General features: G+C 27.5%; 3 protein-coding genes and 1 non-coding gene across 9 annotated transcripts; 1 reads left to right on the forward strand and 3 right to left on the reverse strand.

Moving 5' to 3' along the window:
- Nucleotides 1–8,152: 8,152 nt before the first annotated feature.
- On the reverse strand, nt 8,153–8,225 carry Trnav-aac (transfer RNA valine (anticodon AAC)). The gene has a single exon. It is a non-coding gene; the product is annotated as a tRNA-Val (tRNA).
- A 3,493-nt stretch (nt 8,226–11,718) lies between these two features.
- Nucleotides 11,719–18,066, reverse strand: LOC129965957 (G patch domain-containing protein 4-like). 5 transcript variants are annotated; one of them, XM_056080287.1, is made up of 8 exons: nt 17,911–17,976; nt 17,123–17,196; nt 16,610–16,758; nt 14,584–14,676; nt 14,396–14,476; nt 12,562–12,650; nt 12,430–12,477; nt 11,719–11,903 (listed from the first exon to the last, which is right to left on the reverse strand). In XM_056080287.1, exons 3-8 carry the CDS (start codon nt 16,622–16,624, stop codon nt 11,807–11,809), a joined length of 423 nt encoding a protein of 140 aa, XP_055936262.1. In that variant the 5' UTR covers nt 16,625–16,758; nt 17,123–17,196; nt 17,911–17,976; the 3' UTR covers nt 11,719–11,806. The 5 variants fall into 5 exon arrangements, with proteins under 5 accessions (XP_055936262.1, XP_055936253.1, XP_055936245.1 ...); XM_056080278.1 differs by lacking the exon at nt 16,610–16,758 and having other exon boundaries at nt 11,719–11,890; nt 17,911–18,066; XM_056080270.1 differs by lacking the exon at nt 16,610–16,758 and having other exon boundaries at nt 17,911–18,066.
- A 12,721-nt stretch (nt 18,067–30,787) lies between these two features.
- LOC129981404 (ras-related protein Rab-31-like) lies at nt 30,788–44,144 on the reverse strand. 2 transcript variants are annotated; one of them, XM_056092240.1, is made up of 7 exons: nt 43,882–44,144; nt 41,562–41,651; nt 39,235–39,331; nt 38,187–38,256; nt 37,910–38,003; nt 36,040–36,195; nt 30,788–31,522 (listed from the first exon to the last, which is right to left on the reverse strand). In XM_056092240.1, the coding sequence occupies exons 2-7, from the start codon at nt 41,602–41,604 to the stop codon at nt 31,347–31,349; spliced, it is 636 nt and encodes a 211-aa protein (XP_055948215.1). In that variant the 5' UTR covers nt 41,605–41,651; nt 43,882–44,144; the 3' UTR covers nt 30,788–31,346. The 2 variants fall into 2 exon arrangements, with proteins under 2 accessions (XP_055948215.1, XP_055948222.1); XM_056092247.1 differs by lacking the exon at nt 41,562–41,651.
- Nucleotides 44,145–44,381: 237 nt separating this feature from the next.
- On the forward strand, nt 44,382–53,241 carry LOC129980993 (RNA transcription, translation and transport factor protein-like). Its single transcript, XM_056091570.1, has 2 exons — nt 44,382–44,806; nt 52,770–53,241. The coding sequence occupies exons 1-2, from the start codon at nt 44,462–44,464 to the stop codon at nt 53,163–53,165; spliced, it is 741 nt and encodes a 246-aa protein (XP_055947545.1). The 5' UTR covers nt 44,382–44,461; the 3' UTR covers nt 53,166–53,241.
- The last annotated feature ends 18,848 nt before the right edge of the window (nt 53,242–72,089 follow it).

The following is a 72,089-nucleotide window of genomic DNA, read 5'->3' on the forward strand; positions in this document are numbered from 1 at the left end:
CAAATCATTTACACTCAAACTATAATAATACATTCAAATATCACCTATTCATCACTTTGTCAGATTATCGCCCTTGGGTCTGAAAAGTAATAGACGTATCTGGCAACAGTCATCTTTCTTCCAAATTCTGCTTTCACCAATCACTGTTAATGAGTCACCGAAATCACGACAAATAAATCAGTTCCGTTCGATACAAATAAATCAATCCGTTTATTTGCAGTAACTTATTGGCAAATGTGCATTGATTTGTTTGATCATATATCTTGGTGACACTGTTCATTTCTTGTATTTATTCAGGTAGGTTGTATTTGTCCTGAATTTTGAATATGGTGTAATGCTTTTGTTCTGATAGAAAATTAAAAGCAAGATTTATGCGATTCAATCATTTACTTAAATTATGTAATTTGAAATGTTTATTTAAAAAAAAACGTAAACTACAATCAATTTTATTGTACAAACAACTAATAAATTGTCATTTCTATTGTGAAATAAAATGATATACACGCTGTACATCAAGTTCCGAAACGCCATAGTTATTTATTTATTTTTTTAAAAAAAACATGAAGACTAAACCTGTTTACTAAGCAAAATTAACTTCGAAAAATGTAAATGCAAGCTCTAATACAAATGTTGTAGCATTATTATGCTTTAGGCTTCATTAATTTGTCTTCATTTTTTTAAAAAATTTCTATTAATTAAATAGCAACGATTATGCGCATACAAAAATATGTTTTTAATATCGTTGCAACGCACGAAAGTATTTAATCCAATTAATAAAAAAAAATGGAAAACATTGTTAGAAGATAAAAGTATATTTAAAAATTTATTAACCTTTTGCACTCGGATGGTGCCTTTCGCTCACCATTCAAGACGGTGCATCATTTTGACGTTTTATTATTATTTTTTTAATTTTGATTGTTAAAAATCCTACAGAATGGTAAAAAGACGTAGATTATATTTTCGGGGAAATTCAACTTAAAACTATTATATGCATATTTATTTTTTGAAGCAATAAACAATCCCTTGTATTAAATAAATAATTATGCATCGAATTACTTTTCCGAGTGCTGAGGGTTAAATTAAAGGAAAATTTATGGAAATAAAATTGGTATACCTAAAAGCTTATTTCTTTCATTTTAAAGCTGTTCAAAAATGTATGTATGCGTGCACATGCATATATGAGTGATAATAGATTTTAACATTTTTATGAAAATTTTAAATTTTGATGATCTTCAGTTAAAAGATTAATAAAAATCTTAGAAAATTTACTCTTAGTGAGCATTTACAAATCAAGAAGTAAGTACATGCCGAATTCGGAAATTACAGGTTCGACGGTCTGAACAACAACTTCAAAATTTATATGAAATGTCTTAACATTAAAAAAAATACGTTCATTTCTTAAAATTCACATTGCATTTTAACTTAATTTGCCTTATATCTGATTAAAACAATGTCCAATATGTAAATAGCTAAAAATTGATAGTTTAATCTAGATTAAAATACGACTAAAATGTTAATAATTTCTCCGGTAATTAAATTAAGATATAGAAAAATAATTCATTTTATTATTTAAGGTCTTTTTAATATCACGGGGTTTTTTTTCAGATTTTTTTCTGATTAATAAGCTTATTATCTGAAATATTTTAATGCATTGTAACTTTTAGATAGATTATTAGCACACATCTTTTTTATATGTAACGACTGTTATTTAAAGACTCACTTTGAGATGTAGTTCTTAATACAGAATAATAGACTGATGTTAAGATAGCATTTAAACCGACAAATTTCAGACATTCTGACCACACCAGTCGAAAGAGAGTGTGAATCAAATATTTTGATACAAAGGCCTGAATTGGTTAAGATATGCTGCTAATCAATGTATGTAATATTAAGAATTTCTAATATCGTTTGCCTCAATGTGAGTCTCATCGCTGAAAAGAGATATTTATAGAGATCCTTAATGGCAGCTGAATGAAATGCCATTCAGCTGCCATCAATAACCCCCGATCTTGGCGAACACTTCGTTATTTATTGGCAACTTCAGAAACAAAAATAAATGCTTGAGAAAATGCAAACATTATGATGCTTTCTGAGTTAGGAACCAAGGTCTAAAGATTCTTCTGGAATATTTCTTGTGACGTCTAAGAGACTATTTTAATAGATCAAAAAATACAATATTCTGAATACATTTTATTTAATTTAACTTCTGTCTTTTTCTTTACTGTTTTTGCCATTCGCTTGCCGAGTTTGGTAATTCATTAATGTCATTAGCTTGAAAATTTCACTTTCTTTATTTACTGCCCGTTTACTCCTTAATATTAATAGAGGTTCATCTAAATCCGATTGGCATACGATGAAATGCCATGAGTGCTTCATGGCATTGAAATTTTGCTTCATTATAAAAATGCCCAATGCAGTATCACCATTTACAAGAGGCAATTACTCAATTCAGAAATGAACAATGTTGCAAATTCATTTCAAGAAAATACAATTATTAAGCAACCGAAGTGCCCCCCCCCCTCCGAAATTTATTCGCATAAGGTGTTATCCCCTCCCATAAAAATGGAGGCATTGGAAAAGACCGTGAATACCACAAGTGTACGGATTTTTATTTTCAGACACACGCACATGAACGCTTTGTACAGTGGAGGGGGGAGGGGGAATGGAGTGGAATACAGTGGAGGGGGGGATGCATGCGAACGTTTAGACTGATAGACAATCAACCCTCGGATAGATTTGGTTCAAAATTTGATATACTTTTAAATGCTATTAGCAATTTATCTAAATCTTTTTGGCATATGATGAAATTCCAAGAATTGTGTACCAATTTTCATTTACCCAATTAACGAATTTCTCCCACTCACACAGGTAGACAGATTCCCTGTGATTACATTTCATTTGTCCAGCTTAAAACTTTTTACCAAACAGAGTAAGCGACAGATAATTCCAAGAATGTGCTTTCAGCTTCCAGGAGGTTTGAAAAGTGATTATTCATCAAAATATCGAGTTCACATTTTTGATGGTAACAATACTTTGTCTTTGATACTCTCGAAATTGTCTTTGATATACTCGAAAGAAGAAATTCAACTACATTTTGAACAATCCTGTAAAAGAAATCCGATTTCTACATACTGTGCGTTCATATTCACAATATCTTTAGATTAACACAGTTATGCAGGTAGCATAAGAACTCATCAATTCAGGACAGCTCAAAAACGACGGCAAATGTATTTTGTTGACATTGCAATAATTTTTAAGTTTAATAAAAGTATTTCTTCCAAAAATAGACCTCATAATATTCGTAAATTTCTGTATTAATCCAAGATAGTTCTCACCAATAACAACAAGTCGAAATAAACAAAAACATGCTGATCACCTTGAAATAACTGAACTTTATTTCCCCTTCAATGAGTTTCGAAATACAATTGGTTTATATTCTCGTCCAATTTGTTTTGTTACGGAGCTTCGATTATAATTAATAGCAAAACTGATATTCATGTTTAGTTCATTGAAGAAAAAAAACTCGTATCTAATCGAATTCATATAGAATTTCCTTTACTTACACTCAGAAAATGAATTCTCGTAGTACATCAATTAGCATTAATGTTACTAAAAAAGCGCGTTTTCAGAAAACCTCATATGGGAAATTTTGATATGAATATTCGTTTCTGAAACGCCATAAACAGAAATCAAGGACTCCATAATTCTCACTCTTACCTTACGCAAACGAAAGTACTTGTTAATTTGACAGCCGCACGACTAAATAGCAATCCGGAGCCCGCCTTAGCGATGTATGATCATAAGACCATGTATGATCGCAAGACAGGCGATTCACCATAATTAATTGCGCTAGGCTTTTTTTTTTTTTTTTTTTTTTTTTTTTCCTTGTCTTAAACTTGTTGTGTCACTGTGGCTTAATTGATAGGGCGCCTGACTTCGAATTAAACGATTGTAGGTTCGAGTCATGCCATAGACGATGAGTGATTATTTATTATCACATTGATACGTTTTAGGCCTTTTTGTTTATTAGACCGACGTAATTTTTTAAAAAATAAAAAACGCTTTTTTAAATGTAAACCGAGCAAGAATTCGTTACAAATTTACATTCAATTATTCTTTATATATTATTATTATTATTACATATTCAAGTATCCATTCTTCTCAGTGAATATCATTGAAGGTGAATATTTGCTCAAAAAAATGGATAATGGCAACAAAAATAATGTATATATTTAATAGGATCATAAGTAAGTATAAGAGTTAATTTAATATAACTAAAATAAATGTGAATCATTAAATTTTATAATTAATTACATATTCTTGGTAAAAGAGAGGCAGACTTGGAGTTCTTCAACTAATAGCTTTTTATTTTCTCATGATTTTTAAAATAAATTTTGAAATTTCTTAATTCGAACCACCATATAATACTGCTATAGTCCAAATAGCAAAGCCTGAAGCAGGAAAATATACCACGAAAAAGCTTTCAGAATTTATATAGCTTTCAAAAGGAAATATACAGACAAAGTATTTTGGTTTCAGAGCGTATTAAACTCAACGTCCGAGAATGCGAGAAGTTAAGTTTAAAATAAAGCCTCGATTCGAGTGATTAGAAAATAAATATTTTTAGAATGGAGAGAAACTGAAATTGTTACGTTGATATATGTTACTAATAATATGATTAATCATTTATCACTTTTTATAATAAAGATGCATGTGTGTGTTTCCACTCTACAGCATAATAAGAAAAGTGAACTTTTATTCATTACGCTGACATCACGTTGATAGAAGTTCTCAACTGCAAATTAAACCTAAAAAAATTGTAATTTTAGCAAATGTTTGCATGAAATGAAATAAATATGGAACATGATATTTAAAAAAAAAATAAGTACAAGAAAAAGTTTTCTGTTCCCTTTTAAAATATCTAATTATTAATTTAAAATTCTATATTATTTTAGACAAATACGGTTTGTATATGCAGGATGTTCCCTCTAAAAGGGGAATTCTAAGCCATTAATAATAGGCATATACATCTATCTAATCGGTAAAATTGTCGAAATGAAGTAAATAATTATGTTTTATGTAGTTTGAATCAATAAACGTTTTGATGAATTATGAAATTTAAAGTTTTGTACAGAGAATCAGTCCTATGGGCTATGTTAAATTAAATATTTTGGAGACACTTGCATTCTATTTTTTTTTTTAAGTAAGTTCCCCTTTTTTGCGAATAAAACTGATTTATATGAAAATTTGAGTCTTACTATTTTATAAAAATGCGCTATTTTAGGCAACTCTTTTGTCCGCTTCGAAAAAGATACGTCAATCGGCACCAGGAATTTCCCCAAGGCCTAAAATAATGAAATTGTTGATTTTTCTAAAATATTGATATTCAAAGCTTCATAACGTGATCAGATTTCATCGCAGAAGCTTGGAACAATTTATTTTTTTTTAATTTAAAAGTTGGTTAATGAAAAATAGTTTCCTAAATATAATCCATACGACGAAAGGACTGTACAAAATTTAGACTACATAAGTTTATTGACATGTATTGATTAAAACAAATTATTTAAATATTATTATTCACGCCCTTTGAATTAAATTTTATGATGAATCAGAAAATTTGTTTTCTTAAATAATCTTTTAACATAATATATAAATTATAGAAAAATATTCTGTAATACACATAACATTTTAATGCTGAATAATTATATTTTCTGTACTCATTTTTTTAAGTTTGATTTCAGCAATAAAGAAAAGTTTTTGCATGAGATGAAGTTTAATCACTTTCGTTTCAGATTAAATTTTTATGCAAGATGACAAAAAATTTAGGAAATACATAACACAATGAACACAAATGGCATAAAACTTCAAAATTTGAATCTTAAAATTACTTTGTTGGAGAAACCATTAAGACTGAATTACATAAAATATTTCTTTAAAAAAATTAATGGTCATTAATCCCGGTTAATCAGCTGACTGGCAAAGGTAGCTCATTATTAATAATAATCGGTAACATCACACTGACAAATTATTAGTAATATTAAAAGCCGTTATCATTAATAAAATCCAATAAATCGCATTGACCGCTATATAATACACTGACCAGTTATAAGTAATATTAAACACTGTTTATTATTAATAAAACACATCCTATAAATCGCATTGATCGCTACACACACACACACACACACACACACACACACACACACACATATATATAATGATATTTTAAACTCTAATTTAAATACAAATTAATTTCGAAAGTTTTATCTTAATTTAGCCCATAGAAACTTCATTCTAAAATATTCTCTTATTTCCTGATCGCATTCCACTTTTTTTTAATTAATTCAACAGAAGCTTTGAAAAGTGCTTCGTCACATGTTCCCACGTTGCGCGTGAAAGGATAGAAAAATGTCCAGTAAGCACATTCTTTTTAAAAGATCCCTGTGTTTTCCTTATTTGTGATTGACATGCTTCAGAAATCCTTATCGGTATATTAATAATATATTAGCACTATGAAAAAATATTTTAACTATCAATATCTCATGTTTCATAAGGCGAGAGATAATTTATTTCTTCTTCTTCCCCACTTCTGCTTTTGTGACGCGCAGAGAGCGGACATGTCTTGTCCGCGCCTTCTTGTAAATAATGCTTGCATGCCTCCCTGGGGAGAGAATAAAACGAATGTAAAAATACAGTCTCTTCACTGCATATATATATATATATATATATATATATATATATATATAATATATATATATATATACACTTCGAGCATTTTTCTTTGTCGGTTCAATAAATAATGCCATTGAAAATAATAATTGTTACAATCTACAGACATAGCATTTTAATTTATTTTCGCGATCAAAACGAAATAGAATCGACGATTACAATCGGTTTAGAATTGAAGGGCATTAGCTATTAAAGCTTAAAACTTGGCCTTATTATTTTTCAACCAAAGTGTTAATAGACGCTGGTAGCTCTAAAGAGAAATTTAGCACTATTGTAATAAATTGTCAAACTTTCTGCCAATTCGTAAATTGCGGAATATGAAATATGCCCATAATGTAAAATTCTGTTATTAAATAACTATCCAATAAGTAACCGAATGCTCAATAGAAAGGGAGGCTTAAATATTAAATTAGATTTTTAATTAATTAAAATTAATTAGAAATGGAATAGGACGGTCCTCAAATTTAATGTGACGGCTTTCAAAATATTAAATAAAATATTTTGCTACTTCTCTTGAATCTAAAGAAATGTTTTATAGCAAAGGAATATTATACATCTAATAGGAATATTATATAGCAAAAAAAAAAAAAAATCAGTCTGATAAAACAATCGTGGAAAAGTAAAAAAAAAAAAAAAAAAAAAAATACAAAATGTTGCCTAAAAATAGCATTTAGTGAATGTCCACATTAAAAGTACTAGCAAATAATCACTAATAAAACATTTTAATTTTAAAGATTTTAATTATTTAAATTATAATAAGCAGATGAATACATTATTACATTACGCATTTCACATAAAAAAGGTAACCTAAAACGATGTTTTGAAATCTATATTACGGCATGAAAAAAAAGGAATGTGACATAAATTCAACTTATAGTTTGTATCTAAGAAGTTAATATTTAAATATATTCTGATAACATAAAAATAATCTTTAAACTATGCACATTTATATGTTAAAAGTGGCATAAAGGTCATTTTTAAAATCCGATATTTCATCGTTGGCCGTATTCAGCAATAACAGACCGCCAACAATAGGACACGTGGCGCCATCTAGCAGATTAAATCATCAACGAAATAAATCGAAAATAAAATAACAATTTTATGAGAGAGAGAGCAGTCTCTTTCTCTATGAATTTTACTTAAAATTCATCTTTCTGAACAGCAAACAATGTCGGCAAGAAAATTTCAAATATATATATACACTTACAACATATTTTTTTGTTTTAATTTTATTCTAAGATAAGAGTTATTTTTTTTAGAATCTCTAATGTATTTATTTTACTTACATAAGCAAAAAATAATCTTCAGATTAAATTACAATATTTGAATTCATACTTATAATTTATGTAATAGTAAATTAAAATTTTACGTAAGTTTTCATTAAATAACACAAAAGAGAGAGAGAGAGGAAAAAAAAAAACACTGTACCTGCCAGGGCTCGAACCTGGGACCTTCCGCGTGTTAGGCGGATGTGATAACCACTACACCACAGGTACACAAATGACATACAATGCATTTTATATAAATTCCATTATTTTTCAGGTATATTGCAGAATAGAAATTGATTATAGTTAATACATTTTCTAAAGAAATTTTAAAAACAAAAGCATTTCTAAATTTCGGTTAAATTTTCAAGCTGAATTCTTAAAGAGAACTCAATAAATTATTTTTCTTAAGATTAAAAGAATTAATTTTAAGCTTAACTGGGAACAATTTTTTAAATTCTTCCTCAAATACTCATTTGTTCTCTGACATACAATTATAAGAACTTTGCAAAGATATTTTCCTATAAAATTTTCAAGAAATACCTAAAAACATCTAAAAATTGTTAGCAATCTCCATCACTAATAAACAGATCAAACAGTAATATATATGAAATTTATTTTTAAAATATTAATTATCACGTCAAATTTTTATACCTACATCAAGCTGTTTCAGGCAATCATTTAAATATTAATTATCAATAGGATTTTCTTCCAAAAAAAAAAAACAATTCAATATAACCTGCTAAATAATTAAAAATAAATTGTATAGTGATCCTATAAAAAATACTATTTATGAGCAATAAAAATTTCTATTTAACAGAATTTATCCCACTAACAAAATTATCTGTTATAGTTTTTCTTCCACTCCTTTGTAAATATTTATTTATTTTTGTCACAGAAAGCAACAGATAAAATGTTTGAAATTAATATCAGTGACTTTCTTTTTTCCCCATCATTCATAAGATAACAAAGTTGAGTAATTAGAACATAATTTGTGAATTGCTTCAATAATTTGCAAGTACATGCATAAATGTATGCTTATGTACCGTGCAATATGTATTATAAATTAAATGAATAATTTTCAAAGTATTTTGTAGACAAGAAATTAGTATTCACAGAATCTTGGTAAAATGTGAAAATTGCTTCTGAATAATGAATGAGAAGCATATAATTCATTCATTAAATGATTGATCAATTCACAAGATTCTAACTAAATTTTACAGCAGAATATTTTTACAAATTTTATAGTTAATTCATACATTTTTTAGCATGTCATCTTATATTTTCAAGTAAAACAACATGGTATTACATGAATGCAGATAATCAAAAAGATGAGTTACTATTCCTGATGCTTGCAGCAATAAAAATCTTGATTACAGCAATAAAAATCTCTTTTTTAACTCTTAATGCTTATTTGAAATGTGATCAAAACTTTAACTTATAAAATTTGAGCTTAAATAATAATTAGTTGAATAGCTTATTAATTTCATAACATTTGATTACAACATTTGTAATATATAAACTTTCATTATTCTTAATATAGTGTATAAGCTCATTGATAATTAATGGTTTGTACACAACAACTGCAGAATAGGCAGCAATTATTCCATAAATTTATTTATCCTTGTTAACATAATAATTTTGAATAGGTCAAAACTGAGATTTCACACATTTATAAGAATTATTTGTTGATTTTTATAATCTCCTTTAGATTGCAAAAGCTTGCAATCTCACAAAATCTCAATTTAAAAGATTGCTTAGAACTGCAGCTCTGAATTGCAAAAAAATTCGTTGAAGGAAATTTCTAAATGATTTATCAATAGGAAAAGAAAAAAAAAATGACATAATTGCTTTGCACACTTAAAGAATACAATAAAAGTAATTAGAATATTTTTAAAAGCATTCTTCTTTTCTGTTTCCCCCTGATTCTCTCTAAAAATTTTCTTTATTAATCATTTCAACATTCACATGCCTTTCTGATTATGTAGTTTTACTTTTTTTTTTTATTTGTTCGATTAAAAATCAAATATTTGGATACAAATTGCATAATTTGATTTTAAAAATTTGTAGGAAAGATTATATTTTATACTGATTGTAAATATTTTGCTTAAAAAAAATTAACAGGAGGTTTTTGTTTTTTATAACAGTAATTACTTTTTTAGTTGGGGCCTGTGTTTAAAATTTAAGTAATCAATGTCCTTCAATGCAAAAATGCATACTAAGTCATTTAATTGTAAAAAAATGAAGAGAATGTATATGCAATTTTCTTCAAAATACACAGTAATAATAATTCAAATGAAAAACAGAATTACTTCAATATATTGTACGTACTAAATGGGGCTAATTAAAGAAAATTGTTTGCAGTAAAACAAAGGAAAAGACAAATTCTTAAGAATAATGAAAATAGGACTTGGAAGGGGTGTAAAGAGATGTAAATTAACTACACTTAATAAATGCACATTAAGGAAGAACAAAAAAAAAAAAATGTTATAACATGGAGAAGATTGTAAATACAATATGGAAGTTTGGAAAAATTATTTTTAACATAAAGCTAAACGTGGTTCTTGATAAAAATTGCATAATAGTGGAAAAAAGAATTATAAAATCAGGGTAAGATCCAGAATGAATTTGACAAGTTTTATAACTAAAACAGTTGATATTTGCTCTAAAAAAGAGAAATTATAGAATAAATTTTATCTCATATGATTACTACATATATGTCACAAAAGTATTTAAAAAAAATTTTTTGTTGTTGTTGTTGATAATATTTTTAAATGATAGGCAAAGTAATTCATTTAATTTTAATGGTGATTTCAACAGTTTTTGAAAGAGAATTTACACATAAACTCACAATAATAAAATCAATCATTCTAAAAGCATTAGTTCATTGTTTCACTTGATTTTAACTCAAATCTTTAATACCTCTTTAAGACTACAGTAAAAAAAGGAAGCAAGAACTATCATCAGTCATTTTAAACTCAGCAAAACACTTACTATTTTTTTTTTAGTCTCTTTTTGTTTCATTAATAAAATAATAAAAGATTTTCTGATTCATATAAATAATTTTCAAATTTAATTACTTGAGGACTTATTATTAAGAATAAATTGAAACTTTACCTATAAATAAGTATACCTATTCTATTCTCAGTTAAATCCTATTATTAAGAATTATTACATGAACACTTTTTTAATAGAGACAAGAAATGAAATTACAGTTCAGATGCAAAATTCCACAGCATAATGAGCATACATAATAATATTAGGTGTCATTTTTTTTCAGTTCACCAATCTGTTATTAAAGAATGAGACATGAAACTTAATTGCACTCAAAGAATTTAATTTTTCAATTAATTGTATATGTTTATTTTAATAAACATTTAACATATTTCAGAAAAAGTTTTTAAAATATGTATCATCTATGGGTTGTTGTTGTTGCTGTTTTTCCTCCCCATATCTACACAGATTAACTCTAATTTTCCAAAGACAACAAAAAACTCCCAAGTAAAAGTAAAAAGCATTTGTTCACAATAAATCCCATATATTCCCTAAGTTTGTATTATTTCTTTCCAATTATCTGTATACATGATTTAACTTTTTTCAAACAAATTTGTAAACAAATTACAAATATCAATACCCAAAAATTCAATTTCAAATATAAATAATTAATAAAAAACAAAATTTAAAGAAATAATTAAGATATCACACATAATAATAAGTCCATAAGTGATGATCTAAGAATAATTTATTAACAAACAGTAATATTTATTGAGTTGTTCCAAGCTGCTTTTATTTACAAGAGAGAAAGTACTTCTCTACCTTTCTTTTGCATTTTTATGTTTGAATTGCTTTCGCTTCATATATTCATCTTGTCTTTGAATTCTTTTCAGCTTTGCTTTCTGAAATTTCCCACTATTAAAAATTAAGTATTCAGTAAATCATAATTTTAAATGACAGAGAAAAATTTATACACATTATATTACAAAATAATTAAAAATTAACATGTTTATGAATTATCTATTATAAACAAAAAAATATAAATATATTCAAGAAAGAAATATTAGCTTTAAAATTTTTAGCCTTGCAATTTCAGTTAAAGCAACCTTTAATAACATGTTTTGATCTTTAAAATATCCTAATACAAATGAAGACAACACTTATTCGAATATCAAAAAATTGCAGTACTAATAAGATAGAACATAATCATAAAATCTTTTCATCAATTTCAGTCAATAACCATATATTTCTAAATATGAGTTCAATATTTTATTAACAAAAAATATTGTAATTGGATTATATGAAAAATTTATAACTAACATGTATAATACAAGCTACCCATTTCTTATACTATTACAACTCTACCAGTATTTTTTTTTCTTTTTTATAATATCTAGAAGATAATTATATTTTAAATGAATAGATTTTATATCTGACTTACTGTTTACTTTCTTTGGCAGCCTTGCATTTTCTGTATAGATCATCACCACTAAAAAAACATTTAAAATATAAATTAAATACTTCATTGCTGAACATTTAAATGATAAAAATAAAAGAAAGAGAACATATTTACTTTGATTTAAAAGATTCAGAAATGCTTGCAGAATCAGGAAGTTTGCTGCAATTGCTAATTATTTCTTCTTCACTTATAGAAGTTTCAGCCTATTGAAATGAAATGTATGACAAATAATAAAATCAAGCTTAATATAAGAAAAATCTTAAATACTTTAGTTAAAATCTGTTAAATAAAATGTATATTCACAATCTTAAACTGTTGTATCTAATGCTGTCTGCATGGTTGTTGAACAATCAAAGAAGATGTTGTTTAGCTTAAAATGTATCCCTTTCAATGTTTAAGAGAGAATGATTAAATGAATTATCCAACTGGCCCTTTTTTTAAAGAATTTAAGAACTTCTATAAAGAAAAAGGATAATAACTAATTAAAGAAAACGGACTTATATCACAGAATCCACACTCATATATTAACCTATATTTAAGATCATTTCCTTTTATAACCAGCTAATAGGAATTATTGGTTGTGCATAACTTCAAATAAACAATGTATGCATAACTTAACATTCCTGGTTTTTTCAATGAAATAGTTTTAAACATTGTTAGACATTTATGCCAGATAATTTTAATAGCTTTGTTTATTATGTTATAGCTTTGTTAATTTTGTTTATTATGCAAACAAACTTCCTTAGAGGAGTCAAATTGTGCCACTTTTGCATGCAAATATAGTTACCCATGTCATTCATCAACAAATTACATGTTGTCTAGCGCAGTGCTTTCACTTTTTTTATTATTAAAAATTACAATTACAACACAGCTTCTTATGTGTCAAGAAGTACTATATTTAGAGATTCCACAAAAAATATTAATCAAATAAAAAAGAAAGAGTAAAATTCATTACAATTTATCACAGAAGAGAAAAAAGGTGAATCATTTCTTAAATTCAAACAATGAAAGTAAATTTAAGGCATTAATTTAGAGAGAAAAATCTATGCCCTAATTCATTTTTAAGCATGAATAATTCAATGAATACAAATGCAGACTAATATATAATATGTATGAAGCAATGCAAAGAACAAAATAAATACAAATTCTATCTTTTCAATAAATGTTGATTGTACTAGCTACCCTAATACATTGAAACCAGACATATTTTACAAGTAAATTTGTATGAACACAAATGAACAGTAGTTGCCCAAACAAACAAAGACTTTGTTGGAGAATTTCAGATAAGCACTATTCTTCTTCTCCTACTTTCATATATAAAACAGGCCACTTTTCTTCAGCAGTTAATAGTTTAAGTGATAACTTATTTAGAAATATAATTTACATTGCGACTTCTTTATCTCAACGCAAATTTGTTATAAAAAATATGAAATTCTTATTTGAATGTCATAAACAGCATAATTGGTAAATTGTTCCTATTCACCATCTACAATTCTATATTCCCATGTTTAAAAATTATTAAAGAATGTAATAAATTCTTTATTGCACCAATATGATTAAAATTGATGAATAAAAAAAAAATATGCAAAACTTTTCAAAACTGTTAACATTAAGAAAATTTTATATAGTAGGATTCTCAAAAAATTCAAAAAAGAATCTTCTACCCAAAAGATTTTTTTTAAAAAAATGCAGCAAACAAATTTTTTAAATTGGCCACACGAAGACTGATAAACAATTTAGATTCAGAATGCAATGTCAATAATAATTCACTGGCCATTTACAAACCTTACATTCAGTCGAATTAACAATGGAATGCAAATAATCATACAATACAAGTAAAGTTTAAATTACTAATTTATTCCAGTTCATAAAAGATATCAGATGTTAATCAAAATGCCTACATATTAATACAAAAGGAAATGTTTCTTTTAATCAAAGAGTAAATTACCTTTACAAATTTTTTTGGAATTCTGTCAGGAGTTATTAAAGCAGGCTCTTCAGTCTTTGTACTTGATAAACTAACACCAGTCTAGGAGAAAAAAAAGCTACTTTCAGAATTTAAAATATTTTACAATGAAAAACTATCACAGTAGAAAAGCTAAAATAAAAATAGCACAACAAGATAATTTTTCTTACCTTAGTATTTACAACATGAATTTGCTGGGCAGCTTTATTGAAAACATCACACCACCATCTTGAAGTTAAAATATTTGAATTATCATGACCTATCTATAAAGAGTAAATTGAAATATCTCAGATTATATCTCATTTAATCCTTAATTCAAAAATATGTACGTATACTTATATTTTTTTACAAGAATAATAATAATTTGAAGATAGTAAAAAATTCCTTATTGTATTTTCATGTAAAGGTTGTGGTAACAACTTTTTTAAGGTTACAAAAACAAATTGAGCAATATATTACACTTTTTAACAGCATTTTAAAATACCTCAAATAAATATCACATTTTAATTCATTAAATTTTCTGCTCTAATTAAAAAAAAAACTTAAATCAATATAAAATTCAGCATAAATATATTTACTCTTGGAACATAATAAAGTTGGAACATATTTACATACAGTTAATTAAAGTACCAAAATGTTTCCTGGTCTGGCCTCAGAAACCACAGCTTTATAAATTTGTATAATATAACCAACATTAAAAAACATTTGTTAATATAACTTTTTTCCGAAATATTCTCTTCAAATGCCTTTCAAAAACATTCTCTTATTTTTTTACATCGAATCAGTGAGAATGAAATAAAAATTCCTAGTGAAACTCCAAAGCATTGAAATTCATCATTACAAGATGGATGCTGTTCAATTCAATATAACACATAAACATATGTAAAGATTAAATAGGCAAATTTATAATTAAAATATTTCAATCAAAAGACTTCATTCAAGCATATATATAAAATTCCATATTAAATTTGAAATTGTTCATTTGGTTAATTGTTATTGTTAAAATTTTATTATATTTTAAACATACATATTCTTTATCTAATAAACCTCTTATAAGCTTTAAAATACTTTAAGTAAAAAATTACAATTAAAAAATATAAAGCACTGGCAGTAATTCTATTTGGGATTAATAGTATATTCATGATAGATTATCATTATATATTGATTAGATAGATCACTATACATTGGTGATAAACAGCATGGTGATACTGTTTTTTCGATAAAAATTGTCAAAATATACAGGAATTTAACAGATTAAATACATAAAATCATATATTCATGGAAAAATAATCTATCAAATAGATAAACATGAATATAAATATGAAACCATACATCATGTATTGTTAAGATTTAGACTTTCAAATTTCCATTGGTAAAAGTTCCTGGTGCTAATATATAAATATAAAGAGGGACAAATAAGAATTCAAAACATTGTTTTTATTTATGTGGTTGCTTTTGTTGTTCTCGACTAATAATATCATAATTTAAAACTGTGCCTCTTTTTTTTTACTTTGTATTTTACAAACACTACTAAGCACAATATATCTTAAACAGATATCTTAATCTCTGATATGTAAGTCTTAAATCAGGAAGTTTAGCAACTTTTTGAAAAATATGGTTTATTTGACTCGCCTAAAAAGTAAGTTTCTCAAATGTGAGAAATGAAATATAATTATCTGAAAATATTTCTTGAAGGTACAGCATTTTTTCAGCTATCCTGTAATATAAGAATTACAGCAAACGTCATACTAGGAAACCAATTTTAATATACTAGTGTCAAAAGAATCCACTGCCTGAGAGTAGAACCAGTATATGCCAGCCATCTGTGTGTCATCAACACTAAAGTAATGTTTCACAGTCAGTAACTCTTTTAAGGGCTAGAACATATAGCAGTTACTTGGAGTAAGAATGAGATTACAGATAGTATGATATGTGCTTTAATAAGAATTGAAAGAATGCTGTATCTGTTTCAATAAATATTTCCACATAATTTTTTCAGCGCTTCTTTATGGCTTTTGGGAAACATACTTTTCAAATAAACCATATACACATTTAATTTTTTTTTTAAATCCTAATGGAACACAATACAGCAGTTGCAATACACATTGTACTGCATGAATGCAAGTATTATTGTACCATAATGTATGGAACAACAACAACAATAAATAGAGCAATATGAATGTGAAGCATTCCTACCAACTGTTTTGACATCTGAGAAAATTCCACTCATGCATCAAGTCTCCAGTGATGACAGTTCTAACATATTGGCACATTCTCAGGCCATGGATTCCTTTGACACTGTATACAGAAATTGATCTCACAGTTTGGAACATGCTTCAATGAAGCTGAAAGAATGCTGTATCTGTTTAAATAAAACTTTTCATGCAATTTTATTTTGTGTTTCTTTACAACCTCCAAGAAATTTACTTTCTAAACAAACAAATATGATTTAGTTTTTTTAAAATAAAATGGTACAATCAAAGGATTAATTTTTAAAAATAATTTTATAAAATAATTGCAACAGTAGTAATGTAAATAATTTCATCTAATAAAAAAATTTAATTCAAAGAAAATAATGAAAGTTTCAAATAAATTTACTTTTATAAACTAGACAAAACTCATTGAAACAATTTAAAATTATAATATTCACAAAAAAAAAATTAGAAAACAAACTATAAAGAAAAATGATGTTAAAAGCTTATCACATACTCCATATGTATTATTCTTTACAACAGTTTTAATTGGTTTTGTAATTCCATTTTCTTCTTTTCCAAGGCCTTTACCTGTAATTTATGAAATTATAGATAATACATTAAAATATTTCTATATTTTTTATTATGATTACAAATTTTAAATTATGATTTCCTTTTATAATTACATTAATAAAAGATTTAATAAACAATACAACACATTAACTTGTCTATGTATTTTGAAAAGATGAAAATTTTCTTAGACAAATTAATTGAGCAAGAAATAAAAAGTTGTGCTTAATCTTACATTTAATTTTGTAAAGACAAATTAGAAAATTACTCAATTATAGAAAATATAGATTTTAAATCTTTAAAAAAAAAAAAAAACATGTCACTTTTTTTACTCAATTGATTGTCAGTAGCTGATAAAGGTGACTGATCACAATTATAGCATCAAATCAGAAGGGGGAAAAAAATCTTAGAGTCAACTTATTAACCCACATTATTAAACTGGCAACTGCAGAAATACAGCAGTATCCAAATTAGAAAATTTTTATATTAATCTTTTTAAGTATTAGAGGAAATTTCATGGAACTTAAGCAAAAAAAGTAGCACGTATCAATCAAATATCACTATAAAGAAATTCTCAAATTATTGAAAAAGATCTTCTAATTGAAATTAATATTTTCAAATGAAAATGGTTATCTCCAAAAATCTCATCGATCACTGAAGAAAAACTATTGAAATTAAAAGACACTGATAAAACTGGAAAAAAAAAAAAAAAAAAAACAGAAGACAAAATATTACCATCTTTCCAGCCATATTTTTCTAATTGCTTACGTGCAAAATCGTTCATAATTCTGCATTCGTTAGTATAGGCTATTATTAATTAAAATTAAACGAAAAGCAATGTTGGAATATATATAAATAATTAACACGTGAAGCTCAAGACATTTCGTAAACAAAGAGGTTGAAATGGTTGAAGTTAAGCGATCACCAAATTTGTTATTAATAAATGAGCTTATTGAATTTTCTCTCTAAAATTAGTGTGTTATAAAAATTTTATAAAAAAAGTATTACTGTATAAATATACTGAAAAATTGAAACTGAAATATTAATATATTAATATGTGATAGCTGAAATATTAATATATTAATTTTTTATCCAAGGCGAATTTATAACTTCAATAATCAACAATATTTTTAAAAAAATAAAGATTCGTCAGTACCGCACATATCTGTGAATTACACATATGGTTTAGCAGCAATATTTTGTTTAATTAAAATTTTGTATTTTATTATACGTGACCAAAATAATGTTTCACTGTAACCAAACGAAAGCGATATTGTTAAACTTTCTTTTTCATTCTCACATGATACTGCGTTTGTAGCTGTCATCGGAGAATTTTGATTTTGAAGTTAATTTTCTTTTAATTGTTATTAAAAATGGAGAAGAATCTTCACAAAGTTTTAGATGATGTTATGAGCAAACCAGGCGTTACAGGTGTCCTCTGTGCGGATGAAAATGGTTTGTGTCTTGCTTCGAAAGGTTCAGCAGACAGTTCTACCTCTGGAAGTCTGGTGAATTTAATGCAACTTGCTATGAAATTGGAATCACCTAAAGTGCCTATTGTAAGACTGGAATCAGAGTCTAAAGATATATTGGTCAGAAGTGATGGAGGATTTACATTAGCAATAATAAGGAACAATAAAAAATGAGAAGTACCTCATCTGAATTTAATAGATCTTAAAAATATTTCCTGAAGTTCGTCTCTATTACTTCGGTGTTCAATATCATACAAATAATTTAACTGCCGGTTTTTTTTATATATTTTATTATTTGGAAAAACACCAACTAAACTGTTTCTGTTCGCAAAACTGAACATTTATATTCTTTCTCAAGAGTAATTAAATACCATTAAGTGCAATATGAAAAAGAATTACAGAATTTTGTTTTAATACTTCTTGTTTACTAAATATTTTATGTGTGGTGTTAAGTGCTGATCAAATTACAAGGCAAATGATATGTTCAATATGTTTTGATTTCTTGTGTTAATACTTAGTGCATATTAGCTTCATATGTTCTTCTCAAATATTGAAAATGTGTTGTTTATAATAGTATTATTATCTGTTCATTCATAGAGTTAATTGTACTTAAAATATGAGTCTATATATTTCTCTGTATATATATATATATGGAATTTTTATTGCATATTTTTGAATCCATAGTTATAGTGTTAGTATTGCATGTAATTTTAACTGGTTGTGTAAATTAAAATATTTATATGCATTGATTATTAATTTCCATTTTATGACAAATGTTGTTAATCAACCTGAACAAAATAAATTCAGCAAATAATTTTTGAAAGTTTGATGTTCTCAAAAAAAAAAAATTGCAATTAAGAACATTTTTTATTTTAATATATTTTGTAACATTTTATAATTTTTTTAAGGATTATTAATTTGGAAAAACAATTTACATATTCTAATTGTATGGCTGAAGGTAAAAATGGGTCTTTATATGATGAATAACATGGTGCAGATTTATTTAGATTCTATATTTGCTAAACAGTAGATATAACAAACAAATATCTAACAGCTAAAGAATTTAGTTAAATTTTCATTTTTAGCCGATTTTATTTGTCTTGAAGCAACTACATTCTAGCAATTGTAGCTTCCAATATATCAAAAGGAGTTTATTTTTGTTATTAAAAAGGTTCTGTAGTATTTTTCTGTCATAAAAACATTTAACTGCAGGAGGGGGGGGGGGAGAAAAGGAAAATTTGTAAAGAATTATAATTCCTAAAAACTGTAATGTAATTTTTAAAAAATGTCATCAGTGTCAAAGTATAAAATTCAACATGTTTTTATTTTTTTCCTTTCTACATCATTACAGTTAAGATACTTACATTTATATTTTTAATTAGATAGCTTTAATTTACAAAAAAACTTGTACGTCTTTTTTGTTGAAAACACTTATGAATTACATACCTAGCAGTTTCAAGATAGTTGAAAAGAAATATATAAAAATAAATTGAGTAATATTTTAGAATATACTCAATATTTAGAATAGAATATTCAGTTTTATTATATTACAAAGTGGATTAACAATTTTTTAACTGTACATGCTGGTTTCTATACTCCAAATAAATTATAAATAGCATTTATTTTTGAAATATCAATTATCAGAATAAAATGTTATTAATTGTTGAATATATTTTAAGAAAGAGAGGAATTATAATAATAATCGGTGTTTTTTTTTCTATTATACATAAATCTAATACATTTTGCGAATTTGTAATATTTTCGAATTGACTATTTTTTAAACAAACAGGGATGTTTGTTTTTTTTGAACATCAATTTTTAATACTTAAACAAAAAGTTTATATATATATATATATTGCCCCTCTACTATAGTATATTCATATCTTAAATATTTTATGAAAATAATTATTTTTATATCTTTATTTTCTTTTACTCAAATTTAAAGAAAGAAACAAAGCATGATTTCAATATACCTTGTAAGAAAATGTGATTTTTTATTCTCTTTTATAATAACAGATTGATTTTTATATAATTAAATGAGAAAAAATTGAACTTCTGTAATTATTTAAAACTCCTAAAATTATGTATTTAAATTAAGTTGAATATGGAGATAATTTTTTTAATTGTCTGTATTTTTAATATATTTGTTGGAACATAAATTACAAGAAATTATATTTCTAAGATCTAGTAATTATTTTCAGCATAAGAGAAATTCATTGATTAAGATGATATAGGAATTAAAAGTAATAAATGGGCCAGAAATATCTAAGACAAATAATGGCATTTTATTCATTTTGATTGTAGGGGCATAATAATTTTTAATATTGCATCATTTATATATTTTGCATTTTTTTATTAATATTATATAATTTAATACCTAATTAAATGAATTACTTAAGACTTTGACCTCAAAATTTCTTCTTAACTAACGTTTCCAAAATTACCTTTCCATCTATTTTTCTTACATTTCTTGCCATTATCTATGAAGATTTACATATCAGTATAAAAATGTAGTATCATTTTAAAATAAATACAAGTTCATAAATAATTTACATATTGATAAAGCAGAAAAATATGGCATAGTAAAAAGGAGAAAAAAGTATAATTATTTGAAAATAGAATTTCACTTATTTGTTTTCTTGTTCTTTGTTTGTTTTTAAAATGGTTAACATCTTTTTCCATATAATTAAAAAAATTTATTCCCTTTGAATCATTGCCAGTTTGTGCATCCTGTCCTCATTTGTAGTAGAATCCAGAAAACATTCTTTTTTTTTTTTCCTTCATTATAATTTTGGAGTTTTGATAATGCAATCATGTGGATTACTTTCATGAAAATGTGATTGATATTTCATATTATTAGTTTTTCTATTGCAGCTTAACCTACTGCATGCAACTTAGTGAAAAAAAATAGGATATGTTTTTCAATATATTATATTCCTAGATCGAAAAAAACAAACAAAATACTATTAAAGACAAGCAAAATTAACTGCTTCTATCAAACAACGTTTATAGTTTCCCCTTTAGCCAGAACAAGAGTCAAGTTGTAGAAAAGGAAATATACTGAACATGAGATAAGCATTCCTACTTAAAATTGCATTTAAATTTTAATCTTTATATATATTTATTGCCAAAACAAATCTTTATTGACCAAGTGCAGTTTCTTGAATTGAAAGTGGTAATATGTTGCAAACAGATAGTACGACTATATAGATAGTATGTTTCAGTATGAGAACATCACTTTGAATAATGTCCACGATTATCTTATTATAATTCAGATGTGTAAAAATCTTAACAATCCTTATTATATTAAAATAGTGTTCTGCCTGGAAAATAATTTCTGTTTATCACTGCAATAAAGTGGATAAGCAATTTAATATATAGGCTTTTCAGATGATTTTCAGTATTAGAGAAATCAACATGTCCAGCATTTCTGCTGTTTGATTTTCTTTGTTATTTCAGATTTTATAAAAAAATTACCCTGATTTATTTCAAAAGTATCTAAAATCTTCGGAATGATTTTGTTTTATTTTCTCTTATTCCACGGTACATTCTTGAATGCAAAAAATAGTATTCTACTCTTTCACATGAAATCAATAAAAAATTAAATGTTTAGAAAATAATATATATATATATATATATATATATATATATATATATTTTAATCATTTGTAAACATTTACCCATTGTGTTTTCAAAACATTACATTAGTATTTGGAAACATACTTATCAACATATACAATATACTAGAAGATGTGTGTTCTTCCAGGCAGTCTTTTCTCGAAACTGACTATCCAAATTTAATTAAGAAAGATGTAATAAAAAATACCGTGCATATTACCAGTTTACTTAAAAATGAAGTAATCTATGTAATAAAAAATAACGTGCATATTATCAGAGTACTTAAGAAGGAAGTAATCTATTTCCTTTTAATGTAATATTCCCCATTTATATTGTTTACTAACTCCCAAATCAAGACTGTATAATAATGTACTGTAGCTTATAATGATAGCAGTCAAGTTATAATTTACTTACACAAAATAAAAAAAATGAGATACAAGAAAATATTGGCAATACTAGTATGAAGTTATTAATTAAAAGGAGATGGTATTGGATTAAAATAAAAGAAATTATTCAGTAACAGCAATTAACTTGTAGCTCGCCAAGCATAATAAAATTCACCTGCTCATGGGCAGAATGATTAATCCATTTATATTATACTAGCTGCCTCCGCGAACTTCGTACCGCCTAAGAATTAATGAACAGTTCAGTTACACCATTTATAACTCACGAACGGCTGTTCCGATTTTAATCATATTTGGCTTGTTATAATAATATAAGGAAAAAAAATTCAATAAAACTGCAAAAATAAGTATTACAATGGCTTGTCAGAACATTTCCTTTATTCAATTTATCTAAACATTCGGGTTTATTCTCTTGAGTCAAGCACCTTCTGATATACAACATTTTTTTTTTGTTTTGTTATCAGGCGCAAGAATAAATAAAGCAGATGGTTTACCAACACGTGAACATGCCACGTATAATTGACCATGAGAAAAACATGGGTTTTCTAGATTCAGATCACAAACACTCAACGACTTACCTTGTGATTTGTTAATCGTCATCACGAATGCAACACGAATTGGAAATTGAATTCGTTTAAACTGAAAGGGCACATCTCTTAGAATCATGGAAATCCCTTAATGAGAACTACCTCATCTTTGAATTTTCCTTTGATCACATTGATCCTTTCCTTTGATCACATAGATCATCAGGTTTTTTTTTTTTTTTTTTTTTTTAAATCAGCAAACACGTTCCATTGCATAGTTTTGGTTGGTTTAGGTTTCGAAGCATCAGGACCACCGAGCCAACCTTCAGCTGTAAATTGTGCGGTGGTAAGCCAGGCACATCCAAGAGTTTAAAAATTCTAATGGATAGTTGGCGATTTCGTCTTCGTTTGTTACACAGTCAATAGGTTTGAATGAATGCAGAGTACCAACGATTTGATTCTGAATTACGAAGTTTAAGTCATCCACATCTTTGTTCTTAGCCGCCAAAATTACTCGCTCACTCAACCATTTGTGATTTTTGTAGCTATCAATGATATTCGGGAACACTTTGTTGATAAGCTCATCTTTCGATGAAACGAAATTGCAAAAATTCAGAGGAAATGAAATCAATCCGCTCGATTCGTCGACAGGAACGCGGTCATTACCAATAGTCAACAATTGCCTGGAGAAATCTTCCAACAGATGGATCGTTCAGCAATGCAACTCTCATGTTTGTTGATAGTTGAAGTTCCTTCATATACCGCCACAGATTTGATGATTTGAGGCAAGCATTTATTTCATCTTCAGCAGTCAATGTTGGAATGACTGGTAGTGTTTGACGGAAATCACCAGACAGTAAAATCATTGCGTCTCCAAAGCATCTCGAGTCATTGCGCAGATCTTTCAATGTTCGGTCAGGTGGTTCCAATGCGCGTTTGTGCGCCATCGTGCATCCGCCCCATATGAGGATTTTAGATGGTACTAAAATGTTGGCCATTGCGGACTGTTTCAAAATGTTACATGTCACTTGTTCAGAATTTTGTAGGTTTAATGGCAACTTTAACGTTAAATGAGCCGTACGGGAACCTTCCAACAATGTGACCGCTATACCAGAAGAAGCAACTGCTACTGCTCCGATCTCGCAATGATATATGAGGAATGTCTTCTCCAGGGGCATCGAGGAAAAATAAGCCACCATTTTCATCATCAATTGCCTTCATTAATGTATCATACACTTCTTTCTGTTGGGGGTTCAGCATGGGTACATTTGAACTGATTGGTCTAACTCATGTCGATCATATTCTCGATTAAACTCGTCGTTCATTCCACGATTTGGCGCTGTCATTCCTAACTTCACTAATAAATTGCCGCATGAGGTAACACATGTCTTCAATCAACAGCAAAGCCTGGTTATGCATCTCCTCATTTACCGCAATATCGAGATTTCTTGAACTTACACGAATTCGATGTAAAATGTCTTCTGACATGTTATCCTTGTATTTGTTGCACAGGTCACGTGGATTGGATGGGAAGCATGTAGAAAGGAAGTTAGCAAATAATGTCAGTATCTGACTTGGAAATGCAGAAATAATTCTTCAGCCACTGTCGTGTCCCAATGATTATTGTTTTCACGTAAATTGAGCTCTTGACATGCAGCACGAAATGTTGTGCTCACTTTACCATTAACAGTTCGTAGTGATTCGAATGATGTTGGCCCTAGAACTTTCACCAGTAACAACCACAAATAGAAGCATTCGTCATTCTTCGGATGAACTGTATAAATACGGCCAAGAGCATCAGTAGAATCAGATGACCAAGAACCGCGTCGCTTGCTTCTGACGTTGACATTTCTTCGGTAAAACGTTCCAAGTGTAACAACGTGGCATCTCTGAGTAAAATAACGTTAGGACAAACGGATCGCTTTGGTAAGTCGCAAAGAAAATCGTCAATGTTATCGCTGGAGGTGTTTCAGCTCGTTGAGCAACATTCGATGTGGTGAAATAAACTCGTTGCTCATTCTTCAGATGCACCGCCAAATGTACAACAGTGGGATGAGAATATACATCAAATCGCCTCATTGTAGTTCACATATCGACCAACTTGGTAGCAGGTAATTTCATCATTGATATCGGTGGTTTGGATGCCAAAAACCGCCGCCATATCGCTGCCTTTCGTGCATATTTACGTGACATATTTACAGATGTATTTGATCACGGAATTGCAGTACTCAACGTTCCAATGTGTCTTGAATGTTTTTGAAAGCAGTGTAGAATATGGAACAATCCAACTGTTGTCGACTACGAAATTGTTTCCTGTCACTTTCGTTGTGATAGTACGACCGTTATCATTAGGTGATCAACGCCGATATATTGGATAACTATCGTTGCCAGTGATAGTTTCCGCCGTGAATTTTCGTGAACAACGTTTGAAACACTTGTCGTCGACCACGCATGGTGATTGGGTGTTGATGGCGCCACACGGTTCATGAATCATATTCGTAATCCCAACATCATGTAGGTCTGTATCGGTTTCGGGATCAGGAATCTCGGCACATATGATATCCTCTATTTGGTCTGGTTGAGTTCATTCGACTAAACAAAGAAGAATGCTTGCATGTAACCTCGTTTTTGCCATTCGATTGAATACATCCAGCATCGAATATTCCCAAAGACGCGTTCCTTAACAATGTAGTTCATTAGCGACCGGATTTTTTGCTTAAAGACACGTGCAGTGATGTCGTGCCGATCACTTGATGTTTGTCCCGGAAGTAGCATTTGAACAATTTCTATCCATTTCGGATTACACGTAAAGGTAATAAATAGATATGGCCGACAGTAATGACGAACATATGTCATTGCGTCTTGCGCATATTCATGCATGACTCGTGCTACGCGTGTACGTCGCCGGTAGAATTTTTTTTTCATTCAATTATATTTCTTCAATTTATATTTTATTCAATTATATTAGAACTTTACTTTCAACTATATATTTTTTATTTTTTTTGTGAAGGATATCTTAAAAAAAGGTAAGGTAATTGGTAAAAACAAAACAAATAATTTAGTTAGTAGTTTTGAACTACATGACAGTTGTTGCAGTGTTACCCTAAGAATAAGATTAATGTTTTTTCCCGTGAACTTTTATGATATTTTAATGGTTATTCTGTCATTCAGGGCTGAGACGAATCCAAAAAAATAAATATCATTAAAATCGTTCTTGGTGTAACTAACACGATTTACGAATTTCTTTTATATATATAGAAAAAAAAAAAAAAAGTGGAAATTTGGTTCTTAGCACTAAATGTTTTCTTATTGATCAAAAAATTTATTTCCTTTAAAATGTTAAAAAAGATGGAATGAATGAATTCTGCAAATTTTTATCAGTTTCATAAATTCTATTTTCAGATACGGATAACCTCCTCGCTAATGTCCATTGTCTGAAGGCGTTCATTTTACCTCTATAGGGATGAAATGAAAGATCTGACAGAAGATAGTTACATTCTATTTAGCATTATAGTAAATTTTGATTATCAATGGAGTTGGAAGGAATCGCAACTGCGGATAAATGACAGAAATGAACTAGCTAAATTAAGAATAAATAAACGTTTCAAACTGAAAACAATGCGGATCAAAATAATAAGGGAGAGAAAAAAAAAATGCAACAAAAGAAATGCCTAACTAAAGAAATATGAATACACTCTAATGTTATTTATTCATCAAATGAATCAATTGAGGTGATAATTTCGGGTTTCTGAAATGATCAACATATCAATTTGTATAAGAAAAATGTTAATATTTCTTTTATATCATTTTGAGAAATTTGAAGAAAAAATACGTATATGTATAATATATCAAATGACAAATTTTAATATAATGTATTTAGTATTATTTTTATTTTAGAAGTGTTTGACTTAATGTAGGAGGCTTTTTAAAGATATGCAGAATTAAAAATGTGTGGTGGTGGTGGGAGAGAAAATAGTAGCGATAGTGTTCGTACAATATTTTGAAGCGCCGTTAATTTAAAACATAATCTTCCAATACTAAAAAACATACACAAACAAAAAAAAAAAAAAAAAAAAAAAAACATGCTACAAAAATATAAGTAATACGCCCAATACTTCCTAATTCAATAAAAAGTTCGTTGAGAAATAAATTTCTAGTATATTTATTCACAATTCATTAGTCCTAGTTTAAAATGCTGGCTATTTTACATATAGTTTAAAATAACTGGATATTATCAACAAGAAATACATACTTTTGCAACTCGAAGTACTGATAACTTGATGTATGAAGAAGAAACTAGCCGAATTCGTCTCTAGAACTTACATAAGCCTTAAAAAAACATTTAAGCCACCGTTTCCCCATGATAGTTACAGGTGTTCCGCATCCCGCACATAAGCGTTCTGTGCTTCGTAGTATAAAGAAGAAAATGAGTATGTGTTTTGTTCACGTTTTTCCGACCAATGAAACTAAAATATGACACATAACTACAATTTTATTAAAAAGACCATAAGCCAAATTTCATTTATCTAAACCGTTGCTTTTGTGAGTATAGCATTTATATGCATGAAAATGTGCAGACTGACAGACGTTCGATTGCTAGACGAATTTGGCTCCAGATTTTATATTTATTTACCCTTTCAACACTAAATCAGCAGGCCAGATGTTATCCATCTAGCTCTTTATATTTTGTAGTTATCGTGTTCTCAATCAGACAAACTTCCTGTAAATGAATTCTGTACAAAATTTGATAGAAATCTACAAAAAGACTATATGCAAAATTTCATCCATCTAGCTTGAAGTCTGTTTGAGGTAACATCTCATAGGCCAGACTGACATAATTTCAAAAATACGTTTTTCAGACTCGGAGAAATCATGAAGATGTTTTTCGGACAAAGGAATAAAGATTCATCAAAATCCTGAAATAAGAACTTTTTAACAACTTTTTCTTTGTATATACTCCGTACATAAAAGTGTTATTTTTTAAAACTATAATAGGACAATTAAAGCTGACAATCACAGCATTATTGTGAGTTGAACCTTGGTTATGTTATATTTTTCACAGAATGCAAAGCAGAAAACTATTTTTATTAATTATGCCATAATTTTATGTTTCGCAACCTGACGTTCTGAAAAAAAATTTAGAGGAAATAATTATAAAAGCAATAAACTGATTATGGTGATTAATTCTATTTCCTTTCTTCTTCACTGCAAATTCAAATGTTAATATAACCAACTTTATTGATTCTAAATTATTTTGATTAAGAGCTTGAATGATAACCCATGCTTCAAGTTGCAATTTGAGCTAAAAACAATGAATCAACAAATTATAATATTATGGTATTATCATTGTAATATGATAAATTAAGTAAGAAATTGCAGTGAAAGAGTTAATTTATTAAAAAAGATTAAGTAACCCAAGTAAGTATTATTAACCATTAAGTAACCATTATAATAACCCAAGTAATCAACAAAGTGATATCAAAATCAGTCGGCAAAAGCAAGATACATCATAAAATAAGTGTGCATATTTCAGAATTGAAGGCACTTATGATCCTGCACAAAACAAAATAGTCCAGTCCCTCAAAAATTTAAATGTACATACCTCATCGCAAAGCGTGCACAGAAAGCACTGATGGCCACTGTTTCTGACTCCGGTAAATGAGATTGTCACTGGTTCCCAATGATGTTCCAATACATTTATGAAAAAAGATCAGCTATTTATCAACTCAGGGGTGTTTGTGGGACCCCAAAAAATCCCCGGAAACTTTTACGGACTTACTACCGACATTTTGGAGTTTCGAGAAGGGGGGGGGGAGAAATGAAAAATTACGATTATGAAGTATTGAATGACCTAATTATAAAAGTTCAATGAATTACTTTTTTTGCAAAATTAATAACCATTAATTTTGCAAAATTAAGACCTTTGAACCCAGGTCACGTGATCGCACATCTGGTCAAACGAAGTCTCTCCCTTTTTTTTCTGCCGCGCCTACTTGCCGAAAAGAATCCAGAAGAGAATGTCCGAGAACCGGGGGAATGAGTCATAACTCGCAATAAGGAAAGAACAAAAAAGAAGTTTTTTCCCCCTTTTCACGCATTATCACTGCCTTTGGAGAAAGAAAGGAAAAGTTTTCACCACACACACTGACCTTGCGTTTTCTGCTTTCAAAGCAAACAAAATTACCCAGATCAAAATAAATAATTCATTATTATTCCTACTTCCTTTTGAACGACGATCCCCGGAATTTCCGGGTATCGAAGTTCAAAATCCCCGGAATTCCGGGGTTTCCCCGGAGCACAAACACCCCTGTTAACTAGAATAATAATTATTAAAAAAAATGAAAATTATTAGAATAAATTTCCCTGATTTTTCCCAATCTCTTGAAATTATCTGACTATTCCCAGTTTTTCCTGTTCCCCAATCAGCAGGGCACTTTGAGAATATGCTTCTAAAAATATTTTCTTAATAAGATTTGCAAGATTTCAAATTCTTGATAATCCTAATTAGGTAGTTTCTGGTTGAATCAGCCTGTCAGTTACATTTGATATTTATGTATGTGACATCAGGTAGGGAAAATAACATTCTACTTTGCCATATGGTTTGTAGAATAAAAGTCAATCTCAAGAGCTTGATTTTTATTTGTATTTAAATGATATGGTAAGAACATACCTTAATCAGTGTTTTGAGAACAGCAGTAGAGAAAAGCATTTGAAACTTCAGCTTTTCTAATAGTATCTAATTTGCACTATTTTTAGAAGTCTTGTGCCAATTATTTCTCATTTTCATGCACCTGCCTGCTTGCAGGTCTACGATTTCACACATAATGTGAATTTTAATCTATAAACAAACACTTACTAATTAGTAAAAAAAAAAAAAAGTGTGCTGTCTTATTTTTAAAAAAGCATCACTTTGAAGAAAATATGATGAAATATTTCAGCAATGCAATGAAAGTCAATATGGCTTATTGAAGTATTATATGATATATATATATAAGCAAAAAAGGAAGTATTCTGTGAAATTGTCCATAAAAAAGCAATACTTTCATCTTATTGTTAACAGTGAGAAATATCATGAAGTGAAATATTAGGTTTTAAATTATACTGGCTTTAATTTCTATACAACAAGAATACTAAATTGTATTTGAAATAAATTTTGGAAAATTTATTAAATTTAAAGAAAACAATGCATGAAAATAAAAATGGTGCCATTGATCAGCTAATCTTTCTAATTTTAAAATTAATTAGGAGTTTAAAAAAATCTAATAATAAAAAAAATCTGTTTACATTTGTATAAAAAAAACTTGTTACTGCCAAAACTGTATGGCAATTCTTGGGTTTTTAGAAACTGAAAAAAAAAGGGGGAGGAGGAGCTTAATTCATCAAAGATGTATTTCACATCTTCCTTTCCTTGAAAAGTAAATGCAACCATCCAAGCAAAATGGCATAGACAAAGTTTAAATCCTAAGGACGAACTATAAGTAATAATGTTGGGCCTAACATTAAATACAACAGCTTTTTAGATGATGCATTAAAATTTTAAGAAGAACATTTTCTATGAAAGTGCATGATTTATTTCAGATAACATAATAAAATATGCAAGATATTAAAATCCATTTTATTAAACAATGATAAAATGAATACAGAGTATATGAAATGTTATGCTTTGAATTCCATAAATACATAAGTATTTATAGGTAATAAAACAGAAAATGCATAATGTGCAAAAATACTGGTACAAGTTAATTACAAATAACAATTGTAAATGTCACCTTAAAAGCACACATAAAGCTCATTTTTTCATCAAAAAATTTGAATTATAAAAATATATTATTAAAGCAAGATGAAAAAATAGTGATTTTACAAACCCAAAGGGTAACAATTAGTTGAAATAACAAACATGGAATCACAATGTTTTAGCACCGAGAATAAAAGAGATACAAAATATTCCTGCCAATTTTTCTACTGATTGACTAGTTTCCCCCACCAACTATTCTATGAAACAATGATCTTACTTATAGTATCATTACTTTTTGCCCCACTATATTTGCATTCTTTTATTATTGTAAAATAACGTTTTCCCAAGTTACAAAGAAATTATTTGTTTTTCATATCTCTTTTCCATAAGTAAGAGTATTTTTTATGATGGAGAGAGGTTAGCAGCAAAGAAATGACTTTTCCTCAGTTGATTCTGCAAAATTACTTTTGTTTGAAGCTGATACACGAATAACCTCTCCTTCACGAAAAGCTGCTTCTCGATCATGTCGTTCCTGTAGTCTAGCATTTCGTTTAAGTATTTCTTGTGCAATATCCAGGAAAACTTCCTCGACACCTAAAAAAAAAATCCAGGTTTTGTTACACTGTTAAGACAATTCCATTAAACATAAAACCCATCTCTTAATGATAAGCAAAATTATCAAAGGGTAAATATGTATACACATCAATTTCTTTGTATACACTCAAACTTATTTCATTACATATTGAAATTGATGAATAGTTTACCAACAGACAAATTATATTCTGTTTTTAATTCCTAACTAGCCATATTTTGCTCACAATAGTGATTACCTTTAATTTAAATTATATCTTTTACATAATTTAATATTTGAAGTTCCCAAAATAAAATAATTTTAGATATTAAATTGTGATAGATATCTAAGATATCCTATTTCAAAAGCTTTACACCTTTTCTTATTTGATACAAGTACATTCTCAAATGGAGACAAGTAAAATGACATTAAATTGTGATGTCACATGCATGAGATTAAAGTGCATGTTGTTATGTAACTTTAATTTCTAATTCCTCATGCCAAACACACACACTTATTCTAAAATTTCATCGCATTTTAGTTGCATTGTATAAGAATGTTTAACAGCAGACCAGCTGGGTTCAAACATATTGTGAAACATATTTTAAAAATAGTAAGTATAGTGTTTCAGTATATCAGATATATAATTTTAATAACTTACAAAAAAAATTTGATGTTAAAAAAATAAGAAAATATAATTTTTCAATGAATTGTGAAAGAATATGAAAAAATAAAAAGGACCTTTATTTTTTAACTTTTAATGATGGAAGAAAATGCAAAATTAAACATTAGTAAATGAAAATGATTTAAAAGTCTTTGCAATAAGGAAGAGTATTATAACTAATTACTATAATAGTTTTTAAAAAATGCCAAAATTAAGCAGAAAATTATTCAACAAATAAAATAACTGAAGAGATAAATTTTTGAATTTGAACATGATGTAAAAATAATTTTTTAGCTCTAACACTTTTGAAGTTATTGTGGAAGAGTATTGTGTAATTTTTTAATTGATTACAAATCTGATTGAATTAAAAAAAAACATTCTGAAATGCCCATTTCCACACTGAAAAATATACAAAATTTGATTATTCTAAATTCAACTGTAGTATGCTCTATAGAGAGCCAATAAAGAGACACATATATGTTTTTATTATAAATAGAGATTTTGGAATTTCGTGTCTTTATATTAAGATGCAATCAAATCACTTCAACTACTTTATCAGTACCTTTCTACACCTTAAGTGCAGGAACATATAATTATACAATTTCAACACTTAGGACAATTAAAACAAACCCTAGGGCAATTAAAAAACAATATGATACTTGGTATTTCATCATTTATTTTAATTTCAAAGATTGTATTGGACTATGCATAGGGAAATAATTCATTAAACCCTTTCCTTGACATAAAAAAAAAGGAAGGTGTGAAGATTATAAGTAATTTATTAGCAAATAATTCAAATATGAAGAACAAGATTTTATAAAATCTTTTTTTATAATATGGATTTTATCCTGTATGCAGAAGTTACTGAATGCAGATATGACTTTATGAAATAAGACAAGAAACATATCACATCAAATATCTCCCCCCCCCCTTCTTTCTGACAACAGAAAACTGACTCTTTGAATGAGGCTAATATTTCTATCAATAAAAATTGCCAATAAGTAAAACACTTTTCCCCTGAAAGCAGAAAAAGTATTCAAAGAGGAAATATTCTGAGTGAAAGTATTATTTGATATTTAAAGCCACTTTTTTAAAAATCAAGAGCTTTAATTTAATATCTTGATGAAACAATTTAATTTTACATTTTATTATTAAACCTTGTTTATTTCAATCATAAGAAAAGAATATAATGAATACTTTTAAAAAATTTCTCAACAGAAATTACTGATCAAGTAATTAGTGCAGCAGCTACAGCCTCCAATATTTATTTTATAATTCATCAATACTTAAAGTTCTAAAGCCAATTCTGTTAAGAACTGAAAAGTAATTATCATTTTCAGAAACAGATATGATTTAGTCCCTCTTCATATTGTTATTTTACAAATTTCAGGGCAAAAATATTATACCATACAATAAAAATATTACGCTATAAGTTAATACCTAAATTTATTTTACAATTATAGCACACATGTGCAGTATAATCAAAAACAGCATATAACTTATATTGTACTATATCATTACTACATATGCTCATTAGATAACTATGCCAAAAATCTTTCATAGCACATAATCAAAAAAATTTTCTAGCGGATATTTTTCTGGTGAACATAAAGTAAATTACAAAAAAAAAAAAAAAAAAAAAGAATTCACTGTACATTTCTAATGGCAAACAATGTTTTATATGAAATACCAGAAAGTAGATGTTATTTATCTAGATCAATGACAGCTTTTACTATTTTATACACTGTCAATTTCAAGATCATGGTTAAAATAATGGATCTACATCAATTCTAATATAGTTGCACATGGAAGATAATATGTAATTTTATCAAATAGTACAATAGATTGCCAGCTAATGCTGTTTTCTGTAATTATTTTTTTATCCTATTCTCATGCTATAAATGCTGTTTTTTTTTTAAATGTATATTCAGTACAGAAGATCACAGTGTAATATATATATATGTACATTTTTATTTTTATCATGTATCTTTTGCTTGTTTATCATTTTGCCTATATATATGTATATAAAGATAAAAATGTAAAAAAGCATAACAAATAAAGTAAAAGTATTTAAAAACATATGAAAAAAAAGGCGAAGGAGAATAAAGAACAGATGTGAAGTGCATGCGCAAAATGCTGCAATTTGAAGAATGGTGTAGAATTAAACTGAGAATCATTAATAAAGTTGGAAACAGTGCAAATTTCACAAACAATGCATTGATTTGCTCATGAAGGTATGAAATCAACGTGGATCACAAAAAGAATTATAGTATTTTCTGCAGACAGAATTGGTTAATTAAGTGAAATATTACTATCTTCAAACCAAATGCTATAACAGACCAAAGCTATGGAGATGGAAAAGTAACATAAATCAGAGACAAAAATGCAATATAAAATAAATAATAATATTAATACAAAAGTAAATGCACATTAAAATAAAGCTCAACGAAAATGGAGATAAAGGTAAATAATAAAGAAAAAGATTATGAATTTTTCGTGTGGATGAAAATTGGCCAATATATCTGAACTATATCAAGTTTACTTTTAAGATATTAGTTCTTCCAAACAAAAGAAATAGATTGGCCAAATAGAGGAAAAATTAGTTCCTTATAGGATACATTTTAATAGCTTAATTAACATTTTCTCCTATGTAGAAAAAAATTATTGTGAACATAATAAAGAGATCAGATTTTTCCAGTAAGTTATTAAGATGTTGAACAGGTTTTTAAGATCACAGAAATGGTTCATTAAGAGTTCTGGTAATCTGTCTAAGGGAAAACTAATAAAAAAATCTTGAAAATAATAAGTTTCTATTGAAGGGTGTGTGTGTGTGTGAGTGTTTTAAATGAACTCAATGACTTGTTTTTCATAATCTACATGTTGTTTCCCTTAAAAAAAAAAAAAAAAAAAATCAAGAATGGCATTTAGATATCTGGTGAAACTACTTCCCTGTTTGTTCATTTAAGATTGGTGCTGCAAGTTATAAATCTAAATTTTATTATTTTTTAATGCAATTTAGGATAAGAAACAATATGTTATTATTAACATTGTGACAACTGATCTTTTATTTGTATATTTAAAGGATCCCCCCCCCTTTATGATAGTGATGTGGGAATTGTGTAGCTTATAGGTTTCAAATGTCTTTAATTCTTTATCTGAAATCTCAAAACTTTTTTTTTTTTTTTTTTCAAATGATAGCGATTATTTACTTTTCTTAAATTCCACTTATGTTTAACCTTTTTTTAAATGTACACTTTTTCACTGTTGTATTTATATTATTATTTTATTGTTATTTATTTTGCATTACATTTTTGTATCTGATATTGATTTCACTCTTCCATCTCTATAGCTCTTGCCAGAGTATTTGGAGTAAAAACTTCAAGCATTGATCACTGGAAACACTGATCAACCACCCTGATCAGAAAATAAAAGCATTTGCAAATTTCACTCTCTTTTCTTGAATATGCAAATTTTAGCAATTTTGAAATCGTTGTATAGAACTTTAAAATGACCAACATATATTATGATTACTCAATCGAGGCATTTCAGCACTTAGAACATTATTTAAATTCACTAATAAATCTGAAAAATTACACCACATGAGAATGGCTAAGTTATATTGTTTGTTTATTCATATATAGTTTTAATTAAAATATTATTTAACCTTTTTGAAATGCTTAAAAAGAATAAGGTAAATCTATCATAAGTACCTTGCACAATATGAAAAACCAATAAACATTGGGAATGCATTATATATTAGGGTTATAACATAAATTATAAAAAATCATTCATTATTTCAATGAAATATTAGTTCAAATCATTAAGTAACAAAATTATATAAATAAATAAATCCTAAAATTCTCTTTTATAAAATACCTTCACTATTTAGGGCAGAACATTCATGATAAAGAGAACCAATAGAAATAGCAAATTCAGTCGCTTCCTTGTAGCCAACTTGACGCATCTTATTTTTGTCTAGCTTGTTTCCAACAACACACATTATTATTGATTCTTCTAAACGAATTTTAAGCTCTGAAACAAATAATATACTGATTCAAACATAAATATAATATGAATGACAATTAAAATACTGATGAATTAAAATCAAAACTGAAGGAGGATAGGAATATTTGAATAAGAATTATTGTTACAAAGAATGAGAATAGTAGCTAATTAGATATTTATGTTAATCTCATAATTCTAAGCAATAATAGTTAAAAAAAAGGTACACATTGTTTTTTTAATAAACAAATCACAATTTGAAGTTTTTACACAAATAAGTTTAATAAAATTTATGAAAACAAACATGAGAAAGACCTTCAAGAAAACAAATATAAGGTCCAGAAATATCCAAACTGCTTACTAAAAAAATAATAATTTAAAAGTGAAAAAATAAATTTTTTAACAAAAAAGCAATTTATACAAGTACAGAAATTTAAAATTTAGAGACCAAAATTTACAATATTATGGTTTCCAATATTTTGCAGTTATTCTATACTATGTAATTTACTATTATCAATAACTAATGCAAAATTAGAAATATAAGAAAAAAAAAATTCATTCAAAAATTATCACTCATAATTTAGCACTTTTCATTAGCCTGATTACTATAAATGAATGTCAATCCTAATAGGTCTTTTGTGGATTGACTGTCAAATAGTTGTAATTATTTTCCCCTAATGAATTTTATAAACAACTAAATGCATAAACCAACAAACAAGTAACACTAAAGGAAGTATATAAAGAGGAATAAAGATTGGGGCATGTATTACAGATTAGAGCAAATATGATCATAATGGACGGAAAATGATATTTTAAAAATGTCAGCACACATATTGTGAATATTAGCATTAATTTCTAACTAATATTTATTTATTAAAGAAGATTTATAAACTATTTAATTCTTACCTTAATGTGAAATCAGTTAGCTAGCATTAACAAAAAAACCCCATTAAACATTAGATTAGACATTATCTTTTTTTAAATATATAAAATTTTATTTACTTTGTAAAAGATTCCATTAACAATTTAATAATGACATTAATGACCACTGTTCACAATACAATAGTATCAGAACTAAAACTTCCCAAGATAATTGTGAAATATCAGATAATTAAGAAATTCAGGTTTTTTTTCTAATTAAATTGTCATAAAAAAAGCATAGTTCAAATTCTCAGGATGTCCATTTTCTCAAACATTAAATCTATGAAGAAAGTATATAAGTTATATAAATTAACTTATTTTAAAAAATAATTATATATATATTATTTTTATATATATATATCAAATTTTTAATAATAAATTTCCTAACAGTGTATTTTGAATTTATAAACCACAGAACCATAAAAGAGAGAGAGAGAGAAGAGAGAGAGATAACCAATTTATTTTTTCTGGAGTTTAATTCAATTATAACTAAAGGAGGAATAAAAATTAAATGACTAAAAAGATAAAAAGATATATTTAATACATTAAAATATTAATAAGTAAAGACAGATTAACAATTAAAATTTGAAAGAACTGAATTTTAAATATTGAGCAGCTTTCAAAATGTATTCTTAATAGTTGAATCACATAATCCAAATTGATAATCATCATATAGCATTGTGAAAAAATTATTCAATTTAGTATTATGCACAAAAAATTGCTATGTTATATTATATATACTTCTAAAACAGAGCATGGTTTAACTTATAAATCATGATTAATTTAAACTGATATACATTTAAAGTATTATCTGATTACTTACCATTAACCCATTCTTTCATTGATTCAAAGCTCGAATAGCTAGTTATATCATACATTAAAATTGCAGCATTTGCATTTCTATAATACATAGGAGCCTAAAAAAAACAAAATATAATTTTTTATTTTATTAGATATGCTAAATTAATATTCTGCAACTATTAAGGAATAATCTTTGAAAAAGTAGAAAATTAATTTTTTAATAGAAATCTACTGTGAAAAATTTATAACAAAAATTTTGAACTGCTTTGAATACTTCTACTTAAGGAAAATATATTTACCATTGAACGAAATCTTTCTTGACCAGCTGTATCCCAAATCAGCAACTCCAAATCCTTGTCATCTATCCGTCTATGAAAAATAAACCATTAGAGCAACAGGTATTTCTTGTGGAAAGAGAACTATGGATAGTGTATTCAAATGGGAAGCATTACTAAAATTTAACAAAAATAATAATTGTAATTTCGGAATTTCTTATAGAGCAATAATCTTAAAAAGAGTCAAGATAATTAACAGGTTTAAAACCATTTTTTTTATTTTCTTATTTTTATTAAATTAGAATGGCTTTGTAAACATGGAAATGTGGAGTATTTAACAATTGACCAATTGAATTGAATTATTGGAAGAAGTACAAGAAAAAAACATTATTCTGAATCTAGTTCCACTAATAATTAAAATAGAGTAATAAATTAAATTTTTTTTTTAAAATTTGGAATAAGTTATATTGCTTTTTTCTAATTCGATTATAAACTTATCAGCATAAAATGAAATTAAAAGATACTGTCAAAAAATCCCTTATCATCGTAAGATTCTGAGCAGAATTAAGATTTGAAAATATCATAATGATTTTCAGGCAGTAAATAAGCATAAACATTTTAAAATTTCCTAGGGAGGAAACTAGTAAAATCGGCCCAAGCAGCATCCAATTCATATTTAATTTCAATAAGGATAATACTTATCATGTAACTGACATGAAAAGAAAAAAGAACACCAGCAAACTTTGAAAATATTAATCAGCCATTGTTGTATTCCAATGGTCCTTTACAGAAACTCTTCATAGAACAATCAATAAGTAATACACAACCTCTTGTACGAAAGAATTAAAGATATTTAAACACCTTAAATACTGGATATATTTCAAATAAGAATAAGTAAAATTTTAAATTGCAAGTAAAATTACAAATTCTACACATAATGGGATAAAAAAAAAATTGGAAGTTAAAAAAAAAAATCCATATAAAATTTCTAAAAACATGTTAGAATTGCATGTCAATATACAGTTGTTTCTAATAACTGATTTTTAATAGTGTTGTACTCATATAAGCTTACATTTTTATAGAAAAGAAGGAAGCACCAATAGTGGGTGATGTATGTTGTTCAAATATCTGCCCAACATATCGATGAATGACACTTGTTTTGCCCACACCTGAAACAAAAAAAAAAGTATTTTGCAATTATATAATTTAGCAACTTTGTTAACTACGGACAGAATAACAAAAACTTGATCATAATGAAATGAAATCAATGAATCATCAAAATGAAATCATAAATGTAAGTGGCATTCACTATATACACTAGTTTCAGTTCTGTAAGTTTCATATCATAAAATGTAATCCAGGATGCTATTTGAAGTTAGTAAGGTGCTAAACAAAACAGCAGACATAAATGAAATAAAAATTAAGAGAAATTTTTTTTAACCCTTAACTGGGGAGGTGAAATTTTAGGACTTAACTGGGGAGGTGTGGTCTACGAGACCACATTTAATTTACACTCAAATTCATTTTTTTAATGAATGTATTAGTATGAAAAACTGCCAATATATTTTGCAGATATTTTTCTTGATATATAGATATGTTTTAGAAATTTTTCAAAATATATTATGATTGAAAAAAGTAAATGCATTGAAAGATACATTTAATTCTCAAATTACATGTTACAATAAATAATAATCTTGAAAAGGCATATTACTTTTTACATCATATTTATTTTTACAGTATATGAAGGTATATCAAAGACAATATAATGTAAAATTCAACATTTATATGAAAAATAAAAAAAATGACAATGGGTAAAATTGGCCCTTTTTTATCGGCTTGCGTGATTCTCATAGCACACTTTTCTAGGGCATTTGAAACATACAGGTAAAGAACTAGTCCAAAACTCAACCTATAAATTCTGTATATATATCTCTTGGTATATTAATATATTTCATAAATTTTTCAAAATACATTATCACTAAAAAAAATTAATTATGTTTGAACATATATATCAAAATTAGTTGAATGCGAACATTCATCAAAAAACTCTTCTGTATAATTATCCTTATCACTAAAATCACTTTATGCTTTTTTTAAAAGTGTCTGGAGTACAGCTTCATAATAGGATCAGTAAACTAGAGGATATTTTGGGGCCCAAGTTTTAGCGCCATCTGCTAAGCCTTGTTTATCACTGGGACACTAACAGGGAAATGCGGTCTTAGAGACTGCGCTCGAAGAGATAACTGAATTATTTTAAAAAGCATCTGCTGAAATCGGTTGAAAATGTGCACATGTATTGAAGGTCACAAAACAGGAAGCTACAGTGTCAATCCATTCAATTGAGCTAAAAATAGAATAGAGATGACAGAAAATCCATCGCTAGCGGTCTCACAGAGCGCACGTCCCCAGTTAAGGGTTAATAAAACAAAGTGATAAAAAACATAACTGCTATACTTCTATTATTTCTTCTTTAAAGTGTCTCATCTACACTAGTTATATAATATATAAGATCACCACATAAATGTCCAAATAAAAAATTTTGAAGAATTTTTCACAGTTAACTTTCAAAAGTTAAATCCAGTTTATATGTATATACAAATGTTTACAGAAAATTAAAAAAGAATAATATTGACGTTGTTAAGAATCAAATAACTATAGTTAAAAACTTAAAGTATTGTAATAATATCTTACCAGTTTGCTTTATTAGTAAATATGCACTTACATTGTCAAAATTTAAATTTCTAGCATTTATACTGGTACCAAAACTTCTTATTTAATTCAATTCTTTTTTTCACAAAACTGAACTGTAAAACTAAGAGCTTTGTTTTATAAATTGCAACTATAACTTTGGTAAAACTAAAATGAAAAAAAAAAAAAAAAAAAAAAAAAAAAAAAAAAAACACCCACTTGGGGAGGAGGAAATAAATATATTACTTGAATAAATTTAATAGAATGTTAATTTTGAACTTAACTAGTGCAATGTATTCAGGATTAATAGCATACATCATATCAATATTTAATGTCAAGAATGCTTATTTTATGCCTTTTATTTATTTATTTTAAATCTCAACATGTTTAATTGAATCAAACTTTGATAAATTTTTTTAAAACTTGATGCAACTACAAATAATAATAATCTGGATTTGTAAAATACACAAAAGTATTTTATAACATTTTTATTCATAATCATGAAATAAATTGACATTGCTAAATTTAGCTTCATGGATTCTAACTTTAACTATTTTGCTTATGTCTCTTAGTTACCAAGTGAGTTAATCTGCATTGAAAAACAAACTTCTAAGTTACATTTATACATCTTATAGGAGGGTATGATTATCAATAAGAAAAAACAAAAAGAAGTTTATATGCATAGCTTTATTGAACAGAAAATGCACTAACCTTGGGCACCAAGAATAACGACTTTTGCTTCAGGCACAATCATTTATGATTTTTCAATTTAACATACTGAAACATGCAAACTAAATATAACTGTAAACAAAAATATGCAAAATTAGCTAATTGTTAAAAAACCAAATGCAAATCAAAGCATGAATAATTGTCTATTTAGAGCAGACATTATTGCAAGCACATGCAACTGAGATTTTTATTTTTAAAACGATGTAATCAAATTGTTTGCAATGGAAAGTGACAATGATATAGTATCAGAAATTTTTACACTTGCAAAGTTTCATAATTATAAAGAAATAAACTTATGGAAAACCTATTAATTATTCTCCTGGTAGCCAGTGCAATGTAAATATTAATATAAATATATATTTATTTAAGTATATAAATATATAACTATATTTTACATAGCATATAAATATAATATTTGAGATATATATATATATATATAGGTATATTGGTTAATAATTCTCATTTTCTTCAGTTGATACATTGGAAACAAGTGATGCTTCATAATCTGAACTATAATGTCAGTTTGTTGCAATGACAGTGACTGTGAAAATAATATTGATATGCAATCGATCTAAGGTTAATGTCTAGTTTCAAACATAATAAAGAGTATATGCCTTTCTTGATTAATCAAAAGAATGACATGAGAGCAAGCCATCTTATCAGTGTGGAAACTTATGGTAACAATGCTTTAAGGAATGGCATGAATATGCATTGGTTTAAAGATGATTAAAAAATGATTAGTCTACACCTTTGCATCTGGAAGATAAATGGGTGTGGTATAACACGACTGTTTAAAATCTGGTGAAACAATGAATGCTTTAACCAATTCTAATTATAATAATGAATGAGCTTTTAATAAATATTAATAGAAATGAAATATATAGACATCTAATGATCCCTACAGTATGGTTAAAATAATGAAATACAACATTTGTTAAGTTTAGATATAACTGAATAGTTTCCAAAGTAAGGAAAATTATAGACAGAGCAGCAATACTATAGCTTTTATTTGTTCATCAGACACTAAACCTAACTTTTTAAAATCTATCTTTCATATTTAAATATCTTAAACAAAATAACAACAAATATTAATTAACAGAAAATACTAATAATGCAGAGAAATACAGTACATATCCATTAAAAATACATTCGTACCTGTATATATAAAAGCTTTTGCCATTGGCTATTTTATAAATGTAAACTTTAAAGAATTCTAATTTTAAAAAATCCACAGAACAATTAAGAATATTGAAATTTACTTTGTGAAACACGCTTGATTAATATGTGTTGATTAGGCAAAATATACTTGAAACAGCGTGCCAATTTCATTCTATAACATAGTACCATAGTTCTATAACAAAAATTACTTATGACTGTATTATGTGAACTTAGATTACCTATTTTAAATCAACAGATACTAAACCTATCACAATTAGCATTAGCACTAAAATATTATTAATTGTGAAATAAGCATAATTCAAAATTAAAAAGAATTTAATTATAAAATTTGATTTAAACATAAAAAAGAGATTTGCTTATAGAAATGTATCCAAAAGTGTAAATTTTAATTCTAATTTTTTTTTAATGTGTAAATTTTTTCAAACACATGGAAATCTAAAACAAGGCAATTTACAAAATTTAAAATAAAATTGCAGCTTATATTGCCACCACTTTAAAATGAAATCCACTGAAACATTTATCTCATTTTCTATCTTTTCTTTTATATAATCATTTTTTACATAAGAAAGAAAAATTTTAGCTTCTAAAACAGAGTAATAAGCAAAATAATTCTAATAATCACAAGAAAAAAATAAATTACAAAAAAAGTAATAAGCTCTGTATGATGAATTAATATTTAAAACTGTGAAAAATCAGTATTGCTAAGTACAAAGGAAATAAGAAATTTCATAAGGAATTTGAAAATCATTATCATCATGGAAATTAAGGTAATGAAAAATGATTCACAGTAAAAGCTAATTACAAAGCAATGAAATACAGACTTCCTAAATTGTAATTTTTATTCATTATTATAAATTTATCAACTGAACAGTATGACATCAAACAAAATTTCAATAATAAGCTGGGTAAAAAAATGGTTTGCCATGAAAGCAACTTTTTAACAACAAATTTTAGCATATAAGATAATGCGTTTTCCAGTAAATATGAACAAGTAATAAAATTTATTTCAGATAAATTTATGTTAAACTTTTATTTAACTATCACTACAGTAAATAATGATATTTTTGAAACAAAAATTATTTCGTGTTATTATTTTATAAAGCGAAGCAAACTTTTTACTTACTCTGAAACATATGATGCTCTAAATGAAAGCAAACAATAAGTCTTTGAATGACGGAGTTAAAAGGGAATTTCCACAAGATAGTAAAACTAAACGTTTGACATGATCGAATTACGGAAATTTAACTTTCACTTTTATTTCAGATGATCTACTATAATTGGTGTTAAAATTAATTATTTTATAAATAATTGCATACAAAAATTAACTTGCTATGAAATTTATTTTGAATAAATTTATCTCTTCACAGTTTTATTCATACTTTTTTCTGTTCGTTAAAGTTGTGATTAGCAGAGATTCTAAATGTTGATAGTGGATAAACTTACACAATAAGAAAAAAAAATATCATTATAAACATTGCATTTATAATTTTGAAATTTTCATTTGACATTTACTATCCTTCGGATGTATTTTAATTGTTATTAAATAAAAAAGTTAATAGCACAATAAAAAAGTAAATAATACGAAATAACAGCTGCCGGCAACTTATATGGCAACACGTCGATTCTTTTATTTTGTATTTGTACTTTCGGAATTGCAGTCTGTAACGTAATAATTTCTTTTTCACATTATAAATAAATTTAAAATGTCTTATAAACGTAAATTAGAAGCACTCGGTTACATGAAGATAGATGACTTCAATGTCTTTTGTGACGAGGATTTTCGTTCATTGGTAGTTTGGTTAGAAGACCAAGTTATTCGACAATATCCCATAGAAGATCGTGCTCCTCTACGTAAAATCGGATCGCCGGATTGGGAAGATGCATTTAAAACGTATCTTAATGCTGTTTCTTGTCCGTTTTCTGATAGGGAAGAAGTAGCTGATTGGCTTTTGGGTTTGGCTGTTCGATTAGAATATGGTGATAATGTTGAAAAATACAAAACCATTACTGCAGAAAGTGTAAATCAAGCTGCTACTAGTGTGCCACAGGTAACTTAGCAGTGTATATTATTTTACATTTGTCTACTCGTTGAATATTTTCTGTCATGCATTTGTATGAAGTAGGAAAAAAAAAGGCAATGATTATATATAACAAAAGTATAATCATATGGAGTTTTTATTTTGCCTCAATAACTAAAAAAATTTATGCATACTTTCTACTAGTTGTTATAATGAATTTATATTTTGTTCTGTGACATCTGTTGTCATCTTATTTTGTAGTTCCTAAAAATATAATTCGCAATGAATGCTGTACTTTAAATAAAAATAAAGGCTCAGACACTATATTACAATATTGATGTCACTGATCCACATCTAGACATAAAATTTTGTTTTTATAAAAACCTTTATTACCTATATTATAAGACATTTTATAAAGTATTTATTATTTGTTAGTGGAATAATTTTGTAATCATACTTTTAACAATTATTGATTTAACTTGAATATTCCAAAATAAATTTCGTCTCGCCCCCTCAAATTAGAATCAAATAGGAGAATTAGGTATCAGTCGAAGAAATTCTAATCAAACTATCAAAATATAATGAGGAAAATATTTAACATTTTTGACAACTTGCTTATCATCTTTAAAAAGTTATAATTTTTGGGGCATTTGCTGCTGTGTACTCAATCTTGTATGGCTCGTATAGTAATGTTTTTTTTTAAAACTAAGCAGTCAAGTATTTCTCAACATTTTTAGTTGAGATTATAATTAAAACAATAACTCTTGGAAAGAAGATAAGGAAGAAAAATTATGCATTAAAATATTTATCTTGTGATGAACTTTATATTTGTGATTAAATTCACTGTAGGATATTTATAATATAAGGACTGACTTCTACGGAAAAAAGAATGCATTGTTTATTTCTAATAACCTGCCTGCCACAGTGCTTCTATGGGTTTCTCAGTTTTAGTAACTAAATATTGCAATGCATTAGAGGCTTGGGAATAGCTTTAGTATAAATCTGTATTGGTAATATTTTGTATTTATGACTTTTTTTAAATGCTTAGCAAAACATTAAATTTAAATAAAACACATGAGAGGGTTGCTGAAATGAAATCTGAGTCAAGAGATGCAATGCACCAAATGTAGAAATCAACCAACATAAAATATTGTCATTGGGAATCTATATCAAAACTGTATCAAGGCGTGTCAATCTTGGCACATTGTTAAGAAATGTACTTAACAGTTGGTTTTATAATATTATAAAACATTTCAGCAAATTCAAAACAAATAAAAACTGGTGAATAGGGATTGTATAAATATACAATTCATTAATTAATAAGCTGCTGTAAATGAAACCTATTAAAACTGATATAAAAATATTAGAAATCATCTAAAGTAATTCTTGGTATTTGTGATTCTAAATATGAAAATGGAACGATTTTCAGGATCCTGATACTATGAGTTTTAGTACCTGATTTAAGAATTACTAGTCCCATTTCATTGTAAGAATTTTGCGTCCCTACTTAATATAAATTAAATCAATTTTAGTAATGTTTAAATGCAAAATGATCAATGTGTTGAGAATCTAAAATGAATTCATTTATTCCATTATTATTTTTGTGCTTTAGAATATTATTAATTATTTAAATGATTCACAAAAAGCTAAAGAGATAGGATACCAGCCTTTCAACAAAGGCATAAATGTTCTATGAAGGGATAGATTATGAATTGTATATTTAACTACTGATAGAAAGAATGTCAAACCTTATTTGAATTAAAGTTAACTATGAAGTTTATATAGTATTGGTATTGATTTCTCAGGGCAGAAAATTGTATCCGATTGTATATATGGATGTACATAAAAAGATCTTGAAATTCTTCAGTGCAAATCTGAGAAATTTTATCAAAATGTTAAGAAATGACTTCTTTTGTGTGACTCAAAATTGATTTTAACTTTTAAATCTTTATATAAATCCTTATATATATCCTTTACTATGAAATATTATTCTTTTAATTTGATTTTGCACCTTTTAGTCTTCTTATTCTTTTTTATTACCCTTATTTTCCAAATAAGGAAATTGTTAAGTAGGACTAATTTGTAAAGCTAACTCTTTTACTTGATTATTAATTAAGTAGACAATAATAAGATTTGGCTTTTTTTTTAAATCCTTTTGATACTAATTTCTTTGATCTGTTAAATTAGATATTTTATTGTTAGTGTTTATTTTAATTTGGATTTGTTAAAGCACTTGAGATGCATTAGAGTATTAATATAATTTCTATCTTTTGAATATATTGCTACTTATAACTTGTTACAACTTACTATTATCATATTAGGGAATTTTTAATATACTATTAGATTTACCTTTGAAAGAAATAAATTTATGGATCATTCTTTATATTTTATATTAATTATATTTTAACCAAATATTTTCTACTGAATATAATAATGGCATCAGCTATTCTTTGATAGAAATGAGCTGTTCATTTATTAGAATTGTTTTACCCCCTTTTGTTGCTATTAAAAGTTGTAGCAGTTTACATAATTTGGTTATTTGGCTGGGGTATTTTATTAATTGATCATCAGCTACCATTGTTTGTTATTACTGTGGTTACAGAGGAAAAAATGATCAATATCAGTGAAATTCATATTGTTTATTAGGTATCTTTTCCAGAAAAAGTAAGTTGTAAGGTTTATATGAAAGCTAATTATTAGACCTAGTGCTCTAAATGTCATATTTATAATATCTTGAGTTAAATTTAGTTAGATTCCGGTTGTAATTAAATAAATAGAATTAAATTCTTATACGGAATCATTAGATTTTTACCAAATTTTTTATAAGAGATTTTATAATTTATTTTTATTTAGATTTTCACTGAGGAATCTTGGAAGATAAAGTTGCTTCAATAGTCTTTTTGAAAATTTTACCTAACCCATCAATTATCGATTCAATATCCTCATTATACAATTTGAAAGAGTAAAGAGATTTATTTTATTTAACACATGTAGAAAACTCTGCCAATTTTAAGATAAGTTGGCACAATTATAGCAAAACTCGAAACTCTAAGAACCAGAATAATTCTGAAGTTTAGATTTAGGCAATTTAATATTCTAATTTTAGTATAGAAAGACAAATCCCTCAAAATCACTGTATTATTAGGTAAGGATGGCAAACTGAAATGTAAATTGGATAGTGTGCCACACAATTGCCATTTTTGTTTTGGGTGAAGTATTGATAGACTGACCAACTATCAATGCTTCACCCTACTGACCAACTATGGGCCTTGTACCCAATCGGGTAGGGTGGATGCAGTATGCGTGTTAAATAAAAACATTTAAAAAAAATGAAAGTGTTTAATAAATTCAGTGTTGACATCTGGTATTTCAGCTGACTTTCTATTCTTGTTTAAGAGGGAAAAAATCGGAGTTGTTTATTCATATTTAGATGTGTCTACTAACAATTCTAACTTTCACTAAAACGTTTTTTTAGCTCTCCTATATTGCCATGATTTTATTTCAAGACTATATGAAATTTGCATCCAAAAAAAATAAAAATTACTCGCCCACTTTTTTTTATAAATTAAGTCCCCCCCCATCTATCATCTATGTTTGGCTTCACACTAATAAAAAATCTATGTCAATGCACATGCAGCTACAGCATTACAAATTTGGCTATCGTTCATGCAATATCTACATTTTTAGAGATATTTCCATGTCACTTGTATGATTTAAATTGGTAATAATGTTCTTATATGCTTCTTGGTCCTCTTGACATTTCTTTTAATAACATTCACGCTTTCTTTGGCAACATCATCTTGACAGAACGACTGTTTCTTGTATAAAACGGAGAAGCGCTTTCCCATGCAATATTTATTTTTTTAGCTATTGACTAATTGTCTGTATGAATAAGCACAAATTCTATATTAAATAAACTTTAGTCAGAGCAATTTTCATCAAAAATTCTCTGCTTGTGTTTATTTTGTTCCGTCCCATTCCTGTACCATTTCACAATTATGGTCAATGCTCTCTAGTTTCTTATAGATTTAAAACATTTTTTTATACTGTCGCGTCTTATCGGTTAAAGGTTGCAATTTTATTTCTACTATGATTCCTATTGTATTGACGTCACCAAGATTCCACAACTGTTCTGTCGTTTTAATTACATTATTGACTAGTATTCATTATATTGATGTGTTGACAGGTTTTTGTCGATTATCAAAATTTCTTTCGAAAGACAGCTTTATTGGGACGTGAAAAATACTTCCTCCGCCCGCCCCCCTTTTGCAGCAGCACCCTTTTGAGGAGAAAAATGGTTCAGTTCTTTTACAGTTGTGCATTTCAACCGTCAGATATTTCATTTGACTCAATGCTTACAGGATGTTATAAATTCGCCGTCATTTTTGTTTCTGCACGCTACTCGATCTCGAATGTGAACTAGTTTCTTTACTTTCAGTGACAATATTGTGAAATGATATGTATTCATCTAACCACAAAAAAAAAAAAAAAAAAAAAAAAACGTTTTTTAGTAAACGTTTCCATTATTTGCCGCCTTAACATCCTTTTTTTTTTTGCGAGTATTTTTATTTATTACTTTTCAAACTGCCATTTTGAATAGCCGTGTCACATCAAATTCTTTATTGTATGCAACTTTAAAAAGCACTAATTCTTGATTCTTTGGCATTAGCAAGTCTAACATTAAAAAAAAAAAAAAAAATCGACGCAAAATTCACGTTATTATCTGTCATGAAGGAAATCTTGTACGAGTATCGTAAATATGCATGAGCAAATTTAAGTATTTTATGGAGGTTGAAAGTAATTCCTTCATTAAAATGTAACTATACATTGGTATTGTGATGAAAGCTCACAAGCCAGTTAACAGCTACGCTACACGAGCAATTGCTTTTGTACTGTGGTCATGTTACTGGGCTGCGAACCGCAAGGTCTCAGGTTCTATCCTCGCTCATCACAATCCGCTACAGTACAATTTAATAGAATATACTTAAACTGAAGTTCAAATGATTGACTTATACTTTTTTCTCAAAAAAAAAAAACTGTAATTAATTTTTATGATGCCTTAATTAAAGTACATATTGAAATAAAATCTCATGTAACTTAATTCTTATACTTCTACAAAAATAATAAAACACAAAGCATTCATCGATGATGAATGGCATTATCTCTTAAAATAGTTGACAAGCAGACTGCAAGTAGTCGGTCGGTTCGACTTTTTGTTTTTAACGTTCGGTGCTATTTTTGGAATATAGATTTCAGATAATATGGTTTTACTTCCTCTTTGTAAATTAAAAGTTTAACCTAAGTTGTTAGGGGAAAGAATTCCTCCCTTCTAGATTACGAACTGTGAATTAGAATATCTCACTGTACAGTATTTGAGATTGAGGGATTGGCTTTTTCGTTTCTATATTATCTAAGAATGTAGATATAATTTTTTTTTCTGTTTAATATCAGAAAAAATTAACCTTCATGTTCTATAGTTATTTTTGTTTAACTTATGTTCATTTTGATTTAATCGCTTAATTTAACGTCCTTTTTATTTTATCGGTAGATAGACAGGATTAGTTTCATGATTCCTAGATTCTATTTATACAGCATCTCATAATAAGAACAATTTACTCTTTAATGAGCTGACCTTTGCGGTCGTGTATCTACTCTTAGCCACGAAAGCATTTTTACCGTTCCGCTCGTATGTCTGCTCTCAGCCACCGCAGCAAAGAAACATACTAAAGTTATATTGTGTTCGTCGTATCTAAATCTCCATGTAAGATACATCAGTTTACACTTTTTATGAAAGAACAGAAACGGCTAAGGAACTTATTCACGAATCAAAACGGTGCTTCTACCACTTCGTGATAACGAAACCTAATATTGATAGAGCCGACTCTGACTCGCCCTGCAAGACGCCGTAACGAGTCAGTTGCATCTCGTACGTAAAGAAATCGACTTCTTTGGAGATACTTGGTAAAATTCGAAATAATATTTTACAAATTGTTTTTAGTGTGATTTGGCATTCTCGCTTTTTAAGATATTTCAAAAATAATACTCCAAAATGGCAAAAAGAGAGTTAATGTACTGTGAAACTGATTTTCGGGATGGGGCATCCTCTAGATCTGGAAGCCCATCGTCCTTAGATACAGATTAAAGACTTAATGGCAGATTATATATATTGCGACTGTAAGACGCTGTACATTACTGTCAAGAGTAAAGATTGTGTTGTCTGTTCCAACAGATAAATCAAGAGCGGAAGACGCCAAGCGAATTATTTTTGCCGCACTTGTCATCGAAAACCAGGACTTCACATTGGCAGTGCCTGGTTTAGGCAGGGGCATACTGGCAATTGCCCCGAGCCCCCACATTAGAGAGGGCCCCCAAATCGAATAGAAAGTTTATTTTACGTTATTTATTTATTAAAGATATTTCGCCTGGCTTTTGGAGGGAGGAAGGCACTTTATAGGTTTTATATATATATATTTTAGGTTTAATACTTTATAGGTTATATACTTTATAGGTTATATATATATATTTTATATATAATATAAATATATATTTTATATATATATTTATATTATATATATATATTTATATATTTTAGGTTCTAGTCAATTTTCTTGTTATATATCTATAATGAGGTGAAAAATTTAAATACCTCCATAAAGTTCGGTTCTTCATTATTGAAGTAATGAAGCAGAGGGGGACCCCCAAAGATGTTTTTGTCCCAGGCCCCAATTAGGATAAGTCGGGCCCTGCACATTGGAGACTGTTTTGAAAGATACCACGTGATGGCGAATTATAAATTATAATTTTTACAATAAAACATTGCATTAAAACATATTATTGTGCATACAAAAGAATGAATGAATTGTGTTTTTCCTTCATAATCTTGCATACTATGCTCACTGCTCGCTCAGTGGAAATTAATTCCGACCAGCACGACACTTACGCCCAAATTTAATACGACCACAAAGGGTTAATTCGGTCTCTTTTTACTTTGTCGTAGACGAAGTATTTAGTAAGTATTGAAATCGTCAAAAAATTAAGTCGAGATGTTGATGAATCCCCAAGTTTCAGACCTCCCAGTGTTTGAAAAACACACACACACACACACACACACACACACACACACACACACACACACACACACACACACACACACATATATATATATATAGTATAATATCTATCTGTTTGGAAACACGGTAACTCAAAAACGCTTTAAACTAGAATAATAAAATTTGGTATATGGAATTTAGACCAAATTTGTAGATTTCTATCAAATTTTAAATGAAATCCATTCAGAGGAAATCTGTCTAACTGCCCGAGTACACATGAACTCTATAACTATAACACTTCATGAGTTACACAGATAAAATTTCACCATCTGTCGGTCTATATTTATGCAGGAATTTAAATGCAATGGCTTAAATCAATGAAATTTGGCATGCGATCTTGGGACGGCAGCAGTAGTTACGTGTGAAATTTTTATTACAGTTGGTCAGGAGAAAATAAACTGTTCAAAATACAAATTCTAATAATTGATTCAGTAAAAACGCTGAATTCGCGCCAAATGTCTATATTTCTTAACTATATTCGCTTAAGCTATGGAAGGTATTTGCAGCCTTCCTCTAGGTCCACAATTTTATATGAGGGAGGAGGGGGTGATATTAGAAAGTATGTGATAAAGCTGTAGAAAGACCACTACTGCTTGTTTGCTTATATCCTTAGATTTAAAAAAAAAAAAAGATGTTTTCTTTCATATATGCAAAGTTGTAGTTTATGCAGTAATGAATGCAAGTGAAATTTTTAGTAACCTCTGACAGTGAATGATGGGTCATGAACATCGTAGCAATAAAGAGCTTGATCAAAGATTTTTCGGAATAAGTTCCCTTTCTCAGATGCATATGTATAAATATTAAATCAAAATGTTTTTGCTACTGAAAAAAAAATTGAATAGATTTGTAACTCGCCTTTTGATATAATTTTGAATTCATTCTAGGTGAAAGCAAAAAATCCATTAGATAATATGGATTTTGAAAGTGCAGAGTTTAAAGGACATGTTAAATCATTAGCACAAGTTCTTGGCGTGTCTCCTCATCCAGATCACCTAGAAACACTGAGTGCTTGCTGTACTGTGATTCAACAGTCTTTCTCTAAGGAAGCTCTTGAAAAGAGAAAAAATGCAAAGAAAGGAAAATCTTCGTCAATGATGGACGCACCTCTAGGTTTTGAAACTAATGATCCCGTTTTGGACAAAGCAGCCAAAATATTAAGACTGTGCTTCATTCATGACTTACGTGATCTTCAGACCAAAATTAATGAAATTATTGTTTCTGTGCAGAGTATCACTGCAAATCCCAAGACAGATACACGTCTGGGAAAAGTTGGAAGATAAGAAATGAACGGTATTCTTGATTCAGTCTGTGAATTGAGAAGTTTATTGTATATTATCAATAAAAACTTATTAATTATTCTGTGTCTGTTCTATTTTTCAATGAAATTATTTTAACATAAAAATTCAAATTTGAAACCTTTTGTTGAAGTACATCTTTAAATATGCATTTTACGTAATGAATGCAAATAGCTATGATTATTATAGAGGCTTCAAAGAGGAAAATTTTATAAGGCACAAAAATGCAAAGTAAATTTTAGCAAAATAAATATATATATAAAAAAAAAATCTGAAAGTAAACCGTAGTAAAGTTTATATGTCTATGACATATAAGAATAGAGAAAAAGATAAATACATGGGAAACGAATGAGCTAAAAGCTTTAATGCAATGCAAGAAAAGCTGTGAATATAATTCATAAATCTATAGTAAAAGTGAGAAAATGTAAAGCAGAAGATATTTCCATTTTTATTATTGATTACTTCGGTGACCAGCTGGTTCGGCAGGATTAATTCTTGCTAAAATTTTCAATTCAATATTTTGTATAACTCGGTCTCTTAATAACTCGCTAATACTTCAACACACATACTTAACCTCATATTTATTATTAGTATAGATTTGAGATATCAAAAACTGTTCCCCTTATTGGATAATAATAATAAGCCGAGATTTTTATTAGGGTGTATAGCATTATTATTTTTATAACATGCTGTATAATGAACAAGATTTAATAAAATATTTCGAAAATATTCTCAAATATTTTGGATTACACAGCATGTTGTAATAGCTTATTACTTGATTCTTGGTAAAACCTAATAGAATCATATTTTTTTAAAGAAAAAATTTAATTCTTTCTTGCAAAAAAGCATTCTTTTAATTCCTTTTGAATCTGAATTACCATTAAGCTAAAATTTTAAATCGTGACATTTTGTTTTATGAAAGAAAGTTATAAAATAAAATAGATAATTTATTATTTAAAAGAAACGTTAATATCAATAGTCATTTAAATCATAGCATTTTGTTTTATGAGAGAAAGTTTAAAATAAAATAGATTATTTATTATTTAAAAGAAACGTTAATAACGGTATCAGTAGTTTGCTGAGAGAGAAAAAAATTGTTAATGAATTTTCCTATTTACATTTATTTATCAGCGTATGATATTTGTATTATCATTGTTTCATATTCATTTATGAACTGCTTTATGAAGTTCTGTTCTTATTTATTTAAAAAAAAAGTTTAAGTGCCATAACATTTAATTCACTGTTTATTGTATGAAGTATTTTCTCATTTTTGCTTTACTGGCATCTTATTACGAAAAGAAATGTTCATTGTGAACGCCATCAGCAGTTACGGATTTGGTCCTAATAGAGCCCGTTATGATATTCCTCAGTTAATAAATTGTCAATTTGGTTTAAAATTTCGAATTTTAAAGTTAATCAGCATAACAATAACTTCTTTTAATTTAGTAATTTCATGAAATGCTATGTTTTTTCATTTATTACAACTTCTAATTGCACAGCATTAACATTTGTACGCAATATTTTTTTTAATAGACCCTCGATACTTATAAAGTAATGTAATAATTGAGTTTAATTTAGTTATATTAACGTCCCGTTTTAAAGCAACACTAGGGCTATTTACGGACGGATCTCGTAATTATGAACCGTGGTCAGATGACGAGGACGACACCTGATCTGGCATTTGAAAATATTCGTACTTTTTTTCAATAAATATAATTAAAAAATAATTGAATTAAATTTCCATCAATAAAGTATGTCAATATCTAAGCAATATTTGTAATTTTCAATATATCATTTTCCAATTTTTCAATAGTATAATAATTTTTTACTGCTGATTTAGAAAATGTCAGTTTTTTTCATTCTTCAGTAAAAATACGACATGATAACGTCTTTAACTGATAAATTTAAGTAATTTAATAAAAAATTCGAAATCTGAAGTCTAATGTCTTGAAAAATCAATTATGTACATGCATTAAATAAATTTTTATTTTAAAATTATTATTGGGAAATTTAATTTAAATCTGAACCAGAATTTTAGCAATAACTAGATTATAAAATTTAAGTTGAAGATGCTTTCATATAATTTATTATTTCAAAAATGAAAAAAAGAACGAAAAATAGTAATTAATGAGCAAAATTTGAATAATAAATATTATGGAGTATGAGTTATTTATGGAAAAATATTGTAATACATTAAATTAAAAAAAAAAATCTTTAAATTTTCGTTTAATTATGAAACAGTATGGTTTAAAAAAATGCCATTATAGGAGGGGTGATCCAAAAAAAAGTTTATAAGGTAAAGGAAAAATGATTTATTAACAATAGACACAGGATACAAATGGTAATTAAGAGACATTTGGATGTTACCTCTCTACATAATCACCACACCTGTTGAGGCATTTATCACAGCGCTGGACCAATTTGTTTAACCCGTTTTGGTAATAACAGGTCTCTGGCTATTGAGCCAGCTCTCTGCACCTTTTTGAACATCACCCTCTGATATGAACCTTGTTTCGGATAAATTTTTCTTCAATGCCGGGAAAAGGAAACAGTCACTATGCGCCAATTCAGGGGTGTAGTGGGGTGGCTCCAGACATCCCACCTAAACGTTTCCAGCAATCTCTCTGCCCGCTTCAAAAGAACGACACCATTTCGCCAACTGTTGTCTACTCATTGCTTTGCCACCCGTACACTTCAATGATTTGTCTGTGAATGTCTAATGGGGACACATTCTTGGCCCATAGAAATCGTATCACGGCTCGCACCTCTGTACGAGACCACTTTTGCCATTACTGTCACTGTTTCAGGTCTCAGTACTTAACACTATCTGCTCAAACGACCAGTCTAAGACAACTGGCGCCATCTATCTCCACTCTGGGTAACAATATTCCCCTCCATAATTTCTACTTTCCAAATATTGCTGCTTGTAACTTTTTTTTTTTTTGGATCACCTCTCGTATTTATCATTCATATAAACTCAACGGGAAAAAATAGCCTTCAAATTAAACTCTAGATTTTTGAATGTTAAAATTCTATCCAATTATCTATCATTTCGAATTTATTCTATCAACATTTTGTCACATTCTGAAATTTGAAATGAAATAAAAAGCTAAAAGTTAAAATAAAATATAAAAAATTAAAATGAAGGGGGAAACGAAATAAAAAAAAGAGTTATATAAAAATAGTTAATGATTAAAAAATTATCACTAAATAATTTTGAAAACAAAAAAATAATAATTTTACACACACACACAAAAAAATTCTTAAATAAGTTAAATGCAGGGTTTTTTAAATCGATTCAAAATACTGTGTATATTTAAAAATAAAAATTAGAACATGATTAAAAAAAAGTAAAGAAAAGAAAAAAAATTTAAATTGCAAGAAAATATCAAAATAAGCGCAATATAATTTCCAATTATATATATATATATATATACTAAAATAAAGCTGAGTAACCAACAGTTATCCTTAAAAAATAATCTTTATCTTAAATACAAAATAAAGATATAAAAAAATGTATATTGAAATAGGTAAAGTTTATTTTTTTAAGATATAAAAAAGAAAAATTATACATTTTTACAGTATAAAAGCGCGTACTACAGAAAAGCATGCAGATTAAAAGGAAAAGGAAAAAAAAAAATAAATACATATTTCCCCCTGATATACTAAACAATTGTTTTAAATCCAGTCATAAAACCGTGATGACGTACATGACTGTTTCTCGTTAATCATGGAAATTTGATTATTTTCGAAATTATCGAAAGTTCGATCAAATCCGATCAGCTTTGTGCAATTAAATAAGTTCGATGAGCATCAAAATTCACATAGCTATGAAATGAATTTGACTATTAAAAAGATCACAATTAATCTTCAACTTAAATACAAAATAAAATATTCTAATAAAAATATATCATGAAATTGAAAAAAAGGCATTTTTTAAAATTATAAAACTAGAAAAATCACACATTTTTCAAAATATAAAAGCGCATAGATTAAAAAAAAAAAAAATTTAAAAAGTACTTGCATGCTTTTTACTGATATACAAAATAATCCTCGAAATCCAATCGTTAAATATTGCCACGACTGATTCACGATAGTCATGAAAATTGTATGAAGGAAAAGGATTTCCTTTCAAAAAAATTATTATTCAATTAGTTATTACATAGGTAAAGCAAAAAGAAAGGTAAAGTACAAAATGTATTTTCAATGTTGTTTTTATTGTGTTGGAAATAATTCATGAAATTTATTCAAAGAATAATATATCTCTAGGTTTCTAACTTGTGTATTTTTGAAAAATTTTGTCAAGGAAAATTTTTTTGAAAACAATTTATTAAGTATTCTTACACTTAAAAAAATATTTTTAATGAATAATTGCAGAAAATAACCAATATTAAATGCGAAAATAAATGAATGATAAACATCAAAATTAACATAATGGTTTCATTTTTTTATTATTAATCACTACTTGATTCTTTGTAATTAATTACATGAATTTTTAAAAAATAATTTTAAATATATATACAGAAAATATATAGATGATGAATAATACTTTTTAATTCATTCAGAACTGAAAATTAACAAAGATTTGTATCATTTGAGAAAAACTGCATCTTTAATTTTTAAAAAATTGCATTTCTGTTTCTCTACCCTTCAAAAGACGTTCAAAAGTGGCTATCTTTGAAAACTCAATAAAAAGGAATTGCCAATATCTTGTGAGAAGAAAAATTTGTAACCTTAATATAAGTAAGTTATTGTGACCATGTATGTGCAAATGAATGTATGTTATGGATCTTCTCTAAAAGAACTCAGTCGAAATAAACCAAATTTCACATATTAATAATTTAAGACAAAAGATCTTTATATTAACTTTAATTTGCCTTATTATTAACTTTCTAAAGAGCAAAAGAGAATTAAATATTCAATTAGTTATAAAATAACCGAAATGTTGTCTTTTTCCTGCAGTAACATAGGAGCAAATTATTCCACAAGAAATACTTTTATATCACTTTAAAAATTAAACTTTACCCTTTTCAATGACACAACCATTTCCTTACAAATTTTCTCGTTTTTATTATTTTTCCCAAATTAATTAATTAACTAAATTGATATAAACGATTTTGAAATAAGGATATATTTGAAATTTGGATGTTTTTTTGTTTTTTTTTTCAATTGTCCGGTTCGGTTGACATTCTCATTTTGATTAAAAAAAAAAAAATCAGGCAACAAAAGTATAAGTGTATTACTTTTCACAAATAAATGGTTTTTAATGGTTACAGAGAAAAAGTATTTTAATTCTATGCAACGTCAGGAATATGAACTAGTAATGTAATAAACGAGGACAAACAAGAAAAGAAAATACACAGAAGTCTCTCTATAGGTTTCCTATACAATTACCTACTCTGCCTATTTGATAACCCAGCCTTGACTTTTCCATAACTAGGCCGGAATTGCGATTACATGCAGCAAAAATTATCAGAATATCCAACGTTCCTTGTTATTGAAATATTTAATTTTTATAAGAAAAATCAGAAATGCGAGCAAAGAATTATATTTTTTTCGTCGGCATTCCAGAAATTCTCTGAGATAGTAACAGTTTAATTGTTTTTGAAATGAATATTTATACTTTATTTAAAATTTGAATGAGTGTGAACAAAGTCGAAATAAGTGGGGAAATATTAAAAATGAGAAAAACAGTTCAAAAGAAAATATTCTATAAAAAGTATAATTTAATTGACAAATAATCACTTCCATCAAATAAATAAATATTTGGTTTAAATAAAGCAAGGGAAAGTATGGCATAATTACTAATGTAAACCTCTCCTCCTACCAAAAAAAAAAAAAAAAAAAACATTTTTTTCTAACAGAATAAAAAAATTACGTTTATTTTACAATTTTTAAGACAAATTAATGAAGATTTTCCTCATACACAATGACATTTATTTATTTCTTTGTTCTTTATTTTTCTTCCTTTCTTCTCCTTTGTTTCCACCAGAAAAATTCAGCAAACCGGACCTGTAAGAAAAATAAATCAATCACTTACTGTTTTACAAATCGTTTTGATGGCATAATTTATTCTGGCTATATTGTTAAAAACCTTATTTTTACTAAACTGATTTTTTAAAAAATACAGAATTTTTAGAAATTAAAAGTCTTTTTTAAAATTAAGTTTTTAAAAAGAAAAATGAAATTTTTTGCTGTTTCCTTCATTTTTTTAACAATAATTAAAAGGTATTTAGGAAAATACTGGAAATCATAATATAATGAAAGAATAAAAAGCTGAGCCATTTTTTTATTCAACTACTCTATATACAGGAAAATATTATTCTTGATGTCGGTTGTTTGATTTATTAAGCTGCGAAAACTTATAGAGAAAGCATAGAGGCAGATCAAACAATACGTTTTTTTTATTTTAATTACATTTCACTATAAACATATCAGCACTAATATTTGTATTTTAAGGGCAAGTGTACAGATTTGGTACATCCGCGACATATAAATAAAATCTTACAACTTTTCATTTATCCATAATGCATATACTAAATAATACTCAACCACTGTGCCTCGGCACTTTTGTGTGCCGCCAAATTTTAGAAATGAATATAGTAAAAATTATAATGCTTTCTTTGTATTGCGAGTAAAATTTGTTTAAATTAAAGAAAAGTACACTGTAAAAACTTTAAATAAAATTCTTAATACTTAATATACGTAATATCAGAATCAAGCATTGCTGAAATAATTTTTAGTTTCGCCCATTTTTAAAAACTGTTATTAATGCTAGGAGGTGCATTAGAAATAATTTTCCTATAAGAAGGAATTTTATTGGAAACAATTTTCAGTAGTATCTTATCAACAGCCGACTTTCATTCAGAATATAAAATAAATTTAATAATAAAATCCAATTGCATTTTATTAATAAAAGACACTTTTAATTAATTTTAGTTTTACTTTTTAGTCACTAATTATTATTAAATACATTAAGAAATTCGTCTTTAAATCTTCTATGAGGGGATATAACTTTAATATAATAGACTTGAAGATCAAAAACAGCATTCATTATATTTGACCTAAAATCTAAAACTGAATAAAAAGCAAGCTTTAAAATAATCTTTCATAGATTATTCTCATATATTTTTAATTATTGTTTATTATCCACATTTATTCTATAAAAAGGGCAAGGCTTTCAAGAGTAATAAATTAGGTTTTTGCATCCCAAACTGATTAGTTTCAAGAATGTTAAGGATTAAATGAAATATTCAGAACATTCTTGCGTCCTGCTGAATGAATGCCAAGAAAGGGATAATATTTTCCCTTTACATTCTCTTACTTCCTTTATACAATCTGCCTGGCACCTGTTCTATGTAATCCATCTTGCGAGGCATATAGGCTATTATCGCCAGATGTGACGCTTTTCTTTGTAACAAAGCTTGGGCATCTTTTAACGATAAACTTATCAACATTTTACTGATTGAAATGACCGTCGAATCTTCATTAACAATAGGGACATGTTGAAAAACTACTTTCACATAGAGAAACGCATTTCTTACACAGGCACATAGACTAACAATAGAACGTATCCGATTTATGTGGAAAGAACAAGTTTTTGAATTCTGTGCTAATATTTTCATTTTCAAGACTTCTGTAATAATAGAAAATAATTGCCGAATTTTTTGTTTCTTTGTCACTTTACAAAGAATGTATGTAAACTTCTTCTCAAGAAATATTTTTAATAATCTTTGAATTATTTTTAATAAATGCTTTTAGTAAAAATTGGACAGATTTTGTGAAATTCTGTGTGTGTTATATTAATTTAGAAATTATATTATACTTAAGATTTCTTCTAGAGGTCATTTAAAAATATCTAGATACTTCAGTTCATCAGTAGCTATATTGTGCATATACACAAAACTGCGTCACCTATTGAGTAGTAACTTTTAATTATAATGGCATTCATCTATTTTATTATTTAAAGTATACGTATAAATCAGGTCTCATTGTTCAGGTCTTAATCCATAGCATCAATTTGTGATAAGTGCAAATATTAAAAATTGTATCCATCTTTAATGCAGTTATTTATTTTCATATTTAACACTGTTTCAGTACTGATTTAATTGCATAGTTCCATTTATTTATTTCTGTTTTCAGAGTAATATCAATTAAATATTTTCATTCATCATCGAATTTTGTTAAATATAACTAAGCACTTTTATATTAATTTTCCATTTTATTATTTTTTCTGTCTATGAGATATAAAGCTTTTTTCAATAGTCTTTATTAATACAATATATTTTTTTAAAAATCATTTTTATGTTTCGCGCCTTATCACAAGTGTTCTTACTGTTTGAAGGTCATTTTTATATATATTTTAAATGTATGTAATTATACATATAAAAATATAATTAAAAAAAGTATTTTTTAATGCATATAAAAGAAAGTTTTGTTTTTTCTGTCTGATGAAAAAAAAGGACAAAGATGAATTAAGGTATGTAAAAAAGCATAAATAACGCTTGTATTTAAATAGAGTGAAATAAAAAATGATTAAACAGTGAAAAATTCTTAAAAATGACTACTTTTATCAAAATACAATAAATATAAATTTTTATACAAAAAAGTATAAAAAGAATAAAAAACGCTTTTACTAATGTTTACTCTAAACTGTAATAAATAAATAATATAATCCAAAGGTTTTCCAATTTGCCTTCGGCAAAGAATTAAAGGCTTGGCGAAAATCTTTATACAAAGCCAAGCAATAGTTGAAATTACATTTATAATTAAATATTTGTATCACTTCATTGTATTTTAAATTTTTTTTTTATTAAAATCTCGTACACACTTTTTTAATAATTTATCAACCAAATATCCTTTTTGCGAAATCCTTTCAAACCTCTTCTTGCGAACTATTCGCAATCATCAACCGCTAAGGATTGTTGTAAACACGAGAGATTACATTTCTTTAACATGTATAATAGTTTTTGGCATGGAAATAGCCAATGAATGCACTGAAATAATCAAATATTTAAATCAATAATGAATTTAATAGTTGATCTCATACATATATCTATCCTGAAAGCGCGAATTCTTATGAAAAATGTTATTCACCCTCCTCTGGAACTCATTCCCCAAAGGTGGGGGATCGGCCAAACTCTGCGAAAACCACAAAAGGACCTTAATATGCAACTGATCCATCTCTAGCCAAAATTGGTGAGCAAATGTGACACGATGCGTGCGCAGTTACTTTTCTACATTCTCGGAATTTCTTTCCGAGAATAGATAATATGATAAGAATAGTATCTGTTTTCCAAATAATTACATCTTTCAGTGGGGACATTCTCTGAATAATTTTTTTTCCTTCTGCAAGTATATGATAAGAATAGTATCTACTTGCCTAATAATTATAATATCTTTGAGTTGGGCTTTCTTTTAATTTGGGTATTTAGCCACGTTTATGTGCGATTTTTTATGTATGATCAAATTTACATCTTGCTGTTTCAACATGTTAATGCTTATATATAGACAACTATTAATTGTGTGGTGCAAAAATGATTCAAAGCATTGAAGGCACACAAGCTGTAGTTATGCAAGCAGTATGAATAAATTAAAACAAAGAATGAATTTTTTCGGAATTTCAATTATGTTTTTAATTAAAATAAATTAATCATTTTTTTAAATTCAATTTATTAACTTCCGGGCATATGATTAAACAAAACTACTCTATACCACTTTAAAATTCAAATAATATTATAAAACACAATACATTTTTGATATCATGGCATAATTTATGAGATAATATACTTGAAGTTTCATAATTTGCAAGAAACTTTTGTGTTTTCTTAGTGATGAAACTACATACTAAATTTCATTCATATAGCTCTTCCCATTTTAGGATTTATAATATATGTGGAAAGAGAGCCAGAAATAATTTCAAAGGTGATTTTTTTTTCATTTATTTAGTAATTTTTTGTTGGGGGAAGGAGAATTGGATAAGGTATAAAGGGAGAGAGTCCTTAAACTCTTTGAAAGTTCAGTTGTCAAAAAATTTAGCAGAGTTAAATTTTTTGGCAAATACAATTGTTTTTTTTTTTTTCAAAACTTGGTATGCGAGAAAATAATAACTATGTCATTTTCATGTTTATTTCGGGGAAAAAAAAAAAAAAAAAAAAAAAAAAAAAAACCTTTTCAGCTTAATTTTACCTAGATTTCTTAGCGTATTCAACAATAACAACAACAAAAAATTCTCGTTTCCGACGGAAATTATCTACAAAGATTGAGAACGTTAATACATATGATAACCGCGAACAGATATATCCAATCAAATATTTGCATTATATGTCTTCTATGAAAATAATAAATTAAATCAAAATTTGACATTTTTGCTTTTTAGTGTGAAATAATAAAAAAAAATTCAGCATCTGCTATAATTTGATATAATATTTGCATCAAAATATTTTGATCTATATCATGATATATATCCAATTAAATATACAACGCTTTTTATAGAAAGTCGAACATTTCCCTCTTCCTATAAACGATTCTCTATTAAATTGTATATCAGAGAAAAGAGCGAAGCAATTTCTTACTAAATAAATCTTGTGTGTATTTTAAATAAATATACTTTTGGAATTTTTTTTTCAAGTATAGTATATTGTAAAAATAAATGCTTGTAAGAGAAAAACATTTAAAAAAAAATTCTTCCGATATAATATTTACATGGCATCTAACATTAAATTCCTACGTTTTTTCTCTTTGGTAGCAAATGTTATGGTAAATTTTTCAATTTATGGAAAAAACAATACTAATTCTCTTCATTCTGAAACTTCTTTATTGAAATAAAAAGATAATTGAATACTAAGAAAAAAATTTATTTTATTCATTTGAGAGTAAAAGGCAATATTTGAAATTTTTTGTCTCGGTTGAAAATAAGCTTCCAGATACTTTTACAAATTTACTTGCTTGATTTTATTTTCGCTATTTATTACTTCAGGAAAATTACACTTTCATTTCGATGCTTAGTACATTTAAGCGTTATGTACACATGCTTGACCGAAGACAATTAATTTTAATTTACTGAAAGAGCGCTCAGCATTTATTATATTAACTGGCATTTATTATAGTAACTATAATAAAAAAATTAACACAGTTAATACATCTCTAATTATTAATTAATATATATTTCAATATGTGTTCAGCGTTATTTACATCTTTTATATTCAAAATCAAATCTCGTCGCAAAACAATTATTTTAATTAGACTTTCATCTCCATTGTTATTATAAATGCTACCAAGTTTGGTATATGTTCATGTTTTTCTAAAGTTTTCATATCAGTGATGATTTGAAATACTTTTAAATTTTTCTTCTGTCTGTAGAATAACAGTATCAGTTACAGTGTTAAAAAAAATGGTAATTGTAGGAAGAATGTATATAAATTTTTTATATCAGCATTTTTCAAAATATTAATTTTTAATGTATAAAACATATTTCTAATTAAATATCAAATTAACAGAACATGATAAAAGCTACAAAATATTTTATATTAAATTAATACATTCTATATTATTAAATTTTAATAAAATGTGTGATTATATTTCATTTCCCAGGTTTTGAGCCTTATTTGTGATACTTAAAAATTCAATTCAGCTTCTGGATACTTTTTACAGTGTTGTTGCGTTTGGCACTTGTCATAGGCGATCCATTTGATGAAGTCAGTGATTTTAGGCCGAGGTTTAGTGTCTCTTGTTTCAATAGCGTCATCTAGGGTCAAGGATACGTCTCATGCGTGACAGCTCTTTTCACGGGGTGTACTACATTCATACATTTCATTCACAGATCGTAATTTAGACCTGAATCAGACACGGAGTCATATGGGTTATAGTTTATACCATGCACATGGATTACATAGTTACAATAGTCACACGGAGGGTCTTCGGCCGGCAGGGGTTGAGCTCAGAACTGAGCGGTTGCGAATCCAAAGCCCGACCAATCAGGCTATCCCGGACTCGTAGTGTTTTTATAGTAAGACACAGTAGTTAAAGATTCGGTAAGATTTAACACATACACGCCACCTACAATTTTCAAACGTAATGTCATCCTATGGAGAAATGTTTTAAGTCTTTTAAATTTGCTATTGTGGTTTCTTTTTTATGAAGTCAACTGCAATCAGTAGAAGGAATAAAAACACAGATTTCTACCAAAGGAATTTTTTTCTCGGTCTTCTCAAAGTATTTTTAAATATTTATTAAAAATCGCAAAACTTCAACTTCGCACATTTAAATAATTTTATAAAATTTTTTATCGTAAATAAAATAAAAATAGCAAGATAAAAACATCCGTTTTGGTATCTTCTTTCCGTTGCATATTTAAATTTAAAAAAAAAAAATGTGTAAGAACAGTATTTTAGACCTAAAATTGAAAAAATAATTGGCACTCCCCCCCCCTAATGCTCCTTTAACTCCTCCCATTCGCGGAGGAATACACTATAAACCCTCCCTTTACCCTTACTTAGTGTGGTTATTATCTGGTCTTCACTAAGGCTTAAAATCTTCCCCCTCAGCATTATTTTCTTTCTGCTTTTCGGGTTTATTATTATTATTATTATTGTGTTTACCATCACAGCTGTGGTCACCTGAGCCTTCACAATCCACACTTGTTTCAGTGAATATACCGCACCCCTGGAAACAAATTAGTAAACTTTTGTAAAAGAATTTGAAAGTCCAATGTTGTGGTTTATTCGTAAACCCAAATTTTGCATATTTAGCTGCATCTCCGGACGGGCTAATTGGTGATGATGGAATTGTAGAAGTAAAATGCTCAGTATCCTGTAAAAATATTGCTTCAGATAAGGCAATCAAAACTAAAAAAATTCCATTTTGGAAATTAAATAAAGATGGAAAAACTACCGTACATAAAAATCACAAATATTATTTTCAAGTTCAGGGCCAGCTGCACATAACACAAAAAAGCTTTTGTTTATTTTCAAAGTTTGCGAAGAAGGGGCAGAAAACAGAAAATATGATTCGTAATTCAATGTTTTGGCAACAAAAAAAAAAAAAAAATGAGATTATTTTATTTTGCCTGTTTATTGCCAGAACTTGTTGATCCCAGATATTCTAGATGAATGAAAATTCGAGATCCTTCTGCGATTATAGAGGTCCAAAAGAAAAAAAAATTTAGAAAACACTATAAGAATGTTTCCGTAGCTTTTTTTCCTCTGGATATTTTTATAATTGTACTTTTTTATATATAATTCAAAAATCGATGCTATTTTGTCTACATTTTTTTGTAAACATTTTATTTATTTGATCTTGCATTTATGAGATCTTGTACATATATTCATCTTATTCATATATCTTGCAATAAATGGTAATTAATTCTATTATTAATAGAAAACTAAGACTTTTTATCAAAAAAAATAATTAGCGGAATTAAATTAAGAAGAGAAGTAAGATATAAGAAAATCTATATCTCTTTTATTTACTAATATTCGAATATTCTCATGTTTCTGAATGAGTTTTCTTCAAAATAGCTATGCTCGTAAAAGGGAAAAAATGTATGTGTGTGTATGTATATTAAAATAGTTCACTAAGCAATATCTTTATTAAGAAACTAGCCGCGTTTGGCGACCAGCCGGTGCGCCAGTATAAAAGATCTCTAAAATTTTCAATTATATATTTTATGTAACTTGGTCTCTTAATAGCTTTTTCTGCATAATATTTAGCTATTTAGGCTTCAAATTTTGGTAGTTATATAATTCAATCATACTATTGCGTAGGCCTTAAACAGTTCTGTTCATTGTATTGTTTATCTCTTACTAATTTTCTATCAATATAAAAAAAATTTACTGAAACCAAGCACATATTTAAAAAAAAAAAAAAATATGAAAATTGAAAGCAGAGTCGTTTAGCATTGCAGTTGTATGCGCATTGCAGAATAATTTTCGTAATTTATCTAATATCTTAAAGAATTATTCAACAAAAATTTCTCTGATTCATCGTACAATTCTGTTTTTAGTTTTACTTTCAAAATATTTAAATGATACAAATGAAAATATATTATTTGACTTCATTTAATAAATGTTTTTATGAAAAAATTATGAAGTTTAAATTTTACACAGTCTTTTTGTTCTAAGGATTCATATTCTGCGAAATACTCTTGACACTTCAATTTTTAAATAAATAAATATACGTTTCTTTCTTCTGCTATCAAATCTATCAGTTTTTTTTATATCAATAGTAGAATAATCAATATTTTCATAATCGTAGGCCAATCGCTGTTGAGAAAACCTGGTAAAAGATTGGCATATCTTCTTTGAGACAACCTATGTAGTGATCTTTTTGCAGAAGAGCGATATTCAAATTTCATAAATTATTCAGTTTTAGTTAATGATTTTATTGATTGGAGTTCAACAATTTTTATTTAAAATATTGGTGTCTCAATAAAATTTTGTTAAATATGATTCAAACGGCAAAGGACCTATGTAATAATTTAAAATTCTTAATTCATCGGTGCATTTACTGACTCAAGTTACATAAAATATTATTGTTTAGTTCATTTAGACCATTTTTTTTTAGGAGATACATGCCCCTTGATTAAAATTAACTAATTTACCTATATATATATTAAACCATGTTTGTCTTAAATTTAACTGTTTTATTTAATTAATAATATAGATATTGTGAAAGATCATAGTAATCATTTCCTCCATTTACTTTTTAGAAAATATATTTCAAATTTTTTTAGCTTCATACAGACACTTGCTGAAATTTACACTTTTATGTATTTAATTTGCAATAATAGTTGATTTATTTTTTAATTTGAACTTCTGTCAATGTAATGGCAACACGTTGATAAAAGCTAATTTTTTTCCCATTAACGTGATCATGCAGATTAAATTTTATTTTTATTTTGTGCGAAATATATTGTTGAAAAATATGGTTAAAATATTCCTTTAAAAACTCGTTAGAAATCAAAACTTAATTTATAGGTTAAAGAATTGGTATCATTAAAAAGATAATTTTTTGAGCTCTATCTTAATGCAAGAATCAATTTTGCGCTGTAATATTTTTGGAAGTTATAGCGTTGTAATTTTTATAAAGTGCATCCATTTTCAAATCCTGTTACTCCTTAATGTACTAAATTATTGAATGTATAAGGATCATTGTTAGTGAAATTAATTAATGTTAGATAAGAATATTTTCTGTAATGCGCATAAACAATGCTGAATGAGAAAGTTTTTGTATTAGTTGAAGTTTAAACACTTTCGTCTTTCAAGTTCCCATTTTAGTTGTGATTACTGAAAATTAAAAGATGCATTGCACAAAATTCGGAATGGTATAAGGTTTTTAGAACAGTAGTAAAGGTTACATGTCTAATAGAATTTTAAATTAAATATACTCTTGTGAGTAAGCGACAAAGAAGAAGCTAAGTAAATTTTAGCAACCATAAATCTGGATAATAAAAATTAACTAAAATTAAGTTGGACACTGCTTTCATAAAAACTTTTTCTAATATGATAAAAAAAAAAATAATGATTTTTAATGTGTATTAGCATTTGTGTAAAAATATATTTTACAACTATATTTCTTCCAATTCATGATTATATAGGAGTATTCATAATTTCTATTTTGAACGAGGCAACATTCCTACGAAGTTATTTAACTGAATCTCGCTAAACTTTTTTTTTTAATTTAGTTACATACAATTAAGCAAAAATAGCTGATAAGCTTTCAGAAATGCGGAACAGTCTTGACTTATGCTGAATGTCAGAGAGAGAAAAGTTTGCAGTCAGTTTGCTCAGTTCTTTGTTAAATATAGATGACCATATTATACATATTGTGAAATATTGATTCATTTTTTTTTGTAAAAATTTTCAAATTCTTTTTATTATTTTCATATTATTTTTTTATACATAAATAAAAATTATTACAAATCTTATATGAATGTTCAGTCTGAAATATTCAAGAATTTTGATACGAAATACAGAATTCTGGCTAAGCAGATGAATGGTGGTACTTGCAAAATCCAATAAATAATTAAAACAAAATAAATTTAGAAATGACCACTCAATTAATTGTTTAAAAATTTCAAAAACCAGGAGACATTTAATCTAATATATGCATTTTACAATTTAATTCATTATTTTTCGTCCAATTTATGCACATTATCATATTAAGTTGACTATATTCAACGCTTAGAAAAGCAGAGGAATAGAATTCGTCCTAAAATAATTTTATTGATCTTTTCCTTTTAATATGGTACAAATGAGACATTTAATTAAATTTAAGATTTTCTCTTTTTTGGGGAAAATCAGGCAGAAATTAGGAATACCTCAGTGACACAGAACACCCGGTCATTTTACACATATCAAATACGTAGCACGAGTTGAAAAATTCAACTTACTTTTGTTCGTTTTCTTTCTCAATTAAACCTATTGAATATTTTTTAAATAAATAATTTACTTATAAAATCCCCATCCCCAAATCAAACATTAAAATTCGCTGTTAGTACTAAAACTATTGAGAGAAAGGATTGAGCCCATTCTTTGGGGATGAATCCGATGTCTTACATTTTCATAGGTACATAGACCTTGCCCGATCCTCTTGGATTGAAAATTTAATAAACGCAATTATTGTTAACAATTAGTGTCAAACGAAATACTATAAATACTGAATTATTCGCTTACTCCGTCTAAATTACAGGATTCTTTAATATTAATTAACAGAATTATGAAGAGCAATTAAATGCCCAAAAATCGAAGTGCTTCAATAATTAATCAGTTCTATGTTCTAAAAGTTCTACTAACATTCACGTGGATTTCAGTAGAATTTTCTGCGCGAACAGGGAAAATCTAAAATATCTAACTGAAAGAGTATCTTTTCTAAACAAGTTTGGATGGCTCATTATCCCCACCCCTCTCGTGATGTTCGAACTAAAGGAAGTGTCGGTTTTCGAATGACCTCTTGAAAGAGTAAGGGAAAGTTTTATTGTGGGTTGTTCGACGGGTCGGTTGTTCTTCTGAATGTCACACTCCCACAGCAATATCTCCAGGGGATTAGGAATTCTTTTCTTGTTGGGTGTTATTCGGCTTGTTAATCAAACCTTCTTTCAATAATTCGTCGACATCGGGTTTCTTTTTCTGTATATGACACTCTTGTCATATGGCCAAATTATTGAAAAATCTACAGTCAATCAAATAAGAACGGGCTGATTTAAATAGTTACCCCTCTTTGCTCCCCCCGCCTCTAGTATTCTATGCTTGATTAGATTTTTTCCATTGTTAACTTAGTAATAATCATTGTTTAAATTTCACTTGTTATTAGATGTAGAAGGTTTCAACAATCACTCTTATTATTGTTGTTTGCAGAAATATTACTGTTTATTGTTAAGAAAACGTACAAAATACAAACAATACAATAGATGAAACAATGAATCCACCTTCTGCTCTTCTGTTAAGAATAATTTCTCTTTTTTGCAACTGATCGTTGCGTGACTTTTTTTTTTTTTTTTTGCTGATCTATGCTTGGTGCGTGTTTTGAACATTTCAATGAGACTACGGCCATCGTTGGATGGATCGTCTTTTGGATGATTTGGGAACAGTTGAAATATTATATGTTCTTTCACTTACCTTTAATCGGAGATCTGTTTTTCGATCCCGATTTGGATCAAGATGTTGATACACCATCTGATCCACCTGCGACTAGATTGGATAGATTGGAATCTGTTCCAGTGGTTCGCTCCTACATGGTATTTAGGATTTGCCAGGATTTAGAACTTCCAGCAAAACTGGCTCTATCTGCGATCCAGAAGTCTCATATCCCAGTTGTAGAATCCTATACTGTCTACAAGCTGTGTTCTACTCTGGGTTTGAATGCATAGATAGCTCCTGTCGGAGTGCCAGAAGTAGAATCCTTTGAGATCTACCAGTTCTGCTTAGCCTTGGATATTCCAATGAGATATTCCAGAAGGACGCAGTTTAACATCAAAACTGTCGTCGGCCGCCCGATGCAGTTTTCAGATCAGAATTGTCTTCGGATGCAGCGATGGAGGGTGGGTGGGCGGCAAACGAAAGTAACCCACCTCCACGTGGTGTTCCCTGGGCAACGGTGCCGTTCTCTGGAAATTGCATCGGCTAAGAGGCTACTTAAGAGTAAAAACAAATATAGTGAGCTTATTATTTAGTTTGACAAAACTGCACACTTAATTTTTGATTTTACATTTTATGCCTTAAAATTTCATTACAAGCATCAAATTCAGAACAAGTAGAACGTGTATTTATCGTAGTAACAACTGCAATGATTTTTAAACATAAATGAGAATTAAATATTTTTTTATCTCACAAAAATAAAAAATAAAAACTTAAAATATGTATTTGACAAAGAATTGTAGAACTCAGGCATACAGAAAATCAGTAGCGTTGACAATCATGAATTTGATGGAGGAATCTTATAATGAGTTGAATTAAAAATAATTTTAGTGGATAATTGCTGAAAAAGACCGATATTAAATGGAAATTGAATGAATCATAAACATCAAAATTAAATAATAGCTTCATTTTCTATTATTATTCAATTCTTGATTCTTTCTTATGAATTACATGAATTATCAAAAAATAATTTTGAACGTACAAAAATAATATAAACATGGTGTATAATGCTTTTTAAATCATTCAGAAATAAAAATTCACAAAAATTTGAATTATTAGAAAAAAATTGTTTTTTTAATTTTTTAAAAATTGCATTTTTGTATCTCTACCTTTAAAAAACATTCAAAAGAGACTGTTTTTAAAAACTCATTAAAAATAAATGACAATAGCTTGCGAGTAGCAAAATTTGAAACCTTAATATAAATAAGTCATATATATTTATTAATTATTTAAGACAAGAGATTTTAATATTAATTTTTAAATTTCTTCTTATTAA

The sequence above is a fragment of the Argiope bruennichi genome, chromosome 1 (assembly GCF_947563725.1).
Source record: "Argiope bruennichi chromosome 1, qqArgBrue1.1, whole genome shotgun sequence".
Taxonomy (NCBI): domain Eukaryota; kingdom Metazoa; phylum Arthropoda; class Arachnida; order Araneae; family Araneidae; genus Argiope; species Argiope bruennichi.

Bases quoted from the DNA above. Each gene is read 5' to 3' on its own strand.
- LOC129980993 (XM_056091570.1), top strand. From the start codon at position 44,462: ATGTCTTATAAACGTAAATTAGAAGCACTCGGTTACATGAAGATAGAT. The intron at 44,807-52,769 runs GTAACTTAGCAG...AATTCATTCTAG, and splicing joins CTGCTACTAGTGTGCCACAG to GTGAAAGCAAAAAATCCATT.
- LOC129981404 (XM_056092240.1), bottom strand. From the start codon at position 41,604: ATGATTGTGCCTGAAGCAAAAGTCGTTATTCTTGGTGCCCAAG. The intron at 39,332-41,561 runs GTTAGTGCATTT...TTTTTGTTTCAG, and splicing joins CGTTATTCTTGGTGCCCAAG to GTGTGGGCAAAACAAGTGTC. The intron at 38,257-39,234 runs GTAAGCTTATAT...TATTTTTCATAG, and splicing joins TCCTTCTTTTCTATAAAAAT to ACGGATAGATGACAAGGATT.
- LOC129965957 (XM_056080270.1), bottom strand. From the start codon at position 17,959: ATGAACGATTTTGCACGTAAGCAATTAGAAAAATATGGCTGGAAAGAT. The intron at 14,677-17,122 runs GTATGTGATAAG...TACTCTTTATAG, and splicing joins TAAAGAATAATACATATGGA to ATAGGTCATGATAATTCAAA. The intron at 12,478-12,561 runs GTAAATATGTTC...ATGTTTTTTTAG, and splicing joins TCTGAATCTTTTAAATCAAA to TGGTGATGATCTATACAGAA.